Raw genomic sequence first — 72,089 nt, 5'->3', positions numbered from 1 at the left:
TACTTTTGACAATTTAGTGTATATCCTTCTTAAAGAGGAAGTAAACCCTCCTCGGACACTTTTACCTATATGTAAGCCTATGATAAGGCTTACCTATAGGTACTGTAAATATCTCCTAAACATGCACCGTTTAGGAGATATTTACCTTACATGCAGCCAGTGACGTCACTGGCACATGCACTCTGAAGGAACGGCCGCTGGTGCCGTTTCTTCAGAGCCCCGTGCCGTGACTGTCGGCTTCCACGCGTGTGCGCGGGAGTGACATCACCACGGCTCCGGCCAATCAGATGGCCGGATGCCGCGAACCCGGAAGACGGGCGACTGGACATGTCGCCCGTCATACAGGTAAGCAGCCGGCACGGCGGGGGCTCGTTCTAAGGTAAGTATTGCATAATGAGCTAGTATGCGATGCATACTAGCTCATTATGTGTTTCTCTTACAGGTTACCAAAAAAAAAAAAAAAAACTTTGTACGGGTTTACAACCTCTTTAACACTTGACTAGCAGAATAATTTTGTGCAAATTAATAAAGGTACTAAAAGTACTTATACTGCTTTGGCATATGCCCACTAATTCCAGATAGTAAACACAATCTAAGAACATTAAACAGAACATCTTCCTTCCTCACATAAAGTAATACATAAATTGCATACAAATAATACTTTGCTTTATGTACACAAGCTTTATTGTTATTTTCAGGAAATACATTATCAATGGCAAGTCTTTGCAAATTTTGTTTAGCATATTAGTATTAAACAGGTTTCAACAGAACATACAGTAAGGCTCCTTGCGCATGGGGGCCATTCATCTGCAGTGCATCCCTCCCAGCGTTTTAGTGCGCCCAGAAGGGACATGTCCAGCCCTGCTGCTGGGAGCCAATCAAAGTGTTTTGACAACAATTAGGGATGAAGGTCTAGAATGCAGATGGCATGCGTTCCAAAAATCCATCCCTGAAAGCACAGAGCCTACACACCACTTGGTACAGCAATCAGCCCCATCCAGCCACAGCCTGCAATAGGCTTTTCACTGGCTGCCTTCAGCGGGGCTGGACGCTGTGCCTGTCCCTCCTGGGTGCGCTGAAATGCAAAAGAAGCACATTGCTGCTGGATTGTTAAAAAGCAAAGGTGACCAGCGCTATGGAAGTGTGTGAATATCGTGTAAAGGATAATAAGGTGTAAGCTGCCAGCAACAAAACCCCCAGGGGTTAAATTAAGTGAAAGTGCAAAGGAGTTGCCCCGGCGCTACCTATAGGTGACAGGGTGTCAACTAAAAACAGTATGTGCCACAAAGTGATAAAATTGAAGAACAGTGTATTAAGCGCCGGTTCACACTGCAGCGACGCTACTTCGCACCGCGACCAGCGCGCCGCGACCTCGGAGCGGCCGCCACGGACTTCATAACATTGAAGTCTATGGCGGTCGCCTCCGGGTCACCCCAAAGAAGCTCCGGACCCTTCTTCTAGGTCGGAGCGACTTGTGTCGCTCCTATTAGAACGGGTCCGCAGCTTCCCTATGGGAGGCGACCTGCGGCGACCTGTGAGGCGACCAGGTCGCCTCACAGGTCGCCCTAGTGTGAACCGGCACTTAAATAAATAAATTAGTGCACATATAAAATAAATAAAATAAATGAATATTGTTCCACTATGGGAAAAATGTTTTTACTGGGTATAGAAACCAGTGTGAGAAGGTGCTCATGTGCGAATAACGAAATAAATCGACAATAGTGAAAAAGGTGATGATATTTTATTCCAAATATAAACTTATATATATACAGTGCAAAAATATCAGTGTCACTGGAGATAAATCTGATGAGCCAGTATTGAACAAATGTTAGGGGAATTCTTATAAAGTGCAAACAAATAAAAGGTGAAAAAGAAATTCCCAATGTGTTAAGAAAGGAGAGTTGCAATCACTAGTGTGGCCACTAGATGTCGCAACTAGTATACGACCTGTTTTCCGTGATTTCCACTTGGGTAAAAATGGGCAAAATTCCAGGGGTTCCTTCCCTCCGGCGGGCAGGCACACGCCAGTAGATATCATAAAAGACAAGAGAAGGGGAACCCCATTGATGCAGTATATAAGTGCTAATAGAATAGCGAGTAAAGAGGACTCACGGTGCAGGCTGTTGGTGATCAGTTTGGTCTCCCCGGGAAGCTTCCGCGCTCTACGGTAGGATGCTCGAAAACCGGAATTGACGTATGGCGCAATAGACTCTGCCCTATGCGTTTCGTCAGATGACATCTGCTGGAGCACCATAGTGCCCTCCCGGCTGTTAAATAGCCCGCCCATCTCATGGCAACCAATCGGCTTCCACCGCCACCATATTGGTGCTCTCTTAATGATGCCGGTCAGAGGCCATCTTACTCCTCTCTGCAATGCCAGCTAATACATAGAAGGGCGGCTGTTATATCATTATTTCACATCAGCCTCACCGATTAAAAACAAAAATTATAAAAAGAAAATGCAAAAACTTTATTTGAAAAATCCAAAAATTAAAAAATATATAAAAATTAAAAAATATAGTAATTAAAAAGTAGAAAAGTCAAAAAGGTTTGCGGAACAAAAACTCCTTATTAGGGAAGTCATAAAGAAACTTCAGTTTGTGTACAATCATGATACTTTCCAGGGTACAAAGATTCTTATTGTTTGTCGGTTAATTTAACCTCCTAGGCGGTAATCCCGAGCGTGACTCGGGGTTGATTTTTCATTGCAGGGTCGGTAACCCCGAGTCACGCTCGGGGTGGATTGCAGAGAGCGCAGCGGTGTTCTCTTACCTTATCCTGGCGATCCAGCGATGATCTCTCATTGCTGAGATCGCCAGCCAAGAGTCCCGCCGCTCCTCCGTCCCTCTGTCGGTGTGATCACTTCCTAGTTCCGTTCCCTGCAGCAGCAATGTTACACAAAACACATTTTATATTATATATATATATATATATGCATATATATATATATATGCATATATATATATATATATGCATACACACACACACACATATATATATATATATATATATATATAAAATTATATATTATATATTATTGATTCAATTATAATTAATGTGTTATATATTTTATATATATATATATATATATATATATATATATATATATATATATACACACACACACATATATCTATATATAATATATAATGCATGAATTATAATCTAATCAATAATTTAATTTTATTATATATATTATATATTACATAATAAAATAATATTATTGATTCGATTATAATTCATGCGTTTGTGTTTCAAATTTATCACATCTGGGATGTCTACTAGAGACTTGTTTTGGTCAGGTTTAAGTCAGTAATTACTAAGAATTGTAGGCCTATAATACATAACGCCAAATTTCCATGAAAACAATTGTACCGCTTTTGGTATGTAATTCCTGACATAATCATACCGCCAGGGAGGTTAAACACCACAATTCTTTCATGTATGATAATGAAGCATGAAAAATCAATGAAGACGTTATACTAACTATATTTTTAAATTTTTGGATTTTTCAAATAAAGTTTTTGCATTTTCTTTTTTTAATTCTTGTTTTTAATCGGTGAGGCTGATGTGAAATGATGATATAACAGCTGCCCTTCTATGTATTAGCCGGCATTGCAGAGAGGAGTAAGATGGCCTCTGACCGCTATTCTATTAGCACTTATATACTGCATCAATGGGGTTCCCCTTCTCTTGTCTTTTATGATATCTACTGGCGTGTGCCTGCCCGCCGGAGGGAAGGAACCCCTGGAATTTTGCCCATTTTTACCCAAGTGGAAATCACGGAAAACAGGTCGTATACTAGTTGCGACATCTAGTGGCCACACTAAACATAGAAACATAGAAACATAGAATGTGTCGGCAGATAAGAACCATTTGGCCCATCTAGTCTGCCCAATATATCTGAATCCTATGAATAGTCCCTGGCCCTATCTTATATGAAGGATAGCCTTATGCCTATCCCATGCATGCTTAAACTCCTTCACTGTATTTGCAGCTACCACTTCTGCAGGAAGGTTATTCCATGCATCCACTACTCTCTCAGTAAAGTAATACTTCCTCATATTACTTTTAAACCTTTGCCCCTCTAATTTAAAACTGTGTCCTCTTGTGGTAGTTTTTCTTCTTTTAAATATGCTCTCCTCCTTTACCGAGTTGATTCCCTTTATGTATTTAAAAGTTTCTATCATATCCCCTCTGTCTCTTCTTTCTTCCAAGCTATACATGTTAAGGTCCTTTAACCTTTCCTGGTAAGTTTTTTCCTGCAATCCATGTACTAGTTTAGTAGCTCTTCTCTGAACTCTCTCTAGAGTATCTATATCCTTCTGGAGATATGGCCTCCAGTACTGCGCACAATACTCCAAATGAGGTCTCACCAGTGTTCTGTACAGCGGCATAAGCACTTCTCTCTTTCTACTGCTTATACCTCTCCCTATACATCCAAGCATTCTGCTGGCATTTCGTGCTGCTCTATTACATTGTCTTCCCACCTTTAAGTCTTCTGAAATAATTACTCCTAAATCCCTTTCCTCAGATACTGAGGTCAGGACTGTGTCAAATATTCTATATTCTGCCCTTGGGTTTTTACGCCCCAGGTGCATTATCTTGCACTTATCCACATTAAATTTCAGTTGCCAGAGTTCTGACCATTCTTCTAGTTTTCCTAGTGATTGCAACTCTCCTTTCTTAACACATTGGGAATTTCTTTTTCACCTTTTATTTGTTTGCACTTTATAAGAATTCCCCTAACATTTGTTCAATACTGGCTCATCAGATTTATCTCCAGTGACACTGATATTTTTGCACTGTATATATATAAGTTTATATTTGGAATAAAATATTATCACCTTTTTCACTATTGTTGATTTATTTCGTTATTCGCACATGAGCACCTTCTCACACTGGTTTCTATACCCAGTAAAAGCATTTTTCCCATAGTGGAACAATATTCATTTATTTTATTTATTTTATATGTGCACTAATTTATTTATTTTAATACACTGTTCTTCAATTTCTGCTGGATGGCCCCACGTGCAAGGGGCTTAATAGTTATGGAATATAAGAGGTCAAAATGATCCTGTACTTTGTCAATGTAGGCAAATTAAAAGGTTCTGTTTGCAGAACAAGGCTGCAAAGTAAAAGAGCTTGCCATTGGTACCTCAGTGGCATTGGGATGAAGGGGGGGGGGGGGGGGTAATATGAAGGGGATGCCAGAATTACCCCAGACTTCGAAGCACCAGGTGCAGTATGTCTTCAATTGTCTAGTAGCGGATCTTCTAAATGAACATTCTTCTAAATACAGTATGTCCTAACATGATAAAGTTTTTTTGCAGCTTATTCAAGCAGATTCTTTGCTTTATATGAGTGTCAGAAATATATCCCAGCATTTATAACCATATAGCAAACTTCTTCTATAAGAAGGTCTAGCCCAAAACCTTATTTGGAATTTTCTAGTTAGCCCCCTCTTTCACCACTTCAGCTCCAGAAGATTTTCCCCCCTTCATGACCAGGCCATTTTTTGCGTTAGGGCACTGCGTTGGTTTAAATGTCAATTGCGCGGTCATGTGACGTTGTACCCAGAAAAACTTTTTGTCCTTTTTTTCCCACAAATAGGGCTTTCTTTTGGTGGTATTTGATCACCTCTGCATTTTTTTTTTTTTTTTTTGTGCAATAAACAAAAAACGACCAACAATTAAGAAAAAAAAAAAAACAATATTTTTTACTTTCTTCTCTAAAACACATCCAGTAAAAAATAAAAAAAATAAAAATTCTTCATCAGTTTAGGCCAATGTGTAGTCTGCTACATGTTTTTGGTATAAAAAAAAAGAAAATCCAAAAAGGCGTATACTGAATGGTTTGCGCAAAAGTTATAGCATCTACAAACTATGGGATATATTTATGGAATATGTATTTATTTATATTTACTAGTAATGGCGGTGATCAGCGACTTCTAGTGGGACTGCGATATTGTGGTGGACAAATCGGACACCTAACTGACACTTTTTTTGGGAACCAGTGACACTAACACAGTGATCAGTGCTAAAAATATGCACTGTCACTGTACCAATGACACTGGCAGGGAAGGGGTTAATATCAGGGGTGGTCAAAGGGTTAATTGTATGCCTTGCTGGTTTTCAGTATAGTGGGGGAGGTGCTTTTACTAGTGGAAGCCATGGATTGGTGTTCCAGCTTTGCAGGATCAAATGATCCATGACTTCTGTACTGACAGAACGGCAAACTGCCTTGTTTACACTGTTCTGCCTGTGTATAGAATGATCACCGGGTGCCGGTGGACATTGTGTTCATGGTACCCGCTGATCAGGGCACTCGCGTCTGATACCCGGAAGTGTAGGATCACACACACATACAGTGCCTTGCGAAAGTATTCGGCCCCCTTGAACTTTCCGACCTTTTGCCACATTTCAGGCTTCAAACATAAAGATATAAAACTGTAATTTTTTGTGAAGAATCAACAACAAGTGGGACACAATCATGAAGTGGAACGAAATTTATTGGATATTTCAAACTTTTTTAACAAATAAAAAAGTGAAAAATTGGGCGTGCAAAATTATTCAGCCCTCTTAAGTTAATCCTTTGTAGCGCCACCTTTTGCTGCGATTACAGCTGTAAGTCGCTTGGGGTATGTCTCTATCAGTTTTGCACATCGAGAGACTGACATTTTTGCCCATTTCTCCTTGCAAAACAGCTCGAGCTCAGTGAGATTGGATGGAGAGCGTTTGTGAACAGCAGTTTTCAGTTCTTTCCACAGATTCTCAATTGGATTCAGGTCTGGACTTTGACTTGGCTATTCTAACACCTGGATATTTTTATTTGTGAACCATTCCATTGTAGATTTTGCTTTATGTTTTGGATCATTGTCTTGTTGGAAGACAAATCTTGGTCCCAGTCTCAGGTCTTTTGCAGACTCCATCAGGTTTTCTTACAGAATGGTCCTGTATTTGGCTCCATCCATCTTCCCATCAATTTTAACCATCTTCCCTGTCCCTGCTGAAGAAAAGCAGGCCCAAACCATGATGCTGCCACCACCATGTTTGACAGTGGGGATGGTGTGTTCAGGGTGATGAGCTGTGTTGCTTTTAAGCCAAACATAATATTTTGCATTGTTGCCAAAAAGTTTGATTTTGGTTTCATCTGACCAGAGCACCTTCTTCCACATGTTTGGTGTGTCTCCCAGGTGGCTTGTGGCAAACTTTAAACTACACTTTTTATGGATATCTTTAAGAAATGGCTTTCTTCTTGCCACTCTTCCATAAAGGCCAGATTTGTGCAGTATACGACTGATTGTTGTCCTATGGACAGAGTCTCCCACCTCAGCTGTAGATCTCTGCAGTTCATCCAGAGTGATCATGGGCCTCTTGGCTGCATCTCTGATCAGTCTTCTCCTTGTATGAGCTGAAAGTTTAGAGGGACGGCCAGGTCTTCGTAGATTTGCAGTGGTCTGATACTCCTTCCATTTCAATATTATCGCTTGCACAGTGCTCCTTGGGATGTTTAGAGCTTGGGAAATCTTTTTGTATCCAAATCCGGCTTTAAACTTCTCCACAACAGTATCCCGGACCTGCCTGGTGTGTTCCTTGTTCTTCATGATGCTCTCTGCGCTTTAAACAGACCTCTGAGACTATCACAGTGGATTCTATTTATCATCATTAGTCATTTAGGTCAACATTGGATCATTCAGAGATCCTCACTGAACTTCTGGAGAGAGTTTGCTGCACTGAAAGTAAAGGGGCTGAATAATTTTACACGCCCAATTTTTCAGTTTTTTATTTGTTAACAAAGTTTGAAATATCCAATAAATTCCGTTTCACTTCATGATTGTGTCCCACTTGTTGTTGATTCTTCAAAAAAAATTACAGTTTTATATCTTTATGTTTGAAGCCTGAAATGTGGCAAAAGGTCGAAAAGTTCAAGGGGGCCGAATACTTTCGCAAGGCACTGTATATATATATATATATATATATATATATATATATATATATATACGTGATCCTGTGCAGCACGTCCGTTACTGTAGCAGTAAATCTGCTTTAGGGCAGTCAGCAAGTGGGTAAAGGGTAACTACACTTTTGTAGAAACAAATAGCAAAAAAAAAGTGTATACGATTGCAACACAAGTCATATTGTAACTGAATGTTTTTAAAAATGACCTTTCCTTTTTAATCTGCAGCTCTGTAATTTTCTTTAAAATGCAATACAATATGGCTACCTGAATGTGTTTTGTACACAGAATATGTACAGAAGCCCCCCCCCTCCCCCCCAGAAATATAATTTCCTGCTTGTGTAATTGGCTCACTGATTTTGCCAAAAGTTGCCACAAAGATACAAGTCAGATTTCTGGCATCTCCTGCAACAAAAATGCAATTTTGGGTGAGATACTCCCAATAGGAGCACGTCTAAAGAGATGCAGACCCTACAGCTTTCCTCATTAGAGCCCTGCAGGTGCAGCAGCTGACTGATAATTATGAATCTACTCCCATTAGATTAAATTAACCACATGAAAAACAGACAAATGCACAGAGATTTCTTCAGAATAACAAAAGGTAGAAATCTGAAACACAGTTTGCTAAAATCCTTGTAATGTACAGAGATCACCCAGAATGATTTTTCTCAACAAAATAACCATATAGCAAACTTCTTCTATAAGAAGGTCTAGCCCAAAACCTTATTTGGCATTTTCTGGTTAGCCCCCTCTTTCAGCACTTCAGCTCCAGAAGATTTCCCCCCCCCCCCCCTTTATGACCAGGCCATTTCTTGCGATAGAGTACTGCTTTGCTTTAAATGTCAATTGCGCGGTCATGTGACGATGTACCCAGAAAAATGCTGGGGTATATTTCTGACACTCATACAAAGCAAAGGATCTGCTTGAATAAGCCGCAAAAAAACTTTATCATGTTAGGACATACTGTATTTAGAAGAATGTTCATTTTGAAGATCTGCTGCTAGACAATTGGAGACATACTGCACCTGGTGCTTCGAAGTCTGGGATTACTTCTGGCATTCCCTTCATATTACCCCCCCCCCTTTCATCCCAATGCCACTGAGGATCTCCTATCTCCATTGACATCCGCATTAGGAGGAAACGCGTCAGAGAGGAGCGCGGCATCGTCATCACTCATCGCCGCGGACCGCGCTGCTGGCAGCCGTGGCTATCCTTTCTTCGGTCCAGTCCCTATGTGTGTTTGAAAGACGCTAAGAGTCGGTTCACACTAGCGCGACTTGTCAGGTGACTTCTATCAGGGGGTGAGTGTGATCCCTGCGCTATCTGAGGTGGCAAGAGAATCCCTGCTGCAGCGCCACTGGGACTGATACTAAAGCAGTAAATGATATAATTAAAGGAGTAGTGGTGCGCTTCAGGGATCAGCTCTCATGGATCTCTATTTGGGTTGGTGGCAGTGGTGTGTACAAATCTTGATATGAAGGTGCTCAGCGTGATAAATATAACATTTATATTCCAAAATAATTAGGTGATGAAAGTGCAGGTGTGTCAATCAAATCAATGCGTGTGTCTATAAATACATAGATCAATAAATATCAAGGTTTTTCTTAAAATAAATAAATATATGAGTACGGTGTATGTCAATAGATGAATAGATAAATAAATAAATATCAGAATGCTACTTCTTTACCAGTGACATCAATAAATAAATTATATAAATCCAGTGTTAGTCTTCAGTCTGATTCATAAACAGTAAAACAAATTTATATTGTGCTCCAAATAAAGTGCTACATGCAATTCTATTAAAACGGTGCTAGAAGAGATATCTGTGAATAGTTCGATTGCAATCCTTCAAATACCAATAATTAACTGAGATAGTCCAAAAGAAAAAATATTTTAAATATATATAGAGAAAATCCAAAAAAGCTTGTGTGAATACGTTCCTCGCTTATATCCGTGCTTCACTCATGCAATTAAGTGACTATGATCTCCTTCACCTTGTGTGTCACCTCTGAGTGCTCTAGCCTCTCACCTTATGAGAGGTCAGCTAAAAAGACCGGACAAGGAGGATAGTACTAGAAAAACGATCAAGACAAACACTTATAGGAATCCAAGAAAGCAGCTCCATTAAGTAAGAAAGGATCCGGATTGAGAGAAATTGAGTCTTTCGTTGAGCTTGGATAGATACCAAAGGCATATTGATCTTGCCTATAAGGTGAGAGGCTAGAGCACTCAGAGGTGACACACAAGGTGAAGGAGATCATAGTCACTTAATTGCATGAGTGAAGCACGGATATAAGCGAGGAACGTATTCACACAAGCTTTTTTGGATTTTCTCTATATATATTTAAAATATTTTTTCTTTTGGACTATCTCAGTTAATTATTGGTATTTGAAGGATTGCAATCGAACTATTCACAGATATCTCTTCTAGCACCGTTTTAATAGAATTGCATGTAGCACTTTATTTGGAGCACAATATAAATTTGTTTTACTGTTTATGAATCAGACTGAAGACTAACACTGGATTTATATAATTTATTTATTGATGTCACTGGTAAAGAAGTAGCATTCTGATATTTATTTATCTATTCATCTATTGACATACACCGTACTCATATATTTATTTATTTTAAGAAAAACCTTGATATTTATTGATCTATGTATTTATAGACACACGCATTGATTTGATTGACACACCTGCACTTTCATCACCTAATTATTTTGGAATATAAATGTTATATTTATCACGCTGAGCACCTTCATATCAAGATTTGTACACACCACTGCCACCAACCCAAATAGAGATCCATGAGAGCTGATCCCTGAAGCGCACCACTACTCCTTTAATTATTGTCAGGTGACTTGTCAGCCTGACAAGTCGCACTCCCTCGCAGTCCATTGACCGCTACAGGACCCGTTCTAATAGGAGCGACACAAGTCGCTCCGACTTAGAAAAAGTGTCCTGTACTATTTCGGGGCGACCTCGGAGCAACTTGCATAGACTTCCATTATGTGAAGTCCCTGCAAGTCGCTCCGAAGTCGTGGTGCATGGGAATGCACAAGTCTCCCCCGAAGTAGTACAGAGTGGTGTCACCCCAGTGTGAACCGGCTCTAAATGTAAGTGCACCCTTTTATTTGTCATTAAACAGTTGGAAGGTACTGCACTATTGTTTGGTCTTTATTTTATGATACACCGCGAGGACCCGATTATTGGTACCAGAGGGGATCGATCCAGACTTAGGCTGACCAGTGAGGAGGACACCTATCATCAGGGGAGTCTATTGATTAGCCCTATGCCATTGATTATCTGGTAAGAGGCTTATCCTTTTCCTGTAGAGGGTTTCTCTCATCAATATCCTCACTTGGGCATTTTCCTTCTTATCTGGATCCTAACATCTATATGCCCTTAAACTCTTGTATTTGGGTAAGGGGCCAGTCCAGTTATGGTGGTGGGATTAACTGCACCCTGAGTTGCTGTGGATTTAATCACCTTGAAGTCACCCAATATGTTTTGAAACATCACAGACTTTTTTCTGGACTTTGTGCACCTTTATCTTATTTGCACCTATTTGGAATTTGTGTACATCTTACAGTTTGTCGCCATTTTCATTAGTTTGTGACCTCTGACAAACCCATTATTGTCAATCACCACTACTGTTGATTTACTTTGCCTGTCTTTTAGAGGCTTCACTAGTTTTATCACCCAGTATTCACTTATGTATTTGTTTACCAATAGTTTTGTGACTAATTATTTCTGATATCATATTAATGGTTTTACCATTTCTTAATTGACACGCATGAGTTTAGCGCACCTGCTTTCTTATTCACAATATTGTTTTCCAATTGGTTCTAAGGTTGCAGCTTTACCATATTATTTATCCAGCGCACTTTTTCTACTTTAATGGTAAACAATACATGGAATGGATGCTATTTATGAAAATGATTGCTTCTAACAGTGATCATCACTAAAAAAAATAAAAAACCTGATCACTTCCTACAGTGTCACTAAGGTAACATTGTACAGCTCTGGTCACAGTATATAAAAAAAAAATAAAGAAAAAAAAAGAAAAAAAAAAATATATATATACTTATACTATATATATTTACATACTGTCACAAATCAGTGTCCGTGAAAAAAAGGGGTAATTTGGGAGATATTTGTACTGTCCTGGCATTTTAGAGCCTCAAGAAATGAGAAATGAGCGGTCAGTACAGCAGGACTAAACGATTTTCAAATTTATATACCATAGATTGTATACTTTCCCAAAGACTAAATATACTGATTTAGGTTACTTTTACCAAAGAAATGTAGCAGAATACACGTTGGTCTAAATTCATGAAGAAAGATTATTTATTTGCAAATTTTTATATAAGAAACTAAGAAAAACTTTTTTTTCATAATTTTCTGTCTTTTTTTACATTTATATATCAAAAAATAAAAACATTGTGGTGATTAAATACTACCAAAAGAAGGCTCTATCTGTCTAAAAAAAAATACAAAAATATAATTTGAATACAGTGTTGCATGAGCAATTGTCATTCAAACTGAAATCTACAAATTGGCCTAGGCAGGAAGGGGGTGAATGTGTTTGGTATTGAGGTGGTTAACCAAGCAAAGAAGTGCTCAATGTATTTTACTATTAGAAGTGTCTACTATGGAATAAGTGTAAGCTAAAGAACCTTACATGGGAGGTAAGCAATTCAACCCTCAGATTTAAGAGGCCTTGTGCTGCTGTGGAACTGGGAGAATACACATTTTAACCTTCAAGGTTGAGGCACAGTCTCAAGTGATGGCACTAGTATAAAGGAGAAACTGGTGACTGTGGTGGGTGACGGTGGCCCTATTTGATTGAAGGACAGGTGCGCTGTACTCATAGAGTCACAAGAGGTTAAGGCATAGTCCTGGTCCTGGGGAGTCACAAGAGGTTGAGGCACAGTCTCAAGTGATGGCCCCAGTCTAAAGGGGAAACAGGAGACTGTGGTGGGTAATGGCGGTTCTATTCGGTGGAAGGACAGGTGCACTATACTAATATTGATACCCGCTGTGGCGCAGGGTCAGCCTAAGGACTTGGCCTGGGGAGTCACAAGAGCAAGGCCTTGCGGCAATTATAAAGTGGTGGCTTCCTGTGGTGTGAGCCCTTATGGTGAAGTGTCTCTGTAATATAGCGTTACTGTGGAGGACAAGTGTTTGTGTCTGGGGATGGACACAAGAGACTGGGGAGGTATGGGAAATGTTCTGAACCCCCATTCGGGAAGGGTTGATCATCTTGAGAGGGAAAGCGGTGGATGCTGGTGTCTGTTGGTTCCATGTGCAAAGAGGTTAAGTGCTTAGGAACTGAAGTGTGGAAACCTTATTTTATGGTTTGTGGTTTCTATCCTGCCCCCTAAAGGGTGAACATCCAATCAAAAATAACCCCCTGCTCTCATGGGAACCTTTAATCTGCATTTTTTAAAACTCTCTTCAATCCCATTCTTAATATTCTAACAACTTTTGCTTTTGCTATGTCACTGTTTTAACCTCACCATCCTGTCCATGAATATTGATTCATTGTTCATTGACCAGGTGTGCCTGTGCAGACTGTCTGTTCTGGGAACACCACATCCTTTCCCAATTTTTATTACTGTTGCCAACAAACAAAAGTAGAACATTCCTCCTTATTAAAGGCTTAATTCACGGAAAATCAACAATGGAAAAATGTTAATGGGTGAGTTGAGTTTAGTTATACAAGCCTTATTTGCACAACATCCAATATTTAATTGTGGTCAACATTGTTATAGAATATGTAAATTTCGTTTGTAACCATTGTGTTTCGATCATAAATACACAAATTGCTCTATGAACTCTCATATATATATAATGTGCCTTGAGATTTGATTATCTTACTCCACTTCAATCTCTCTGAAAGACTCAAGAGTTATCTGGTAGGTACCTCCAAACCTTACTGTTTTTTTCAATGATAGTTTGGGTATAAATTAAATATAATTACTGCTGTTTTAAAGCATATTTAAACCCTAAAAACAAAAATTTAATACTGTATATTGCAGCTTACCAAGCTCCTTAGATGTGGTGGTGGCTTCATTAGTACTCACTATTCAAGCTCATAACATTTTGAGCAAGTACAGAAAATACCTGTTGATCTTGCCATAAATGCACTGCTCTTGTTATTTCTTATGATCTTAAATGAAAGCTCAAAGATCCTCATCTTTATTGCATAAACTACTAGTCCTATCAATCCACCATATGATGGAGACAAACAAAGGCAGGCCAGCCTAAGTGGTTAACACGTCCGCCTGGCAGCACTAGGGTTCTCGGTTTGAATCCCAAACATGGCACTACCTGTCTGGAGTTTGCATGTTCTGCCAGTGTGAGTTTCCTCCCTGACTCCAAAGCCTTCCTGGTAGGCTAAATGGTCTAAATCAGGCATGTCCAACCTGCGGCCCGAGGGCCACATGTGGCCCGGAACCTCAGGCAATGCGGCCCACTGGCCCCTGACAATTTTTTTTTTGCTGGGGAGGAAGGAAGTCAAGTCGGGGGCACAGCCACAGCAGCTTTCAACTAAGGGTAGGCAGAGGCTGCCTCAGAGGGGGGAGGGGAGCATGTGCAGTGTTTCTGACTCCTACCACCATGACCACTTCAAATCACTGAAGTGGTCATGGTGGTTAGAGTGTTCCTTTATTATCGCTCAGAAGAAGTAAACCTCTGTATACTGATTCCATTTCACTTGATCATCCTCTAGTTGTGTTAAATTAGTGCCGGGGGCACGGCGGCATTTTATTACTTATATACCTTAACTATAGTATATATTTAATATGCGGCCCAAGAAAATTTCTCTACACTCAATGTGGTCCAGAGAAGCCAAAAGGTTGGACACCCATGGTCTAAATAGACCCTCATATGAATGTGAGTTAGGGACCTTAGATTGTAAGCTCCTTGAGGGCAGAGACTATATATGTACAATATACTGTATATGTAAAATTCTGTGTAAATTGCTGGAACTATACAAATACCCATAATAAATGACAATTGGCTTTACGTACAGGTAGCAGCATCCCAAACAATTTTTGCTTGATTTATTTCAGTTAAAATAAGGCTTTTTTAAATAAAGTTTTGGCAGCAATTAGTGCATTATTCCTACTTTGACCAGCAAAATGCCCCAAAATGTTTTTTTTTTTAAATAATTTTGGAAAAAAAATGTTTTTTTCTTCCAAGTTCAGAAATGGTCTAAGTTTGAAGCCATGGGGTGGAATCTTCCTGAAAAAAAAAAAAAAATAGCTCTTCAGCCCCTGTACTTCTACGGCCAGTAAATATGTGGAACACAGCAAGGGTTACCCCAGACCCTTACAGTAATAATGCGCCTGCCTTTAGGCCTTCTAGGTATACTTGTATCCTTAAATTTGTATTGGTTAGGGGGGTGAAAAGATGTGACGTGTTGGAGGTGCACATTGGTTTTACACTTTTGAATCTTCTGCCCAGTGGTCTAACCACCCGTCCCCTCTCTTAAAGTATATGCTTTTTTTTTTTTCTTTTTCTTTTTGGGTTCGAGTAGGACATTTTTGAACCCATTTCAGATTTTTTGTTAATGCTGTCTATGCCCCAGCTGAGATGACTCTGATTTTGAAGGGTAAAGACAAGTTTAAGGGGGTTTTGTTTTCTTTTAAATGGCTAATGTTGCCAGGACAAAAGTCTTCATTGTTTAATTGATATTAAAGCTCATTCCTTTAAAAGAACTCAGAGAGTAGTGGTTAATGATTCTTACTCTGAATGGTCTATGGTTATCAGTAGTGTACCACAAGGTTCAGTGTTCTGACCTTTACTTTTTAATATCTTTATAAATGATTAAAAGTAGCATTTCAGTCTTTGCAGATGACACCAAGCTTTGCTTTGCTTTGATGTCTCCAACTTACAAGCCGACCTTGATGCACAATGGCAAATGAGGTTTAATGTTGGTGAATGTAAAATTATGCACTTGGTGGCTAAGAATATGCATGCCTCATACATACTAGGAGGAGTAGAACTGGGGTAATCCATAGTGAAGAAAGATCTGGGAGTTCTGGTAGATCTGGTAGATCCTAAGCTCAATAATAGCATGCAATGCCAAGCTGTGGTTTCCAAAGCAAGCAAAGTCCTTTCTTGTATTAACAGAGGCATGGACTCCAGAGAGAGAGAGAGATATCATTTTGCCCCTGTACAAATCATTAGCAAGACCTCATCTGTTATATGCAGTTCAGTTGTGGGCAACAGTTCTCAAAAAGGATATCTGGGAACTTGAGATAGTGCAGAGAAGGGCAACCAAACTGATAAGAGGCATGGAGGAGCTCAGCTATGAGGAAAGATTAGAGGAACTGAATTTATTCTCCCTTGCTAAGAGGCGATTAAGGGGGGGATATGATCAACATGTATAAATACATAAGAGGTCCATATAGTGAACTTACCGTTGGGTTATTCACTTTAAGGTCAACACAGAGGACAAGGGCGCACTCTTTACATCTAGAGGAAAAAAGATTTCATTACCAAATACGAAAAAGTTTCTTCACTGTAAGAGCTGTGAAAATGTGGAATAGACTCCCTCCCGATGTGGTTCTGGCCAGCTCAGTAGATTGCTTTAAAAAAAGGCCAGGATTCTTTCCTAGGTGTACATAATATAAATGGGTACTAATATTAATAGGTAAATTTGATCCAGGGAATATTTGATTGCCTCTCGGGGGATCAGGAATGAATTTTTTTCCCCTGCTGTAGCATGTGGATCATGTGGATCTTGCTTTGCTGGGGTTTTTCGCATTCCTCTGGTATAGGATTGTGTATACGGGATTGTATGGTTGTGTTTTCTTTACTGTTTTTTGTTTTTTATTGGTTGAGCCAGATGGACTTTCTTTTTTCAACCTGACTAACTATGTAACCATGTAACTATGTAATTGGGGGAATTATGAGGCTGTCATGGAGCCAGCAAAAAAGTTTCATACTTTTGCAAAAAATGCTAACAAACATACAAAATATGTTACAGGACCGGTGAAGACCATGTTGATTCCCATCTTCTGCATGATGGTACTCATATCTCAAGCTTCTGTAATGGTAAGTAATTCAGAATGTAATTGTTGATTTTATCTGGGCAGTAATGGATACTGTATGTAAATTTTTCAAAAACGAATGCCCAATTTGCCATCACTCGTCTCACCCTTTCTCATGGAAAGTATTGCCATAAGAGAGACATCAGATAAAATGTATATAGAGTATTGGAATCTACAAACTTTGATTAACCATCTGTAAACTTTTCACAACACCATTTTAGAGATTCCCAACACAACTCCTCCCAATCATCATGTGGTTATTCAACTACATTTGTAAAATGTTTTAGGTTTAACATATTACTACTCTCTAATTGTTAGCTTAAAATGACAAGACATTATAATGGTATTCTTTTGAGCCTATCATAACTCCAGGAGAAAAATGCTGAGTATATGGTAAAGTACTGTTAGCACAAATGACCTTATTTATAAGGAACTCTGCTCCTAAACTTCCCTCAATTTACTCTTGCTAACAGTAACTTTCAGGCAATTTAAAGCACAAGTTTACCTTAAAAAAAAGGTAAACTAACATCGTACACCCTCCCCTTCCCAACACCCTAACCCCTCCACTGAAGTTACCTCCATGAATAACATAGTCTTATTGTACATGCAGCTGCGATGTGAAAACCGTGCTGTTCTTCCTCTTCTTTCCTTAGGACTCCAGGATGTATAAGAGTGGTTCAGTGCGGTCAGGTGCCAGAAATAATACACTCCCAATAGGCGCTTTCCCCAAATGACATTTCCTGGCCTGGCAGCTGAATGTGGAGAAAGGGGCATTAGGTCATAGGTGATGTCATTGACCAATTTGACCAGTTTAGTTGCCATTCTCTGCTCTTTCTATTTTCCACAACATCCTTTTTTTGTGAAACAAGCTCCCAGCTGCACTTAAAAAGGGAAGTACCGTATATACTCGAGTATAAGCCGACCCGAATATAAGCCGAGACCCCTACTTTTACAACAAAAAAGTGGGAAAACGTATTGACTCGAGTATAAGCCTAGGGTGGGAAATGCAGCAGCTACTGGACCCAACTGGACCACCACGAGACACAAAACAGGGGCTACGGGCATGGTACAGGAGATGGCGCAGGTCATAGTACAGGCATTGCACAGGTCTTGGTAAGGGCATGGCACAGGTCAGGGCACAAGTGATGGTACAGGCATGGCACAGGTGATGGTATAGGCATGGCACAGGTCATGATACAGGCATGTCACAGGTCATGGTACAGGCATGTCACAGGTCATGGTACAGGCATGGCATAGCACAGGTGATGGTATAGGCATGGCACAGTAAGTGCAGGCATGGCACAGTATGTACAGGCATGGCACCGTAGGTATAGGCATGGCACAGTATGTACAGGCATGGCACAGTAAGTACAGGCATGGCACAGCAGGTATAGGCATGGCACAGTAAGTACAGGCATGGCACAGTGAGTACAGGCATGGCACAGGAGATGCAGTGCTGCGGGCATGGTACAGGGGAATGTCCTGTACCATGCCTGAAGCACTGCATGAGGAAATACAGGGGCTGCGGAGGAGTCTCACTTACCTGTCGGTGAGGCGCCGTCTTCGATTTAAAAATCGCGCCACCCGGCGCCGCCAATACGTGATCGCAAATGCGCCGCCGATGCTCGGGAAAGGCCGAACACGTTCGGCTATTCCCGGGCATGCGGCACATGCGCAGTGAAACGTCGGTGCTGAGCGGCACCATTTTTAAAAAGACACTCTAGCCAGTGACTTGAGTATAAGCCGAGGGGTGCATTTACAGCATGAAAAAACACGCTGAAAAACTCGGCTTATACTCAAGTATATACGGTAAACTCTCTCTTTTTTCTTTTACCTACAGGTAAGCCTATAATTAAGGCTTACCTGTAGGTACTGTGAATATCTCCTAATTAGGAGATAGGTTAGGAGATATTTAGAGTGCATGCAGCCATTGACGGCTTCCCGTGCTGGACCTTCAGAGCGCGTGCCGCAAACAGGCGGCTCCTGTGCGCATAAGCGGGAGTGACATCATCACGGCTTCAGCCACTCACAGCACCAGAGCCTGCGAACCCAGAAGAAACACTGCCTCGGTGTGTGGGCACTGCTGAGACAGCTTCATTCCAGTGGCGGCTGGTGCTCAAAATTTTTGGGGGGGCGCAAAAACAAAAATGTAATAGGTATTGCTTCGCGGCAAAAAACGAGGTAAAAAAATTGCATGACTTTGAGGTCATGGTACAGGCATGGCACATGTGATGGTATAGGCATGGCACAGATGGTACAGGCATGGCACAGGTGATGGAATAGGCATGGCACAGATGGTATAGGCATGGAACAGGTGGTAGAATAGGCATGGCACAGGTGATGGTATAGGCATGGCACAGGTGATGGTATAGGCATGGCACAGGTGATGGTATAGGCATGGCGCAGGTGATGGAATAGGCATTGCACAGGTGATGGTACAGGCATGGCACAGGTGATGGAATAGGCATGGCACAGATGGTATAGGCATGGCACAGGTGATGGAATAGGCATGGCACAGATGGTACAGGCATGGCACAGGTGATGGTACAGGCATGGCACAGGTGATGAAATAGGCATTGCACAGGTGATGGTACAGGCATTGCACAGGTGATAGTACAGGCATGGCACAGGTGATGGAATAGGCATGGCACAGATGGTATAGGCATGGCACAGGTGATGGAATAGGCATGGCACAGATGGTACAGGCATGGCACAGGTGATGGTACAGGCATGGCACAGGTGATGGTACAGGCAGGGCACAGATGGTACAGGCATGGCACAGGTGATGGAATAGGCATGGCACAGATGGTATAGGCATGGCACAGGTGATGGAATAGGCATGGCACAGATGGTACAGGCATGGCACAGGTGGTGGAATAGGCATGGCACAGATGGTACAGGCATGGCGCAGGTGTGGAATAGGCATGGCACAGGCATGGCGCAGGTGGTGGAATAGGCATGGCACAGATGGTATAGGCATGGCACAGGTGATGGAATAGGCATGGCACAGATGGTACAGGCATGGCACAGGTGGTGGAATAGGCATGGCACAGATGGTACAGGCATGGCGCAGGTGATGGAATAGGCATGGAACAGATGGTACAGGCATGGCACAGGTGATGGAATAGGCATGGCACAGGTGATGGTAAGGTCATGGCACAGGTGGTGGAATAGGCATGGCACAGATGGTACAGGCATGGCGCAGGTGATGGAATAGGCATGGAACAGATGGTACAGGCATGGCACAGGTGATGGAATAGGCATGGCACAGGTGATGGTAAGGTCATGGCACAGGTGGTGGAATTGGCATGGCACAGATGGTACAGGCATGGCGCAGGTGATGGAATAGGCATGGCACAGGTGATGGAATAGGCATGGCACAGGTGATGGTAAGGTCATGGCACAGGTGGTGGAATAGGCATGGCACAGGTGATGGAATAGGCATGGCACAGGTGATGGTAAGGTCATGGCACAGGTGGTGGAATAGGCATGGCACAGATGGTACAGGCATGGCGCAGGTGATGGAATAGGCATGGCACAGGTGATGGTAAGGTCATGGCACAGGTGGTGGAATAGGCATGGCGCAGGTGGTGGAATAGGCATGGCACAGATGGTACAGGCATGGCACAGGTGATGGTAAGGTCATGGCACAGGTGGTGGAATAGGCATGGCACAGATGGTACAGGCATGGGGCAGGTGATGGAATAGGCATGGCACAGGTGATGGTAAGGCCATGGCACAGGTGGTGGAATAGGCATGGCGCAGGTGGTGGAATAGTCATGGCACAGATGGTACAGGCATGGCACAGGTGATGGTAAGGTCATGGCACAGGTGGTGGAATAGGCATGGCACAGATGGTACAGGCATTTCGCAAGTGGTGGAATAGGCATGGCACAGGTGATGGAATAGGCATGGCACAGATGGTACAGGCATGGCGCAGGTGGTGGAATAGGCATGGCACAGGTGATGGAATAGGCATGGCACAGTTGGTACAGGCATGGCGCAGGTGGTGGAATAGGCATGGCACAGGCATGGCGCAGGTGGTGGAATAGGCATGGCACAGATGGTACAGGCATGGCACAGGTGGTGGAATAGGCATGCCGCAGATGGTAAAGGCATGGCGCAGGTGATGGAATAGGCATGGCACAGATGTTACAGGCATGGCACAGGTGATGGAATAGGCATGGCACAGGTGATGGTAAGGTCATGGCACAGGTGGTGGAATAGGCATGGCACAGATGGTACAGGCATGGCGCAGGTGATTGAATAGGCATGGCACAGGTGATGGAATAGGCATGGCACAGGTGATGGAATAGGCATGCCGCAGATGGTACAGGCATGGCGCAGGTGATGGAATAGGCATGGCACAGATGGTACAGGCATGGCACAGGTGATGGTAAGGTCATGGCACAGGTGATGGTAAGGTCATGGCACAGGTGGTGGAATAGGCATGGCACAGATGGTACAGGCATGGCGCAGGTGGTGGAATAGGCATGGCACAGGCATGGCACAGGTGATGTAATAGGCATGGCACAGATGGTACAGGCATGGCGCAGGTGGTGGAATAGGCATGGCACAGGCATGGCGCAGGTGGTGGAATAGGCATGGCACAGATGGTACAGGCATGGCACAGGTGGTGGAATAGGCATGGCACAGGCTTGGCACAGGTGATGGAATAGGCATGGCACAGATGGTACAGGCATGGCGCAGGTGGTGGAATAGGCATGGCACAGGCATGGCGCAGGTGGTGGAATAGGCATGGCACAGATGGTACAGGCATGGCACAGGTGGTGGAATAGGCATGGCGCAGATGGTACAGGCATGGCGCAGGTGATGGAATAGGCATGGCACAGATGGTACAGGCATGGCACAGGTGATGGAATAGGCATGGCACAGGTGATGGTAAGGTCATGGCACAGGTGGTGGAATAGGCATGGCACAGGCATGGCGCAGGTGGTGGAATAGGCATGGCACAGGCATGGCGCTGGTGGTGGAATGGGCATGGCACAGGCATGGCGCAGGTGGTGGAATAGGCATGGCACAGATGGTACAGGCATGGCACAGGTGGTGGAATAGGCATGGCACAGATGGTACAGGCATGGCACAGGTGATGGTAAGGTCATGGCACAGGTGGTGGTAAGGTCATGGCACAGGTGGTGGTAAGGTCATGGCACAGGTGGTGGAATAGGCATGGCACAGATGGTACAGGCATGGCGCAGGTGGTGGAATAGGCATGGCACAGGCATGGCGCAGGTGGTGGAATAGGCATGGCACAGGCATGGCGCTGGTGGTGGAATGGGCATGGCACAGGCATGGCGCAGGTGGTGGAATAGGCATGGCACAGATGGTACAGGCATGGCACAGGTGGTGGAATAGGCATGGCACAGATGGTACAGGCATGGCACAGGTGATGGTAAGGTCATGGCACAGGTGGTGGTAAGGTCATGGCACAGGTGGTGGTAAGGTCATGGCACAGGTGGTGGAATAGGCATGGCACAGATGGCACAGGCATGGCGCAGGTGGTGGAATAGGCATGGCACAGGCATGGCGCAGGTGGTGGAATAGGCATGGCACAGGCATGGCGCAGGTGGTGGAATAGGCATGGCACAGGCATGGCACAGGTGATGTAATAGGCATGGCACAGATGGTACAGGCATGGCGCAGGTGGTGGAATAGGCATGGCACAGGCATGGCGCAGGTGGTGGAATAGGCATGGCACAGATGGTACAGGCATGGCACAGGTGGTGGAATAGGCATGGCACAGGCTTGGCACAGGTGATGGAATAGGCATGGCACAGATGGTACAGGCATGGCGCAGGTGGTGGAATAGGCATGGCACAGGCATGGCGCAGGTGGTGGAATAGGCATGGCACAGATGGTACAGGCATGGCACAGGTGGTGGAATAGGCATGGCGCAGATGGTACAGGCATGGCGCAGGTGATGGAATAGGCATGGCACAGATGGTACAGGCATGGCACAGGTGATGGAATAGGCATGGCACAGGTGATGGTAAGGTCATGGCACAGGTGGTGGAATAGGCATGGCACAGGCATGGCGCAGGTGGTGGAATAGGCATGGCACAGGCATGGCGCTGGTGGTGGAATGGGCATGGCACAGGCATGGCGCAGGTGGTGGAATAGGCATGGCACAGATGGTACAGGCATGGCACAGGTGGTGGAATAGGCATGGCACAGATGGTACAGGCATGGCACAGGTGATGGTAAGGTCATGGCACAGGTGGTGGTAAGGTCATGGCACAGGTGGTGGTAAGGTCATGGCACAGGTGGTGGAATAGGCATGGCACAGATGGTACAGGCATGGCGCAGGTGGTGGAATAGGCATGGCACAGGCATGGCGCAGGTGGTGGAATAGGCATGGCACAGGCATGGCGCTGGTGGTGGAATGGGCATGGCACAGGCATGGCGCAGGTGGTGGAATAGGCATGGCACAGATGGTACAGGCATGGCACAGGTGGTGGAATAGGCATGGCACAGATGGTACAGGCATGGCACAGGTGATGGTAAGGTCATGGCACAGGTGGTGGTAAGGTCATGGCACAGGTGGTGGAATAGGCATGGCACAGATGGCACAGGCATGGCGCAGGTGGTGGAATAGGCATGGCACAGGCATGGCGCAGGTGGTGGAATAGGCATGGCACAGGCATGGCGCAGGTGGTGGAATAGGCACTTACCTGGCGACGGCTCGGCTCCCGGCGGCGGCTTCTCCCCTCCTCGCGACTCTGATGTCCGTCCTCTTCTGCTCGGCTCCTGGCGGCGGCTTCTCCCCTCCTCGCGACTCCTCTTCTTCGCGGGCTGCGGCGGGAAAGTGACCGGGCGGTGACGGTGAGTGACTGATGCACGCACCGGCACCGCCCCCAACGAGGTCACCATGGATGTCCTGAATCATGATTGGTCCAGGCTGGAGTCTGGACCAATCATGATCCAAGACATCACAAAAGGGGGTGGTGTAGCGCATTTTTCTGCGCTACAGTTACGCCCCAGAAGGCCGCCAATTGGCGCCTCTGCTGGTGGAAAACCCCACCCCCCATCGGCACCAATGCGGCGGACGCCGAAAGAGGGGTGGTGGAGCGCAGAGCTCTGCGCTACAGTTACGCCCCAGAAGGCCGTCTATCGGCGCCTCTGCGGGTGGAAAACCCCACCCCCATAGGCACCAATGAGACGGGCGCCCCTTGTGGGCAAAAATTTTTTTTTTTTTTTTTTTTTTTTTTTTAAATCTTTTTTTTTTCTTTTTCTTTTTTTTTGGGGGGGGGGGCGGCGCCCCTGCGCCCCCTATGGGCCGGCCGCCACTGCTTCATTCTAAAGTAAGTATTTCATATTGAGCTAGTATGCAATGCACACTAGCTCATTACGCCTTTGTCTTACAGGTTTCACCCCCCCCCCCCCGCCCCCGGTTTACAACCTCTTTAACACTTTTTTCCTTGTTCATTGCATAAGAATATTTCATGTTGCAAATATGAGGCAGGCATAGAAACTGCAAGGCAAAACAGCATATTGCCTATTATTCAGGGATAAATGACAATCATTGCAAGATTGTATCTGCTGTCATCAAAATGTAACCTAATCGTTACACAGTGTGTAATGTCAAAAATATAAGTCACCAAATAAAATATGTCCAAACACTTCCTCAATAAATTAAAAATAACACCGGGTGCCAGAAAATGTCCTCGGTGTTCCAGGTTCAATGTCAGAGCAATGCTTTGGGGCTGTTATTCATAACACCGGGATGTCCATAAATATTTGTCTGGAGTTGGCCTTACATTTTTCATTTCACTTTTTTTTCTGTCTGTTCTTCTTTTCATTCTGTCAAAAAAGAATAAAGAATAAAACATATCAATGCTTATGAATGGCAATGTATGACACATTAAAAAAAACACAAAAGTGCAAACACATCAGTGGCATGGCCATGTGACGTCATCACGCAAGGTGGAACCGGAAGTGAGTTACAGATACATGTAACTTAGGCTGATGTTTTACCTTAAGGGGGCAACTGTTACATTAGTCAAAAACCCTATGTGCACAAGGTTTTGGTGCACTACATTTATAGGTGTAATTCTAGCAGAGCTTTTAAAAAATGGGATTTATTATACAATATATTACACCGCAAGTGTTATTTTGTTTCTTTGAGCTGGGATTGCTGAAGGAGGCTTGGTGGCATGTACCATGCAGAAGATTGATACATCTGGTGTTTGCAAGCATATAGCCCCTATATAAAGGGCCAGGCACATTTTGACCTAACTAATCAGTAGATCAAATTTAGAGGTAAGCCTCTTGTGTGTATAGTGGAGGAATATCACACTGATGATTAAGTTAGGCACACAGTGGAAAAAGGCATATTGAAGCACAAATACAGTGATAAGAGAGAAATAAACACACAGAAGACACATGGTTTATGGACGTTTATTGATATATGAAACAGCACGGTAGTTTATATGTATTTTTTGCACATGCATGTATAAATGGACATGTGTATTGATGTTTGAAGAAGTTGTATAATAATGATATGAGGCTGTGCTGCACTTTTGATGTTGAATACACATAAAAAAAAACTGGGGTCCCTTACCAGGTCCATATGCAGACATTCAGCTTGGGAAGCCAGAAATGGAGGGGGGGCGAGAGTAGTGCTCCCCCCTTTCCTGAACCACATCCGTCTACATGCCTTCGGACCTTAGGAGAGTACCACACAAGGGGGGTGGCAAAGCCTCCCCCACTTACAGCGCACCTTGTCCACATGTTGAAAAGACAAGAGCCTCATCCCCTTCATCCTGTTCCCCAAAAGTTATTTGGGGGTTTATGGGGGAACACTTATTGGAATCTGGAAGCCCCTTATTTAATAACTGGAGCCCAGATAACTGAATATAGGCTACATTAGTACACTTCTTCTTAATCATTCCCAAAAAGAGGTCAAAAACAAATATATTTTGCAATATTCTTGCTCTGCTACCATGTTGACCAAATGCCAACATGTCACAATGCATGTAATTGTATGTACTTTGACACTAGGTATGGATGAGATTCAGGTTTAGTTTGACTATAAATTTTATCCGGATTGAAACTGTTCACAGTTCACTGAACTAGAAGCCAGATTTTGCCAGTTCGCCTGCCTGAACTGCACCTAAATGCCGGAGGGCATTACAGGCAACGTCATTGACTATCTATGGTCATTGCCATAAATAATGTCAACCATACATACACCAGATTCCAGAGGCAAGAATCAGTGGATTCTTGGAGCTGGGATGATAGGTGTATACGAACATTGCGTGTAGTTGGGGTAGGGGTGAAGATGGACATTTCCTCCATGTTTTCCCATTAATTCATTGGGTCCCAAGCCTGGGTCACATGAGAGGACTACCCCCAAGGTGGATTCTTATGGGCTACACTAGGCACTTTGTACAAGATCACTACCAGACACTTGGGGTACCTTTGCCCTGTGCCGTTTCTTTCAACACCTTGGAACACGACTGAGGCCACTGTGGGAGAATACCCGACCTTAAGGAAGGCCTCTGCTTTTAGAGATGAACGTATACCATGTACACTTGCACCATAACTGTCCTTCAGTTAATTCTCTATAACTTGCATTTAAGAGGGACACATTGAGCTCTGTCCACATCCTTCCATCCAGTGTATCACTGCTATCTCTCTACTAGTAGCGTAATGGGGTTCCACTGTGTACCCAGTGTGGACACCATGAATGCACTTGATTTCCTTTAACTCTTCTGTACCTGTTCACAGGTTGGGGACCTCTGATACCATAGCTATGGGAGACAGACCGCTCACAGAGGGAGTGCTGACCACAACTCTCTCCTGCAAGAGGCTATCCCACCTGCCCAAGGCACACGCTTAATGCTAGAGAAACCTTTGTTACCCTTGGTAACCACTTGTGTCTTCACGCTGTATTAACTCTTGTACCACTGTCTTCATACCCCAATGTGTTTAACGACTCGAGCTGTAGACCATATATGCTGGTTACTTGTATTACACCTCCTGAGCAACTTCAGACCAGATGGGAACAAGGTTTTAAAGCTTTACTTAGAAAAGTGCAGAAAATGAACATCTCAAAGTTCAGCATGCAAGTACAGTCTTTCTCCTACAACTCTAATCCTAACTTAGGCTATATACTACCCTGGTATACCTACAAAGGTAGAGTCAGTGTACGATAAAGAGGATGTATTAGTGGCATTTTCTAGTGTTGGAATCTTTGGGGAAAAGGCCCAGGTCCTGGGGACCTAATACATCATGGCAGTGACAATCAACCTTATTTTATCCTTCCCTGATACGGATTTTCAAATCTTCTCCCTTGCAGGGTTCTCTTTTGGACTCTGAGGCTTTTTGCTTGAGGGCTCTGGGCCTCTCTGCTTGAAGGCTCTCTGTTGGCAGACCACTGTCCCTCTTTTTTATCACAGGGCCAGTGGGTTAGACCCCAAGTTAACCCGCAGAAAAAAAACAAAAACAGGAAAGGCATACATTCAACCCACATACAGGCAACCAATCAGCATGTACAGAATAATGACAGGTTGAGATGAGCAATCACTGTTTATATCTATTCAGACACCCAGTAGTTAACCTGCATGTATCTTCGTCCATTGTCACTCATTCATCCCTGGCTGCAGGTTACTGCTTGATGTGTGGATACATGCGAATGGTAACAGTTCCCCTCTCTCTGTCCTTACTTTGATTCTTGCCCCTGGAATATGCAAGTTATCTCCCATGTAAAGGAGGCCAAACAATTCACCCTTCTTATTGCTCACATACAGTATATGCTGCATTATCTGGCCTCCTCTCTCTCTTAAAAGGTAGCTCCACTTTTGTGGGAAAAAAATAGAGCAAACAAAATTAATATACAGATGCTACATAAGCCATATTGTAACTGCATGCTATTAAAAATCACTATTCCTTTTTATTCTGCAGCACTGTTATTTTCTGTAAAATTTACAGTGCAATATGAGAATGCAATATGACAACCTGCAGGCGTTCTGTACACTGTTGGTGTACAGAACATCTCCAAAAATGTAATTTCCTGCTCTTGTGATTGGCTCCTTAATTTTCCCAAAAGTCCGCAGCAAGATACAAGTCAGATTTTCGCCATCCTCTGCAACAAAAATGCAGTTTTTGTGAGATACTTCCCAAGTTGTATTACCTCTTAAGGCTGGGGTCAGCAACCTTTTTCCACTTAAGGGCCTGATTCAATGTATGTTAATGGAGGGCTGGATTCACCTGCTAATAAATGAAGATAATAATAATCCTAACATAGCAATAATAACAGTACAAGTTTACCTCACTTTAAGGTGCTTCACAAATACAAAGCCAGTTCACCCTAAGGGGGCATGTGGCTGGGGATTCAGATTTTACTGACCCTCCCCCAACCTGGTACCCCAGGGTGGCTGATGCCAGGGCTGCCAGCCAGCATGGTCTGGAGATGGGATTCCTGTCCCCAGGGGTGATGGGGGGCCCTGTCCCAAGGGGAGATGGAGTCCCTGTCCCCAGGGGAGAAGGGGTCCCTGTCCCCAGGGATGATGGTATCCATGTTCCTAGGTGAGAAAGGGTCCCTGTCCCCAGGGGGGATGGGGTCTCTGTCCTCAGAGGAGAAGGGGCTCCTGCCTCCAAGGGTGATGGGGTCCCTAATAGGGTCCCCCCATTGCAGTCAGTGTCCTCTGTACCCCCATAGAAGTGTCCTCTGTCCCCAGCACCCCCCCTGTAGTGTCCTCTGTACCCCCATAATGTCCCCTGGCCCCCTGCACAGCACCCCACCCCACACACAATGTATAGGAAGAACTCTCCTACCTTATACAGGTGTACAGCAGAGCAGAGATCGACCACTATCACAGGGCTGGATGGGGGTGGGAACTGCTGAAGTTAACTTTTCACATTAACAGGCTGGTGATTGGTTGCTAGGATCACCTGGCAACCAATCACCTGCTGTTTATTGTGAGAAATTAACTCCAGCAGTTCCTGCCCCATCCAGCCCTGTGATACTGACCGCTGTCCAATGAAGTGGAGAGTGGCAAAAATGTCTGTGGGCCGGGTGCAAGTGACTTCATAGTTACATAGTTAGTGAGGTCGAAAAAAGACATCCGTCCATCCAGTTCAACCTATGATGTGCGTGTGTGTTTGCTGTTAACCGTACATTGTATACCCCTCTATGTTGTGGTCTTTAAGGTGCCCATCTAATAGTTTTTTGAAACTATCGATGCTCCCTGCTGATACGACTGCTTGTAGAAGAGAATTCCACATCCTTACTGCTCTTACAGTGAAGAACCCCCTACGTATTTTAAGGTTAAACCGCCGTTCCTCTAGTTTTAGTGAGTGGCCACGTGTCTTATTGTATTCCCTTTCTCTGAATAGTTTGTTCCTTATGCTAGGGTCGCCAGTACAGTATTTGTACATTGATATCATATCCCCCCTCAATCGTCTCTTCTCGAGAGAGAATAAGTTCAGTGCTTGTAGTCTTTCCTCATAGCTGATGTCCTCCATTCCCCTAATTATTTTTGTTGCCCTTCTCTGGACACTCTCCAGTTCCAGCACATCCTTCCTGAGGACCGGTGCCCAGAACCTGACAGCATACTCCAGATGTGGCTGGACCAGAGTCTTGTAGAAAGGGAGAATAATCTCTTTATTTCTGGAGTGAATCCCCTTTTTATGCATCCCAGTATTCTGTTGGCTTTGCTTGCAGCGGCTTGGCATTGCAGGCCACTGCTAAGCCTGTTGTCTACCAGTACCCCTAGGTCCTTTTCCATCCTAGACTCCCCCAGAGATTCCACCCCCCCTAGTGAGTAGCTTGCTTTCTGGTTTCTGCCACCCAAGTGCATTACTTTACATTTTTCAACATTAAACCGCATCTGCCATGTAGTTGCCCACCCCATTATTTTGTTCAGGTCCGCTTGAAAGGTTTCCACATCCTGCATAGAAGATATTGGCATGCTTAGTTTAGTATCATCTGCAAATACTGAGATTGTACTCGATATCCCCTCCTCCAGATCATTTATGAATAAATTAAACAGGATTGGTCCCAGGACAGAACCCTGGGGGACCCCACTTTCCACACCCGCCCAATCCGAGCACTCCCCATTAATCACCCCCCTTTGCACTCTCCCCTGGAGCCAGTTCTCTATCCAGGTACTCACCTTATGGTCCATACCTACCTTCCTTAGTTTGAACAGTAAGCGTTTGTGGGGAACAGTGTCAAAGGCCCTTGCAAGGTCCAGATACACCACATACACAGGCTTACCTTTATCTAGGTGGTGGCAGCTCACTTCATCATATAAGGTTAATAGATTGGTTTGGCAAGAACGATTTTTCATGAATCCATGCTGATTACTACTAATAATACCGTTTTCATTACTAAAGTCTTGTATGTGGTCCCTTAACATCCCCTCCAAAATCTTGCAGACTACTGATGTTAGGCTGACCGGCCTATAGTTACCCGGGATATATCTCTGCCCTTTTTTAAATATTGGTACCACGTCGGCTTTTTTCCAATCAGCTGGCACCATACCCGTCTGTAGACTATCCTTAAAGATCAAGAATAATGGTCTGGCAATCACCTGGCTGAGCTCTTTAAGAACCCTCGGGTGCAAGCCATCCAGTCCCGGTGATTTATCTATGTTAAGTTTCTCTAGTTTAGTTCTAAGTCTATCTTCTATTAGCCATGGCGGCACTTCCTGAGGTGTATTATTTAGTTTGGCCTTACAAGCTGGGTTAGTGTAGCCCCCCAATTCTTTTGTGAAGACTGAAGAGAAGAAATTATTTAACACTACCGCCTTTTCCCTGTCCTCTGTGGCCAAATCTCCTTTGTCGTCTTTAATGGGGCAATTGTGTTCTGGCCTCGCTTTCTTACTGTTTATATACTTAAAGCGGTAGTATACCGCTTTTTTTTTCACTTTAAACTACAGGTAAGCCTATAATAAGGCTTACCTGTAGGTACAATTAATATCTCCTAAACCGGCACGGTTTAGGAGATATTTGCAGTGCATGCAGCCACTCACGCGAGCGGCGCATGCGCTCTGAAGGACCGGCGGACCTTCAGCTTCCCTTGCCGGGAGCTTGCCGGAAAATGACGCGCGGGAGTGACGTCATCGCGGCTCCGGCCAATCACAGCGCCGGAGCCGCCGAACCCGGAAGAGACGCCGTGGGATCATGTCAGCGCCCGCAGCGGTGTCCGGGGGTCCGTGTCGGGGCTTCGTTCTAAGATAAGTAATCTCATAATGAGCTAGTATGTGATGCATACTAGCTCATTATGCCTTTGTCTTGCAGGTTTGTTATTTTTTTTATTTTAGGTTTACAACCGCTTTAAAGAATTTCTTGGGGTTCTTTTTACTCTCTTCTGCTATATGTCTCTCGTGTTCTATTTTAGCCGCCTTGATTTCCTCTTTACATTTCTTATTACACTCTTTGTAATGCTTGAATGTGTAACGCTTCTGCGTTTCTTATATGGTGTGGAAATAGTTCCACGTCAGTAGTCATGTAAGAGATATGCTGAGATACCATTCCCAACCTCAATGACTCATCATGTGTGGAAGGTCTTATTTCAGCCAGTAAATACACACAATTAGCAAGCTGGTTCCTAGAGTGACTTTATGTATGTGGTAACACAATGATGAAGGTTGAGGGATAGGTTGAGTGGAGGTGGTAGGTGATAGACACTTGAAGGTGAGACAGTAGCAGATGGATGCAGGAAGGTTTAGCAATGTTGTATGATAGCAGATGATAGAATAGCAGGTGGACATACAAAAGAGATCAACCCAATGCAGAAAAGTAGCAGTAGTCTCAAGAGCTAGCAATCTAGTTATGCAGATGTGATAAACAGTCTTTACTATGCAGAGCTAGATAGTGTAAGCTTAGTATAAGTTTATAGAGAATTCCCCTGCGGGGTACTTAGCACTATTAGCGATACAGCCGAAGGGTGGTTCAGGAGAGGCGGATGATCCAGTAGCGGGATACAGGGATCAGCGCAGCGAGGTTCCGTCAGCGAAGTAAGCTTGCAAGCATGGAAGCTTCAAGCAAGGTTAGCATCCAGGTAAGGGTGTTTGAACGAACACATGTGAGTGAGAACCGGCGCTTTAAATAGCCATCTAGTCCGGCGCTGGGTGATGACAGCTCCAGTCTTAAAGGTGTATGCGCACCTTTCCAAAAGTAAATGGTGGGGCGCATACACTTGTGGAAAGTGTAATTTAGGGTACCAAAGGTACTGGAACATTACAATACCCCCCCTTAAGACCTGCTCCTGAAGGCCTCTGGAGCTGGTTTGTCTGGGTATCTCGCATGAAAATTGCGGATTAATCTAGGGGCATGTATGTCAGAGGTGTTTAGCCAGGTGTCGTCTTGGGGCCCATAGTTCTTCCATCTAACCAAGTACTGAAGTTCTTCTGTAGATACGAGAATCCAGAATCTCTTTTATCTCGTATTCTTCTCCACCTTCAACTTGTACAGGAGGGGGGAGGTGGAATATTAGGCCTTATTCCTTGGTCCGGAACATGGGGTTTTAGTAGCGACACATGGAAAATGGGATGGATTTTTAGGTCCATTGGCAATGTAAGCTGCACTGCAGCTTTTCCAATAAGTTTCTTGATTGGGAAAGGTCCCAAGAACAGAGGTCCAAGCTTTTTGCTAGGGATCTTCAGTCTCAAGTTTTTTGTTGAGAGCCAAACGAGGTCCCCGATAGTATACTGTGGAGAAGGTCTTCTACGAAGATCATAGTACTTCTTTTGTTGACTGTGAGCGTGTGCAATGGTAGTATTTAGTAAACCCAGAGAATCCTTTATTTGGGTAAGATAGTCTGAGGCTACTGGGTTATTTGAAGGAAGGATGCGTGGAGGGAGAATAGAGGGATGGAACCCATAGTTCAAGTAGAACGGACTCTGCTTGGTTGTACTGTGAGTTGCGTTGTTGTAGGCAAATTCTGCCAGGGGGAGAAGATCCAACCAATCATCCTGTTGGTAAGAAGTGTAACAACGTAAATACTGCTCGATGCATTGGTTGACTCTTTCAGTCTGTCCGTTGGTCTGCGGATGGTAAGGAGAAGTGAGCTTCCGCTCAATCCGTAGTATGTGACATAGTTCTTGCCAGAATTTAGAAATAAATTGGGATCCACGGTCAGACAGAAGAGTTTTTGGGATACCATGTAATCTGAAGACATGTTTCATCAGGAGTTCTGCCGTTTGTTTGGACGAAGGTAGTCTGCGAATAGCAATGAAATGTGCCATCTTTGTCAGATGGTCCACTGACACTAAGATGGTATTAAATCCTTTGGAAGGAGGCAATTCTACGATGAAGTCCAATGACAAAACCTCCCATGGAGTTTGGGGTATTGGTAGACTGCATAGTAGACCGGGTGGTCTCGTAGTGTCAATTTTGGACCTGGCACAGACATTGCATGAAGAGACGAATTTTTGTATAGATGTTTTCATGTCAGGCCACCAGAATTGTCGAGAAATCAAATTGAAAGTCTTTGTCATACCCATATGTCCTGCCATAGGCACATCATGCGATAATTCCAAGATCTTGGTGCGTAGGGTAGGTGGTATGTAAAGTTTGTCGTTGTAGTAGAGGAAGCCTTCTGCATCAGTATTTAGTTGTGGTGGGGGTGAATCCAAACTTATACCATGCAGAACCTCTTCCTTTAAGGAACGGACAACTCCAATAATGCGTTTGTGAGGTATTATAGGAACGGAAGGGATTTCAAAGTAGTTTTCTTCAGTTAGTCGTGATAGTGCATCCGCCTTTTTGTTCTTATCTGCAGGTGTGTAGGTCACTAGGAAGTTAAACCTTAGAAAGAATAGTGACCATCGTACCTGTCGATGCGAGAGAGTTTTGCTAGTCTGAAGATATTGGAGGTTTTTATGGTCCGTGTATATAATTATTGGTAATTGGGTGCCTTCGAGTAAATGTCGCCAATTCTCCAGAGCCAATTTTATAGCAAGCAGTTCCTTTTCACCCACGGGGTAATTTATCTCGGGACTGCTCAGGGATTTAGAAAAAAAAGCGACTGGATGAAGTGGTGAAGTGTGGGTAGGTCGTTGGGAGAGTATTGCTCCTACTGCCATGTTTGACGCATCTACCTCCAGAATGTATTGGAGGGATGGGTCTGGATGGCGTAATATGGGAGCGGAAGTAAACCTTGTCTTTAACAAGTGGAAAGCCTTATTTGCTTCTTCTGACCATTTAAATGGTATTTTTATGCTAGTGAGCTGTGTGAGGGGTCTCACAATAGCAGAAAAGTTTTTTATGAACTTCCTGTAGAAATTTGAAAATCCCAGGAATCGCTGTAGCGCCTTGCGTGTAGTTGGTGTAGGCCAATCCTGAATGCAGGATATTTTACTCATGTCCATCTCGATTCCTGTTTTGGATATGATGTAGCCTAGAAAGAGTACCTCATCTTTATGGAACAAGTATTTCTTCAGCTTCACATAAAGATTATGTGCAAGCAATCTCGATAATACAAGTCTTACATGTCTTATGTGTTCAGACAGAGTCCGTGAATATATAAGTATATCGTCCAGATATACCACAACACAGACATCTAGTAAGTCTTTAAAAATATCGTTTATAAATCGTTGGAAAACTGCAGGGGCATTGCATAGGCCGAATGGCATCACAAGATATTCGAACAATCCGTATCTAGTTCTGAATGCAGTCTTCCACTCGTGTCCATCACGGATTCGAATGAGATTGTATGCTCCTTTCAGGTCTAATTTTGAAAAATAGGTAGCTCCACGCACCTGCTCAATGAGCTCAGGGATAAGCGGTAGAGGATAGCGATCTTTTATTGTGATGGCATTCAATTGCCTATAGTCGATGATAGGTCTGAGACTTGAATCTTTATTGCGAACAAAAAAGAGTCCTGCTGCTGTGGAAGAAGTGGAAGGTCTAATAAAACCTTTTTCCAAGTTCTCATCCAAATAGGTTTTGAGATGGGCAAGTTCATCCTGTGAAAGAGGATAAACATGACCGAACGGCAATTTGCTATTTGGGAGTAGATCAATGCTACAATCATAGTCTCGATGAGGAGGTAATGCTTGAGCATTTTTCTCAAGAAAAACCTCAGAAAGATCCTGATAACATAGTGGTGCAATCTCATCTGTCACCACAGACAGAATCTTCCCGGAAAACGGGAGGTTACACGTTTCCTCGCAATAACAAGAAGGGAAGGTCAAGGACCGTTTCTTCCAATCTATGGTTGGTTGGTGTGTGTGCAACCAGGGAAGTCCCAACACAATGGGAAAGTGGGGTGAAGGTATTAAATCGAAGGTAGAAGTCTCCCTATGAGACTCGTTAATAGTGACTAGAAGTGCTTGTGTCTGATCGGTGATCGGACCAGAGGATAACGGAACACCGGTAATAAGACTTACTGAGACAGGTTTGAGTTTAGAAATAATAGGAATTTTATTTAAAGCAGCAAAACATATATCCATATAATTTCCACAAGATCCTGTGTCAATCATGGCCTTAGTAGTAATCCTGTTCTGGTCCCACTGTAATGTCAAAAAAACAGAAATGTAGGGGTTAGTAAATGAAGTTGTCAATCCTCCTAGGGAGACATGTGAACACTCACCCTTCTTTTTGTTGACTAGGGGACAGACGTTTATCTTGTGATCCGGGGATGCACAGTACAAGCAGAGATTTTCATTTCGTCTTTTGGCTTTTTCCATAGTTGATAGCGGTGGGCGTATGGTTCCTATCTCCATAGGAACGGGGTTAACGGCCAGACTCCGAGAGGAAATGGATAATGGCATTCCCATCTTTTCAGCCTTTCTTTCTCGTAGTCTTCTATCTATGGTAATACTGAGTTGTATTAGTGCATCCAGGGTTTTTGGCAGATCCGCTCGGGCGAGCTCGTCCTTAACGGCTTCTGATAGGCCAAGCCTAAATTGGGTTTTCAGAGATGCATCCTTCCATTCTGAATCAAGGGTCCATCTCTTGAACTCTGCGACAAAGTCTTCCACAGGCCTCCTTCCTTGTTTCAAGGATCTTAACTGAAGATCAGCAGTACTCTGCCTATTGGGGTCATCATATAGGCTAGTGAGCTCTGCCAGGAACAAGGCATAGGAGTTGAGAAGCTGGTCGTTTTTCTCAAAAAGAGAATCTGCCCAGGCTCGAGGATCGTTTGATAGGTAAGAAATAATAGTACAAACCTTAATGTGATCAGTAAGGTAGGTACGAGGTTTTAGCAAAAAAAGTAACTCACATGCGTTTTTAAATTCGCGAAATTTTTTGCGATCGCCTGTAAATACCAAAGGGGGATTTATCTTGGGTTCAGGGGACTGAGCAGAGGTAAGTTGTGTCAGTCTAATGACCTGCTGCGACAGAGCCTGATTATCAACTTTTAATTCAGCAAGTGCATGTATTAACGCAGATACTTGCTGTTTTAATTGTGTCACCTGAGTGGTTATTTCTGCTGAATCCATTTTTTGGTTTGTTCAATCTGTAACGCTTCTGCGTTTCTTATATGGTGTGGATTTTCAGCTGCAGAAATAGTTCCACGTCAGTAGTCATGTAAGAGATATGCTGAGATACCATTCCCATCCTCAATGACTCATCATGTGTGGAAGGTCTTATTTCAGCCAGTAAATACACACAATTAGCAAGCTGGTTCCTAGAGTGACTTTATGTATGTGGTAACACAATGATGAAGGTTGAGGGATAGGTTGAGTGGAGGTGGTAGGTGATAGACACTTGAAGGTGAGACAGTAGCAGATGGATGCAGGAAGGTTTAGCAATGTTGTATGATAGCAGATGATAGAATAGCAGGTGGACATACAAAAGAGATCAACCCAGTGCAGAAAAGTAGCAGTAGTCTCAAGAGCTAGCAATCTAGTTATGCAGATGTGATAAACAGTCTTTACTATGCAGAGCTAGATAGTGTAAGCTTAGTATAAGTTTATAGAGAATTCCCCTGCGGGGTACTTAGCACTATTAGCGATACAGCCGAAGGGTGGTTAAGGAGAGGCGGATGATCCAGTAGCGGGATACAGGGATCAGCGCAGCGAGGTTCCGTCAGCGAAGTAAGCTTGCAAGCATGGAAGCTTCAAGCAAGGTTAGCATCCAGGTACGGGTGTTTGAACGAACACATGTGAGTGAGAACTGGCGCTCTAAATAGCCATCTAGTCCGGCGCTGGGTGATGACAGCTCCAGTCTTAAAGGTGTATGCGCACCTTTCCAAAAGTAAATGGTGGGGCGCATACACTTGTGGAAAGTGTAATTTAGGGTACCAAAGGTACCGGAACATTACAGAATGCTGCCAATGACCCCTCAGTCTTGTATTTTTTGAAGGCCTTTTCTTTAGCATTAATATGCATATTTATGTTGGAGTTTAGCCACCCAGGGTTTAGTTTTGCTCTTTTAAATTTATTTCCCTTTGGAATGCACTGGCCAATCCCTTTGTTTAGTATGCTCTCGAAGCACTCCCATTTTTCCTCCATGTTCTTTGTTCCCAGGGTTCTATCCCATTTGATATTTTCTAGCAGAGAGCGCATTTTTGGGAAATTGGCTCTTTTGAAATTCAGTGTTCTTATATTACCCTTATGTTTCCTATTACTATGATTAATACTGAAACTAATTGACCTATGGTCACTGTTTCCTAAGTTTCCCCGTATTTCTAAATCTGTGAGCAGGTCTGTATTGTTGGTAATCAGTAGGTCTAGTACCGCATTGCTTCTTGACGGTGCATTCACCAACTGACCCATGACCATAGGGATTCTGCCTCGTCCATAGCTCCATTATTAATATCATCCCTCATATTTACCTGTACACTGTTCTTAATATACAGACATACCCCTCCCCCTTTTTTACCCTCTCTATCTCTGCAATAAAATTCATCATGGGCACTAATAGGTGGGACATTTAGCAGTGGCGGGCTGGGTGCGGCCTGTGGGCCATAGGTTGCCGACCCCTGTCTTAAGGGATGCAGACACTGCAACTTTTCTCATAAGGACACTGAGAGTGTGCCAGCTGATTATTTCAAACCAGACCCTCCCATTCAGAATCAGTATTCAATGGACATACATTGATCACCCAGAGGGGATTGTTTTTTTTTTTGCCAACAACAGTAGAGTTACTCTTTAAAGCAGCAACATTATTTCATTGTTAAACGTGCATTGAATCTAACAGCACATAGAGCAACGTATACAGGTATATAACACACACTTATGTAAGTCTCTTATTGTCCTAAAAAAAACTCATCAGGTAGTAAAGATGATAAAAATGTGATAGGATGCCTAACTCTATCTTCATCCCTCACAAGGCTTATTGGCCACCAACAAATGTAAGCATCATAAAGTATGGGAGGTTTTTTTTTTTTTAAACTTTGGTCAATATTTATTGTGTCTATATCATTATAATTAAAAAAAAAAAAAAACTCTTTCAGGCTAATAATCCAGCAGCTGCACTGTCAGCTCTGCTACCAGCCAACCAAAAAGAAATTCTGGATGCCATCAATGCCTGTAGAAGAAATGTGATACCAACTGCAACCAACATTCTAAAAGCGGTGAGGAAATTCATTTTTTTAAATAATTTTCTACTGAGAAATACAGTATGAGACTTCCACTGCTGACCTCTTCTTTCAAAAGTTCTACTTGCCTTACTATCATGCTGTGTGAATGACTTCAATCACGTATACATATTAGGAGCTCCAATGCTACTTTAACTTCACTAACTGCAAGTTGATTACAGTAACACAACATTGTTGAGTAAAAGATTTTAAAAAAAGGTGCTGCCATCTAAGTGTATCTGTTTAATAGGTTAAAAACACACATGTAAATAAAAAGATTGCAATCACAAAGATGAGGAATTCATATGCAGATCATATTCCACCTTTGGGAGGCCAGTGTCTGTTGGCAAGGGTCCAGAGAGATGGATGGAGCAGTCCCAAATCACTGCTGCACCAGGCAGAGTCACAGTCACCGATGGATATTTCAGTGGGGGGCTGCGCTGGACGGCTCAGCCAGTGGCAAGATGTCCGCAAGGAGCAAGGTGGGTGGTCTGAGGGTCGTTGCCGAGCAAGCTGCAAACAGAGAGAGCTGTAGCCTGGAGCTGAACCAAGCTGGAACTCGAGCCGGCAAGGAGACTGTGGCCAGAGGCAGTGGCGTAGTGTGGGTTGTCAGCACCCGGGGCAAGGAAAGTAGTTTGCGCCCCCTACACAAATCTACTAGACCACTACACTGACACCTACACTGACCTACCTCACCACTACACAGACCTACATGACCACTACACTGACCAACCTGATCACTACACTGACCTACCTAATTACTATATTGACAATTACACAAACCTACCTGACCAATACACTGACCTACCTGTTTCTTGCACTAACCTACCTGATCACTATACTGACACCTACCTCAGCACTACACAGACCTACCTGATTCCTGCACTAACCGACCTGATCACTACACCGACCTACCTTATTAGTAAACTGACCCCTACACTAACATTGCTAATTCCTACACTGACCTACCTGACACCTTCACTGACTCCTACACTTACACCCCTACACTGACCCATCTCCCACACTGACCCCTTCACTGACACCTACACGGACCCCCCTACAGTGACACTTACACTGGGCCACCTTCACTGACCCTTCTTCCCTGTCCCTCCTTCAATGACCCCCCTAGACTGAACCCCCTACACTGAACTCCATTCACTGACACCTACCCGGACCCCCCTACAGTGACACCTACACTGAACACCCTTCACTGACCCTTCTTCCCTGCCCCTCCTTCACTGACCCCCCTTCACTGACACCTACACTGACCCCTACACCAACACCTTCACTAAACTCTACACTGACCCATAGACTGCCCCCCCTACACTGATTCCCCCTACACTGACACTTACCCCTCTACACTGACCCCCCACACTGACCCCCCTACACTGATACCTAAACTGACCCCCCTACAGTAACACCTTCACTTACCCACCCTACACTGACCCCCCTACATTGACCCCCTACACTGACCCCCCCTACACTAACACCCCCCTTCACTAAACCCTTACACTGACCCCCTTACATCGACCCCTTCACTGACACCTACACTGACCCCCTCCACTGACCCCTTCACTGACCCCCCCCCCCACATTGACACCTACACTGACCCCCCCACATTGACACCTACACTGACACCTACACTGACACCCCTATACTGACAACTACACTGACCCCCCCTACACTGACACCTACACTGACCCCCCTTCATTGACCCCTTCACTGACACCTACACTGACACCCCTACACTTACCCCTCCTACACTGACACCTACACTGACCCCCCCCTACACTGACCCCCCCTACACTTACCCCCCTACACTGACCCCCTTTGCGGGCATGATACAGGAGAATGCAGGGCTGTGGGCATTGTACAGGAGAATGCAGGGCTGCGGACATAGTACAGGAGAATGCAGGGCTGTGGGCATTGTACAGGAGAATGCAGGGCTGCGGACATAGTACAGGAGAATGCAGGGCTGCAGGCATGGTACAGGAGAATGCAGGACTGCGGGCATGGTACAGGAGAATGCAGGGCTGCGGGCATGGTACAGGGGAATGCAGGGCTGCGGGCATACTACAGGAGAATGCAGTGCTGTGGGCATGGTACAGGTGTACCATCCCCGCAGCACTGAATCTCTTGTAGTATGCCTGCAGCCCCGCATAATGGCAGGTAGTGCGGCTGTGGTGGAGTCTCACGCTTACCTGTTTCTGAGGCGCCATAGATTTAAAAATGGCGCCGCCAGGCGGCAACACGTCATTGCCCACCACCTTCCGGCAGAAAAAAATCCCTGATTATGACTGTATAAAGCTTTGAGTTAGCTGAAATCACTTTACGTATTTGTAGGGATTCTTTATATATATAGGCTGTGATAGTTAATGCAATAAAAAGTTCCTATAGGAACATACATGCTGCACTGAAATAATTGGTGTGTTTTCCTTCCTTAGATATGGAGTGAAGATGCTGCCAAAACAGCTTTGCAATATTCAAAAAGTTGCCTCTTGAAACACAGTGTATTATCACAAAGAACACTGCCATGTAAGTGACCTGATACTAAAGTAATACTAACGGCAGATTTTTTTTTTTCTTTTAAATAACAAACATGTCTTACTAACCAGTTCTGTGTAATGGTTTTGCACAGAACAGCTCAGATCCTCCTCTTCTCGAGTCCCCCGCAGGAGCTCCTGGCCCCTCCCTCCTGCCGTGTGCCCCCATAGCAAGCAGCTGTCTATTCACACATGGAACGTGGCTCAGTCCCGCTCCTGCTCTCTTCTTATTGGCTCACTCACTGTGATTGAAAGTAGAGGGAGCCAATAGATCCTGCTGCTGCCTCAGCCAATGAGGAGGAAGAAACCCAGGCAAGCTGTTGCTCTCATGCTCTCATGCACATTGCTGGATAGAGATGTGGCTCAGGTAAGTATTGGGGATGGGGAGGGGTGCTGCACACAGAAGGTTTTTTATCAAGAATGCATTCACACCTGAGCGACATGGATACATTGGCACAAATGTACTTTCCTGCCCGGGTTTCTGTAAACAAGCTAAAAATCTTCAAAGATTTCTCAATGGCACTGCGGGTAGCAGTTGTGTGTTTTGTTGTAAAAAACATGTAAAGAAGTGCTTGGCTCAGTGCCCGAAATTAGTATTTGAGCTTTTTGGTGTGTTTTTCACTTGACATGCAGCCTGTTCAAGTCAATGTTCTGTTGCAAGACAAATGTGCCAAAACACGCTAAAACGTGCAGTGCAAAACGCGCTGCCCAGGTGTGAATGCATCCCAAAAAAAACTAAGGAAAGTAAACTCAGGTGTTTAGATGGACAGACACCACCCTTCCCCCGAGAACAACTGCACCATTTTTTGTATCAAGATCAGAGGAACAGTAATTGCAAGAAAATCGCCTCAATCGAGGTACAGATCGCTAGAAACCTGAAAAAAAAAATGGCTGCGATGAGAGATTATTTAACACGTTTAGAGCAAGAATTTGAAAGAAGGGCTCATGGATCTGAGTCCATAAGAGTAATTATGGGAAATTATGCTAAGTGAACTCATAATAAACATTAAAGCATTTGTTACCCCACCACTACATATTCCTGATATGTGCCTGCTGTACCATGTACTTGTATAGCTTCCTTTGTGTGAAATCCCTGGTGTCCCTGTTAGTCCTGCTGCTCCCCTATTAAAAAATGATGACACCAAGCAGGAGAGCACGCTGTGGTCAGTTCTCTAGCTGTGCTGGGAACTCTACCTGCTCTCCTCCAATGATCAGACTTTTCCTGATACGCCCCCACAGCCATTCTCCTCCCCCTGCTCTTATGTAGCTGACAACAGAGGGAATGTGATCACTTATGTAAAAGGAAACAATGTATTTATAATATTTTTTTTATCTATATAAACATTTTTAGCCTTTCATTTCTATTTTAAGCTGAATGGGTTATTTACAAGGTGATCTTTTGCAATCACTTTAACCACTTAAGCCCCGGAAGATTTTACCCCCTTCCTGACCAGGCCCTATTTTGCGATTCGGCACTGCGTGACTTTAACGGACAATTGCGCGGTCGTGCGACGCTGTACCTAAACAAATTTGACGTCCTTTTTTTCCCACAAATAGAGCTTTCTTTTGGTGGTATTTGATCACCTGTGCGATTTTTTGATCATGCGCTATAAACAGAAAAAGAGCGTAAATTTTGGAAAAATAACAATATTTTTCACCATTTTTTTTATATGAAATTCCCCAAAAAAATGTAAAAATCTAAATTTTTTAACATTTTTGGCCAATTTGTTTTATGCTACATATGTTTGGTAAAAAAAATCGCAATAAGCGTATTTTGATTGGTTTGCGCAAAAGTTATTGCGTTTACTAACTAAGGGAAAGATTTTTGTCATTTTTGTTGTTTTTTTTTTTTAATGAGTGATGGCGGCGATCTGCGATTTTTTTTTGTGGGACTACGACATTGCGGCGGACAGATCGGACCCTTGACTGACATTTTTGACACTTTTGGGGGTCCCAGTAATCAGTGCTATACATATGCACTGTTACTGTAAAAACGACACTGGCAGTGAAGGGGTTAACTTTATTGGAGAGGGAGGGGTTAAGTGTGTCCCTAGGGGCGTGTTTCTAACTGTGATTGGATGTGGCTGTGTGTGTAACAGCAGAGATCAATGGTCCTACATAGCAGGACCGTATGATCTGTGCTGTTACACAGGGGAGAATGACAGGCGGCTGTGTTTACATTAGCCGCCTGCCTTTCTCCCTGCATAACTGACGATCGCGATTGACCGGGTCCGCCGGTCACTCGCACGGAGGTGTCCGTGAACGAGCGGGGGCGGGAGCGCACCTCCAGCGGTGCGCGCTCGCCCCCTATTGTTTCACAGGCTAGTGACGTACCGGTACGTCACTTTGCCTGCACGGGGCTGACCGCCGCAGTATATATACAGCGGTCGGCAAGTGGTTACGTTTTATCTGAAGCTATGAGAATAGAAATATTAGAGATTTCCTTGCTTACTTGGTTTTTTAAGGAGCAGGCTTCAGGGCTAGGTTGGGTTCCAAAACTGGCTTAAAGTGTAACTCCACTTTTGTTAAGAAAAAAACATTAACAATATAGGCTGTTTGGGACTTTAAATGAGGCACAAGCAGGTAATGCTTAGCGTCTCCGTCCCTGTATCAGAAAAACTGAAAATTTAGGGGATTAAGAGAGGTGCATGGAAACCAGCCAGCCCCCAGTCTGACGTCCTACCCACCAGTCTGGGTACACTAGCAGAATTTCCTATGAAAATTCTTAAGAAAGTATTACATGAACAAGAGGAGGCCCATACTAGCATGAGGTTGAAGGTAGAAGGTCTAAAAGAGGCAGACATCTCACAATGACTAGACAATGACTAGACCTTTGCCATCAGTGGTAGGCAGTAACCTAACTTCAGTGGAGAATATCCAAATCTCCTGCCATGCCAGATAAAAGTTTTAGACTCACATTTTAAAGTGGAACTGAACTCAAAAAGTGAGGATTTGCTGTGTAAGGAAAACATCTAGAAATGTTAATTGTGCCAATTATACCTTTAATATGGAATTCCACTTTAAAAATAGCAGTGGACTTCAAGGTATCTGAGTATGGCGGAAAGGCGGCGACCCTCCCCTTCCCCGCACATGGGATACGGACAGCACGGCGGCGATCCTCCCCCCCCCTTCCGTGGGAGATGGACGGGAGGGCGGTGATTAGAGGCCTCCTTACCTTGGGAGGCAGATGGTAGGGCTGTTGCTCCTCGCTCTGGGGCCATTGCTTCTTCTCCCGGCCGAACAGGAAGTGGGTCCTGAGACCCGATTGGCCGGGAGTCCTAAGAATCCCTGGCCAATTGGGTCTCAGGACTTGCTTCCTGATTGGCTGGGAGGAGAATTAGGAAGACAATAGCAAATATTAATTTGCTATTGTCACACAAGTGGGTTGGCTCAGGACGCAGTGCTCTGCTCTCAGTGCCCACCCTTTTTTTAAGTCAATTAGAGCCTCGGATTAAAGGGATGAGGTAGGAACCCTAGCCCTGTATGGACGGGCCTCCACTGCCTCTGACTGTCAGTATCAGGAGATTTGGACTAAGGTTTGGTGATGTCATTACTGGACTTCTCACTGTTGTCTTTGCTGGGGGTTCTAATATGAGAAAGCAAATCTCTGACTCTTCCAAGAAGGTTGAACCCACACAGAGGCACAGGGCAGGCATGGTAAGTCAGTAATGGGGGAAAGATCAGCTGCAGGGCGAGCCCACATAAAACTATTGACTAATCCTTTGCCTTCTGCATTCCTTTTTTGGGCACAACTTCCAGAGATCTGTTCCTCTATGCATCCGTGTTTATCAATAATAACTATGCCTTTTTATAATGTGTGCAGCTGGCTGTAAATGTGGAGAGAATTTACTCATGTCGGAAACTCCCCTGTCATGGAAAGAAGCTATCCTTACATTTTGCAATGAAAACAAAAATCTTATCTTCGGTGTCGGACCCAAGAAAGAAGGCGATGTAACAGGACATTAAACACAGGTATCCTATATCCTGCAATATATGTAGTAAATCTTCTTACAATTACTAAAAACATATAAAAACGTCCATATGTAGCGCTCCAAATGAGTTTAGCGATAAAAGGGAAGAGATGTAAGGACGAATGTCCTCCACCAGCCTGTGTGTTGATAAAGCACACCACACCACCATGATACAATGGAATACACGATACAGTTGAATATGCGCTTAATTTTGGGCACCAGTTCTTAAAAAGGTTATTGGGGAACTGGAGAAAGAGCAGAGAAGAGCAACCAAACTGATAAGAGGCATGGAGGAGCCCAGCTATGAGGAAAGATTAGAGGAATTGAATTTATTCTCTCTTGAAAAGAGGAGATTAAGGGGGGATATGATCAACATGTATAAATACATAAGGGGTACACATAGTTATTCACTTTAAGGTCAACACAGAGGACAAGGGGGAACTCTTTACGTCTAGAGAAAAACACATTTCGTCTCTAAATACGGAAAGGTTTCTTCACCGTAAGAGCTGTGAAAATGTGGAATAGACTCCCTCCAGAGGTGGTTCTGGCCAGCTCACTAGATTGCTTTAAAAAAGGCCTGGATTCTTTCCTAGGTGTACATAATAAATGGATACTAATAGGTAAAGTTGATCCAGGGAATATCTGATTGCCTCTCGGGGGATCAGGAAGGTTTTTCGCCTTCATCTTGATCAACTGCGGGTATAGGATTGTGTATATGGGATTGTATGGTTGGGTTTTCTTTACTGTTTTTTTTTTTTTGTTTTTTATTGGTTAAGCCAGATGGACTTGTGTCTGTTTTCAACCTGACTAACTATGTAACTATGAATCTGCTTACCAAATGATCAATAGTAATGCACAGTGCTTTCAGATGACTCTCTAGCTTCATCCACAGGGAGACACACACACAAGAGAAATTATATATTGTAGAATCCAACTGATAGATCTTCTTCCACTCGATCACACTAGTACACCCAGAAAATAAAGGGACTTATAGGGCAGTACGTAATAATTGAATGGCAATTTATTAAAATCGTACTTACAAATTTCAGGATAAAATGAGCATTTAAAAAGAAATACAGGTACGGCTTCTAGCATGCCTGTGTCTAATCTGGGAAACCACTGACGCGTTTCGGCCAATCAGCCATCGTCTGAGGTGTATCTTCAGCACAAGCACGCCCTTTAATGTGACACAACCAGAAATGATGTCTGCGTCAAGCTATCACATCTCCCAGCAACTGACATCCAAATAGTAACTACTTCCGCTTCTTGTGTTCCAAATACCGGAAGTAAAATTAAAACAAAGATCAAGTGCATCTTAATGCAGACTTTTCATAAAAACAATGAAAGAAGCCTGCCTACTATGATACATACAGTGATAAAATTAAATAGAACATCTCTTCAAGAGATTCTGCAAGGACTCACCTAATAGGAGAAAAAAAGGGGGAAGTCTCCAAGACAGAGAGACATTTCCACATATCTCTCACATCATAGGTGGTATTATAGTTAAAGAGACTTTATATATCCCCACCTGATGGGTAATCATATAAGAACAACCAATAGCAGAGAAAAATTTCTGTGTATTGTCAACACCATTGAAAAATAGTAATTAGGCAGCGGAGAAGCCGATCCACGGGTCGGCGGCCGAGATTGCCGCCGGGCACCCGCGATCGCTCCCCATGGAGAGAGAACAACGGCCAGCTATTGTAAACACAGCAGACCTTTGTTCTCTCAGGAATCAATACAGAGCTCCTGTGTTCCTCCTATTTAGGATCACAGGTCTCTGTGTTGATTCCACAAGCCCATCCCCCTCACAGTTAGAAAACACCCCCTAGGCTCACACTTAACCCTTTGATCGCCCTTGGGTTAACCCCTTCCCTGCCAGTGTCATTATTACAGTAACAGTGCATATATTTAGCACTGATTACTGTAGTAATGTCACTGGTCCCCCAAAAGTGTAAAAAAATGTCAGTTAGGGGTCCCATCTGTCCGCCGTAATGCCGCAGTCCCGCTAAAAATCACAGATTGCCGACATTACTAGTAAAATAAATAAATAAAAATGACATAAATCTTTCCCCTAGTTTGTAGACGTGATAACATGGGCGCAAACCAATCAAAATACGCTTATTGGGATGATCAGTGCTAAAAAAAATGCACTGAACCGTTCCGACCCTATACCATGCGGTACCAGCAGTGGAAAAGCACAAAAGCGTGCCGAACCAGTACGGTTCCATGCAGTGGAAAAGCGCCACTAGTGTGCTGTGCCTGAGGCCTGCTGGACAGCACTGGAACAGCCTGCAGCCAAGCCCAGCCAGGCAGCAACAAGCAAGTGAGCTTAACCCCCCCCCCCCCATGATGCCAGACTTTGGCTGGACTTACTTTAAAATGTGGGAGGGGTTATCACATTTACCCTGAAGCCCCTGGTCTTTTTACCACCTAAGAACACCTCTTCCCATGATCCAGCGTTGGAGCCGCCCAAACCCTCTGTTCTCTCCCCTGCCTCTTCTCGGCTCCGTTATCACAGGTGGGGGCACCTGGAGGTGAAAGCTTGCAGCTTTACAGCCGGGTGCACACTGCGCATGCGTGAGTCGCACTGCATCTCCTCAATGGCCAATACTGGGACCTGTGACATGACCCAGAAGATTGCAGGGAGGGAGAGGGAGAGAAGAACTTTACTCCAGCTACTCTTGCTGCCATAATGTGCACAACCCCATTATTGATACATCATATGCCCAAACACTCCCAAAAACCATAATGAATACCAAATGCTGGATAGCTGTTCTCTGCTGTGCCCAAAGATGTATTTTTTCCTTGAATTGTGCTTTTATATCTATCTATCTATATATATATATATATATATATATTGATCTAAGGGGTTGCTTAACTCAGTGGTGGCGAGCACTTTGATAAGTCCAAGCTGAGGTTCAAGAGCTCCCTGGCCCACTTTTATTAAAAGATAAGCAAAGTCCAACGCCAAGTTACCCACACAGGGGTTTCAGCTTCACAAAGGGAAAAACAGGAACTGAAAATGTGGAGCCATCCGGCTTCTTCTTCAGCAGCGCCGCTGCTCTTCTTACCAGTATCTCCATTTTTTATTACCCAGCTCTCTGATTCTCTTTGGTCACTCAGCCTTGCTTGCAGCAACTGACTGCACAAGCCCCCTCCTGGCTTCTAGGTAGGGTTCTCCAGCACCCCAGTCTCTCCCACTCTTTCAGAGACTTAAGCCTCGTACACACACGTCGAAAATCGGCAGGGAATTTTCGTCCGACGACCGATCTGCCGATTTTCGGCTTGTTAGTATGATGCTTCCGACAACCAACTCCGACTTTTCAGCCGAAAAAAAACTGGTGTGCAGGCTATAAAATTTTTGTCCACCGTCAAAACACGGCCGATTTTCGTGCAGTCAGTACAGATTTTGACAGGGAATGCTCAGAGAAGAAAGAACACAAAGAAAGCAAACCAACACATGACATCACTTCTGAAGTAGAATTTTGTCGGGCGAGAAAATGAGTGTGTTCCATCAACAAAACACCACTCTGGACAAAAGATGGACGATCGGTCGGCCTATAATCGTTGCGTGTGTACTAGGCTTTACAGACACCTTCCAAACCCCTGAAGCTGCTAGCCATCTCAGCTCACTCTCCAAAAGCTTGCACAGCTGTCCTGACTTTCCTTTTCTGTGGGCAAGGAATCCCCCCGACATGGGTTGCAGTCTCCCGAGCAGTTTACCTCTCCTGGCTGAAACACATATCTATCTCCACACAAAGGCTCTGTATGCAAATGGAAGCCCTGAGCTATGATCAGGTTTGGCTTATAACGAGCTTGTACACCTGCATACCTACATAACCTGCAGGCCTCCAATAAGACCTGGACATAGGATTGGAGACTTCTTCCCACCTAAGTTTCTTTGAAGTCTTCAAGATCCAGACCTTGATTTAGGAGTAAAAAAACCCAGAAAACACTGACTAGCCAGTCTTCTCCACTCATAAATATTCCTCTGGAGCTTTGCCCTCTGCCTTAATGTGAATCCTGCGTGTCTTTTCCCTAAACTCACACCAAAACAGGACCTTGCACTATCTATAAATAAATTTGACGTGTTGATAGACTAACTTTTCCTCTAAAGTAACTCCTCTTCTTTTTCATTGAAGATAAATAATGGATTTCAAGCATAACAAATGTACCTTCATTGAGTTCTTGATAAAGGAGGGGTGCAAGCTGGCCGACGCTGATGGTCTCCTACTGCTTGGTTTCAGTGTTAATTTCGTCGACTAAAACCGACTAAAACATTTTCGTCGACTAAATTAACACAATTTTAGTCGACTAAAATACGACTAAAACTAAAACAATTCAGATGACTAAAATACAACTAAAACTAAAATGGCATTTTCGTTTTAAGACTAAAATACGACAAACTAAAATGGCATTTTAGTCAAAAGACTATAACTAAAACTAAATCGAAATTTGCTTCCAAAGTTAACACTGGTGCATGCTCAAAGCTTAATACCATAAATAATAACATATTAGATTTTTCACTCCAGGACCAGCAGTAGTATATAATGAGTTTGGAAATTGTAGAGAAATGCTTAAATAATGCATTACAAATTACAATTGAACTACACCCATTCGATTATAGATGACAAAAATGAGTTATAGTCGACTAAAATGTAGGACGTTTTAGTCGACTAAAATGTACTTAAGTTTTATGCCCCATACACACGTGCAGATTATCTGCAGACTTTTGTCTGCAGACTTACCAAAACCATATAATATGAGGTCAAACCTAAACACTTTCAATTTGTATGCAATCCGGCAGGCCCTTGCTCTACATAGAAAAGGTAAGCCTGCAGACAAAAGTCTGCAGATAATCTGCACGTGTGTATGGGGCATTAGTCGACTAAATACGACTAAAACTAAAACACTTGCAGAAGACTAAAATGGGACTAAAACTAAAATGCCATTTTAGTCCTAAGACTAAGACTAAAACTAAATTGCAATTTGCTGCCAAAATTAACACTGCTTGGTTTGTCTTCTATGTTAATTTCTCCTTCTGTAAACTTCTTCACTCACCTGCACACCTTGCTCCTGTCAATGTGCCATCTCTATAAACATTTTGTAACCTTCTGTGGATGTCTGGATGTCAGACAATCTGTACCCCTCCTTCTCAACTCAATGCCTGCACGCTGCTTCTGCATTTTTTTACCTACAGTGAAAAAGAAGAAGAGTTACAAAAGAGGAAGAGTCAGAATTAATGTACATGCCTGCCATAACAGGGAGACGTTGTGGTGTTTTAGTTCAGGTTACATCTATGTTTGGTATTAGACCACATGTCCTACTATTAAAATGTCCTTTAGAGTGATAAAGTCTCTTTAAAAATAAATAAATAAATAAAAACCATGTCATACTTACCTGTTCAGTGCAGTGGTTTTGCACAGAACAGCCCCAATTCCCCTTTTTTGGCCCCTCCCTCCTTCTGATTGCCCCCAGAGCAAGCAACTTGCAATGGGGGCACCTGAGCATGCTCCCTTCCAAGCTGCCGCTTAGTGTCCATTAACACACAGAGCCACGGCTCGGCCCCCGCCCCTTACAACTCCAGATTGGATCAGTGGCTGTCATCCCGCTGCTGTCTCAGCCAAGAGTCAGAGTCCCTGGAGAGCCGAGACACTCATGCACATCACTAGATCAAGATGGGGCTCCGGTAAATATTGGAGGGGGGGGGGGGGCTGTTACACACAGAAGGTTTTTTACCTCATGCATAGAATGCATGAAGGTAAAAAACCTTGAGCCTTTAGAACCACTTTAAAGTGACACATTGTGGGTTTTAATTGCGAGAAAGTCATTGTTAAATTTTATTAAAAACAGAACATCTGCGGGGGGCGTGACCGGAAGCTGTCCGAGGAGGACGCTTGTGAGAGAGCTCCATGACAGGCAATCTAATCTATTGCCATCCGCAAACTTTGGACACAAAAAAAGCCTTTTAAAGCATATAGACAGACTCTCCCGAGTGCCCCCTACATATATTGAGGCTTTTCAGCGACATCGGCGGCCCGATTCTCTCCCGGAAAAGTGCGGCCTAGTAACAGCCGGAAGCCGAGGACTCGCCTGCGAAGCCCGCGGCCTCGCCGGACCATCCGGAGCGCCACGGGCACCCCCTGGAGCGGGAACCGATCGTTCTCCGCAACGGACCATACGCCTATGAGCATAATGGGAGATTACTCCATGAACTCCCTTTGAGGCCTGCACACGAGATCCGAGCCGCGGCCTTGCCTGAAAACGCCGCGATCGCGGCGGGGGAGCCCATAGTGCCACTGCAGTACCCCCTAGCCGGACCCCTCTGCTGGAGGCAGACTCACAGGTACACCTGGACCGGATCCAGGGCCTACACAGCAGCCGCAGCCTTTCCTCACAGGCAACGCGATCTGATAATCAGCAGTGATCCCCCTTCAGGAGCCCTGTGTTTCCACCCTCTGCTCCTCTGCACTACTACCCTGCGGCACACCCCACTCTGGGACCTATCACTCCCTCAGGTTTTTAGAGAGCTACCCGCCATCTTGGCTGCTTACGGTGTCACAACAATAGCCCTTCTTCCCAGCTCTAACTCTCTGCCTCAGGACGTTTACTTTTCTGGTCCTATACAGCTGTTTCCACGCTCAAAGTATCATATCCCCCTCAGCTACCAACTCCACCGTTCCTATGGCGGCATGTGCGGAGCCTTCTAGGCAAGACATGACAGCCTAGAACTTCGCATCTCTGGGGATAGGACAGCCCAGCCGCTTCGAGTCATCGATACCTACCTTACCACAAACAGACCCAACTGTCTGACCTACCTGCGATGGTATACGGAGGCACCAAGTCTAAGATAAAGACTAAATCCATCCGGGACGTGCTACTCAAATCATCTTCCAAGATGGCGGGCCCGTCATCTTCCAGATCACCTCACACTCCCCCCCGTGCGCATCCCTCTGCCCATCCACAGGAGGGGGACCTTGACCCAGACTTTGGGCTGACCCCACTTATGCTCAGGGGCGACGCCTCACAAACTGACCTCCTCCAGCAATTCGAGCGGATGCTCACCCGAGCCCTGAAAACTACCTCTGATACCATAACTGACAGGCTCACACATGAAATCCGAGAAGTAGGCCACCGCACGACTGTACTGGAACAGCGTACTGATGAACTAGAGGTAGCGACAGGTAACCACGCTGAGGAGCTTGAGACCCTCAGGGAGGAGAACCTGACCCTGCAATCCCGCTTGGAGGACTTTGAAAACAGGGCCAGGAGATCCAATATACGGATCAGGGGTATCCCGGAATCGGTTGAGGACCTTCAATCTACCATAACAGCGCTTTTTCAAGAACTAGCCCCCTCTATACCAATTGAACGCTTGGAAATGGACAGGATTCATAGATCCCTAGCCCCTCGCTCAGACGAAGGACCCCCAAGGGACATAATAGTGAAACTTCATTATTTCCGCTCCAAAGAACAACTCATGGCTGCAGCCCGCAACCGGGAAACCTTAATCTTTCAAAGTCATCGCTACCAGTTTTTTCAAGACCTATCACAAGCCACCCTTGCTAAGCGCAAAGCTATGAAACCTCACTTGCTAACCCTGCAACACCATAAGATCGTCTACCGCTGGATCTTTCCCTTTGCGGTACGTTTTTCTTACAAAGGTACCTCCTACCAATGTAAAACATCAGAAGACCTGCTACACGTTTTCCGGGAACTTCACTTGACGCCCCCAGAACACTCGCCAGAAGGCTCTAAACGCCGAGCTACATCCTCCTCACCACAGAAATCGCAAGCCCACGCTGGTCAAGACGCCCAACTAGGAATCCACAAGAGAGGCCGCTATTCTTCACCAACTCCACGTCCTGCACAAGCTCCAGAAGACTCCATGGACTGATGGGACACCGAGCCGTTCACCAGCGTTCCAATGCCTTGGCAAGCGCTTTGCAGCTCTGCCGACCCCTTTGGGTACCACGGTTCTGGTGTCCCCTAGGCTCAGTAACTATGACCCCCCATTTTTTTTTTCTCCCTTCACACTACGCAGCCAGTTATGCTGCTCGGTGCACTCATACCAGGCATTTATGGTTGTTTACTTGCCCCCACATTGACCCCCCCCCATACTGGTTGTACATTACCCACAGATGGGTCATAGTGATTCTCGCTATGCCTGCTAAGCAAGCTTACTAACAGTCAGCCATGCCATCTTCTCTTCCCCCAACACCATCACTGCCTGTTCTGAGTGCATTGGTATGCTGTAGGCACTCGGGACTCGATACCCTGGTTGCCTACTTATGTTGATATAGTTGGGTATGGTTGCCCACCCTAATTAGTTTTACAGTTCAGAGTTTACTGTATAAATGACTCGAATTCTTTACATCATTACGTTATAAGTTTTCTTAGGCTGTCCTAGTCCCAGGGACTGCTCACTGCACCCCACTTTTTGTCCACTAGAGCCAGCCTTGTCTGGATTGGCATCTATTGGACCCTTTGATTCCTACCGGCGGGAACCACAGTTCCTTCCGGAGGACCCCTATAGGTTTACTTAAGCTTTAAACGCTCCCTAAGCTTCTCTTTCCCAGCTTCCCTACCCCCCCCCCTCCTTCTGGTCTACCTTCCTGTCCTCCCCCCCCCCCCGGGGGGAGCCTCCTACCCCTGGATCCCGACTCCTACGTCCCTCTCACGACTTCCAATCTTCACCATGTCAACCTTGAATGTGCTTACCTTAAATGTACAAGGCTTCAATTCCCCTTCTAAACGAGTAAAAGCTTTCCGGTCGTTTTCTTCACTATCCATTCATGTGGCTTGCCTTCAGGAGACGCATTTCTCATCGCAATCTACTCCCAAACACTTTGGTCACCAATATCCACAGGTCTATACGGCCTCTGCCCCCACGAAGCAACGCGGGGTACTGATAGCGTTTCATAGAACTACTCCTTTCACGCCTCGAAAAGAGATTAAAGACCCGGAGGGTCGGTACCTCCTCCTGGTGGGTCAACTTCTTGACTCTGAGGTCACGGTCGTATCTTACTATGCCCCTAACAAAAATCCCCAGGCCTTTCTTTCCCACCTATTGTCCGTCACTGACACGCACAAGAGCGGTACGCTATTGCTTTGCGGCGACTCGAACCAAATGCTCTATCCCCTGCTTGACAAATCCCCTACCCCGACGACTCCACAACGACTCTCTTTTCAACAGCTTCTGAACCAACACTCACTCTTAGACACATGGCGCGAGCACAACCCCATGCGGTGGCAATACACTCACTACTCTCATCCACATAAAGTATTTTCCCGGATTGACCACATTCTTACCCACGTGGGCACGTCTCCACTTATCACCGCTTCTACCATTGTACCGTGCTCTTGGTCAGACCATGATGCGGTGCTCACCTCCTTCTCTTCCATGGTGCCGAAACCTAACCTTCGCACTTGGCAAATCAATGACAGCATGTTGGCCAACCCTACTCATCGCCAGGAAATCGAGCGAGCCATCACCGACTACCTGACTACTAACTCTCACCCAGACACATCCCCATTGACCTTGTGGGAAGCCCACAAACCCGTTATTAGAGGCATTTGCATTAGCAGAGCCTCCTACATACGCAAAGAAAAGCGTCTTCTGCTCCACAAGCTTGAAGCAGCCTTTTACAAGGCCTCAGCGGACTTTCAGGAGACACCCAAGCCTTCCACTAAACAGGCTCTTGACAAAGCACGTCTGGAATTAGACTTCCTCCTGTCGGAATCGGTGGAACAAACGCTCCGAAAATCTAAACACACTCTTTATATGAAAGCGAATAAGCCTGATACGTTCCTGGCTCTGACACTGCGTAAGGCTGACTACACTCCGAAACCCATACGTCTTAAACTATCCAAGGACACCTACTCCAGCAATCCCCTTAAAATCCTACGCAAATTTCGCGACAAACTCAGAACACTCTACAAGAATCCCTCAGGGTTCGATCAGTCACAGCTGGACGCTCTCCTGTCTTCTGTCCAACTCCCTTCCCTGTCATCCGCCCATAGGGAAATGCTGGAACAGCACCTCACAGCTGAAGAACTGCATCAGGCTATAAAGTCTTTGAAACCACGTAAGCGCCCAGGCCCAGACGGCTTCTCCGCTACTTATTATAAACGCTTTGCACCTATTCTGCTCCCCCCTCTGGTAGGGGCGCTCAATTCCTTGCTCGGTGGTCACCCCTTCCGGGAGGAGTCGCTTACGGCTGCAATATCCATGATCCCTAAACCCAACTCTGACCACACTTCTTGGTCTAACTTTAGACCCATCTCCATACTGAATATAGACATTAAGCTACTAGCCAAAGCCCTTTCTACCCGTCTCAACACCGTTATCGGAACTTTAGTTCACTCTGACCAAACGGGCTTCATTCCGTCCCGCCAAGCTGGAGATAATGTCAGACGAGCTACTCTCCTAGCCCACATCGCTAGACAACGACGCATTCCCTCCTGTTTGCTCTCCCTCGACATTTGCAAAGCCTTCGACTCCTTGTCCTGGCCTTACCTCACCTCGATCCTCGGTCGATGGGGATTCGGCTCGCATTTTCTGCAATGGGTGAATGCCCTTTATCGGAACCCTAGAGCATATGTTCACTATTCAGGCTTTCGATCGGACCCCTTCCCCATTGAAAGGGGCACGCGACAAGGCTGCCCCCTCTCCCCCCTTCTATTCGCCCTAGCTATTGAACCCCTTGCTATGCTTATTCGCGCTAATCCCGATATTAAGGGACTTGAACTGGGTGGGCATCACCATAAACTCTGCCTCTTTGCAGACGATGTCCTCGTTTTTCTCACTGCCCCCCTATTGTCGGTTCCTAGCCTCCTACGCACCCTAGCGGACTTTGGCTCAGTCTCAGGCCTGGTAGTTAATCCTCAAAAATCACTAGCTTTAAATGTATCTCTCCCAACCGATGTCCACGACCACCTTAGGTCCTCACTCCCGTTCCCTTGGGCGACTTCGTATATCCCTTATCTGGGAGTTAAACTCACGGCAGACCCTGCTGGACTCTTTTCCGCTAATTACCCCCACATGCTGTCTACACTATCGAACCTCATGTCTAAATGGTCCTCCCTGCCCCTATCCTGGATGGGGAAAATCACGGTGCTTAAGATGTCCATTTTACCCAAAATCTTGTACCTCTTTCTGGTACTCCCCATACAGGTGCCGGCTTACTACTTACTCATCTTACAGAAACGGGCCTTGGACTTTGTTTGGAGCAACTCTAAGCCTCGTCTACCGAGACAGACGCTATACCGCCCACGTATTCGCGGCGGGCTGGGTGTACCACATTTCGCCAAATATTATTACGCAGCACAACTTGCTCAGCTCCCTAAATACCATGCCACGAAGGAAATTCCACTGTGGGTTTCCCTTGAAGCAGTGGAAAGCGATCCATTATCCGTGGCCAACCTACTCTGGCTACTGCCTTCACAACGGAGGAGTATTACTAACCCAATCACGAAACATAGCTTGACTATCTGGGACAGACTTAGCCGACGCTTCCACCTGCAATCTCCTCATAACCCCCTTCTCTCTTTTCTCCGCAATCCATCCTTCTACCCGGCCTGGTCCTCTCGGAACTCCTTCTCCGCCTGGACTAGTGCTGGTCTGATACGGGCCCATCAATTCTTCACTCCGCGCACCTTCTACCCATTCCCTACCCTGCGAGAAACGCACAATCTCCCATCTGGGGAAATATTCCGCTACCTACAACTTAAGCATTTCTTTACACAAGCTACTCCGGTTAGAGAGAGCACCACCACCTTCTCGACATTTGAACGCGCATGCAATAATGACCCTCACAGACGGGGGCTCCTCTCTGACCTCTATGCCCATCTCCTGTCCGCTCAGGAGACCTCCCCGCCCGCATACACAGCCAAATGGGAACGAGACCTACATATCACGCTTGACGATGAGGACTGGATGCAAATTTGGCAGGCTACCAAATCGGCATCCCCAAATATTGTAGCACTTGAAACCAATTACAAGGTCCTTACCAGGTGGTATCTGGTTCCCACTAGGATCTCTAAATACGTACCTCAGTACTCCCCCCGTTGCTTCCGGGGATGCGACTCCCCAGGCACCCATGCACATATCTGGTGGGAATGCCCTGTGGTGCGAACCTTCTGGTCCAAAGTACACGATACCCTGACTACCATGTTTGGCACCTCTCTTGCCCTTGACCCGGCTTCAGCTCTCCTGAATCGCAAGCCACCTAACCTCACCCACCGTCAATTCAAACTCTACCTCTATGTCACGACTGCTGCTAAGCAGACCATCGCGAAAGCATGGAAAACCCCCACGCTCTGTCATCTGACCATGCTACACAGAGTTACCCAAGCCATGCTGCATGCTAAAACGGAAGCAATTTTATTGGATAAACTGACCCCCTACGAACGGCTCTGGCGGCCTTGGGTTGACCATTGCCTACCACCAGGTCTTGACGACAGCCTTGTACTCACCTGATTGTAAAGTCCTCCTTACCGACCCTCTTTCCCTACTGGGGCCCCGGGGGGGTTTGAGGCTTCCCCCGGTTACCTGCTGTTACCTCCCCCCCCGTAACCCTCTCCTACCTACCCTGATTTCATCCCAACCCTGCCTTCCCAGCCCCCTCTCCCCACTCGGCCCCTGGCATATCTTATTCAGTGTTATACCTTTGTTTTGGTTGAGACCCCTTCTATGAGGGGGCCCATCTACGCATTGTGACCTCGGCCGGGATGCCGGGTCGATTTCTTATGCGTATCACATTGTTACCTATTCCTCGAATGTTATATGCTGTAGTACTATATTTACTGTGACTGGTTGTATCACGGCATGTAATCATTCTACTGCATGTTACTGTACCATGTTTCTTTTGCCTTCAATAAAAACCGTTTAAAAAGAAAGAAAACAGAACATCTGCTACCACATTAGGTCGCATGACCCCAAAGAAGACAAGTAATTGTATACTGATTTTAAGGGTTATTACCCTTAGCCATCTTCCCTAACCCCTCCCTATATGTTAAAAACTTTAAGGTGTGGCTTTAATGTCACCCAAATTGAGATTGATTGCTGCAGCTTTGGTGGTGAGAAAAATAAATCTTTACACTTTTGTTATTGCCTTTAGGGTATATGCCTTTCTGTGGCCAACTTACATAGTTAGAAACTGCATAGGATTATATAATCAGAGTTGTATAAAGTACTCGAAACCCATACTTGAGTAAAAGTACAAGTGCTCGATCAAAAAGTGACTTGAGTAGAAGTGGAAGTGCTCGATCAAAAAGTGACTTGAGTAGAAGTGGAAGTGCTCGATCAAAAAGTGACTTGAGTAGAAGTAATAAAGTATTCAACATTTTTTGTACTTAAGTATTGCAAGTAGTTTTTTTTTTAAATTTTGCTACTCAAGTACTGAAAGTAAAAGTACCAGTAGTTTTGAAAAAAAATTGCTAATCAAGTACTGAAAGTACAAAGTACAAGTACTGTGTTATGTAGTTATTAAAGAAAGAAGTCAAAAGTTTGAAAATCATATTGTTTTTTATTATTTCAAATGCAGCTTTATTTATACATACAATAGCATTTATTTTCGTATGCGCTGATAATACACATGTTTGGAGCTTCATGAAACCTGCCATCTACTGTTCTGGCAGTGGTAATTTTTATAATTGTAACGAGTAACTATGCAGCACAAAAAAAAAATATCGGAGTAGAAGTATTGAAATCATTGAAAAAATGTAGTGAAGTAAAAGTGGAAGTAGGAGAAAAAAATTTTACTCCAGGAAAGTACAGATACCGCCTTTCGGTACTTAAGTACAGTAGTGAAGTAGTTCTACTTAGTTACTATACATCTCTGTATATAATAGATCTTGGTTAAATAACAAGCAAAGATCTAAAAAAAGAAAAACCTTTGATTTTCAATTTCAGACTGTGTGGTACAACTCTTATATGGTTGGAGCCGATGTTTCCTATTGCCCAAATGAAAAATTCAAATATTTCTACGTCGTTCATCAGTGTCCAGCGTAAGTACGAACAATAAATAAATGTGTGTATATATAAATGTATAACTAAACTTTTAAAGGGAAGAATTAACAAATAATTTTTGATGGAAGAGCCTAACATGTCCCCACACAACCTACATGGAAAATGCCACCACACCTGATACTGCTGGATAGGTTTCAAAAACCCAAAGTAATAGCGGCCAGTGAAATATAACAAACCACCTAAAGCCAACCATGGGGCCCTCTTGCATCCATATTTTTTCTTATTTTCCCTCTATCCTCTTAAAACTTCTTCTTTACAACTCCCCTTCCCCCACCAACCAATTCTTACCCCAAACCCATGCTCTCTCACCAAGCCAAAGCCCAATGCTACAGTAGGATTTTTTAAATTATTATTATTAGTCCCCCCAGCAGGTTTTGCCAGGCTAAATACTCACCTCCTTTTTGGGTTGTCTCCTACAGACTAAATCTGTAATCCCCTAAGGCAGTGATGGTGAACCTTGGCACCCCAGATGTTTTGGAACTACATTTCCCATGATGCTCATACACTCTGCAGTGTAGTTGAGCATCATGAGAAATGTAGTTCCAAAACAGCTGGGGTGCCAAGCAGTGGCGGAGCTAGACTTTTAAAACAGGGGTGGCAAGGTATTATTTTGGGGGGTCAATATACAAAGTGTTCAATTACACTAAAAATAAGTTATTTTCCACAAAATGTATATAGATTAATAGATGCAGTGACCAGCGTGCCCCCCATCAATGCAGTGACCAGCGTGCCCCCCATCAATGCAGTGACCAGCATGCCCTCCATCAATGTAGTGACCAGGGTACCCTCCCATCAATGTAGTGACCAGCATGCCATGTCCCCTTCAATCATGCAGAGACCAGAGAGACTTACCTAAGATTACAGGTAGAAGAAGAAGAAGTGAAGAACACAGCCTGACACATCCATCCCACGTGACATGTAACATGTTCAGTCTGCAGCCCGGCCCGCAGCTAGTTCTCTTGACCGAGCGGTGAGCGCGGCACAGTGAACCAATCACGTCGTGAGTAGTGGCACAGCGAACCAATCAGGTGTGCAGGCATGCGTGATTGGTTAGCTGTGCAGCTGCTCACGGAGCCGCTGCTGCGCACCGCGATCAGTCACAGTCAGGAGAACTAGCTGCAGGCGCCCACTCGTTCAGCTAATGTTATGTCCGAAATGTTTTCAGCGAGCTGGGTGGCAACAGAAGTGGCAAGGACTTTGTCTGGGGTGGCAATTGCCACCCCAGCTAGCCCTCTGGCTCCGTCACCGATGCCAAGGTTTGCCATCACTGCCCTAAAGGTTAACATACACTTGAAAAAAAGCAGTTCAGATTGCTTTACTGTCACTGTTAATCCAGTTCTGTAAAGCTGCTCCCCACACAACTGGATTAACCACTAAGCAAAAGGGGCATCGTGGAGTTTTTCCCCTAGCTATCATGCCTTTAAAGGATAAAGTTCACTTTAAAAAGTACATGTATTATTTTTGCCCCTTTGCCCCAAACTAACTGATATACCCTCTCCACAGGTGTGTATGTATTGAGAATCCGACTGCCGTGGCCTCCAGTGTTTAGTCACATCCAGCGCCACAAGTTCTCTCTCTCCTGCATATGCAGGCCAATTACAGCTCTATAGACTTCTATGAGGCATGTTAACCTTTATCTCTTGGATAGGACTTTTCATTTTTGTTAACAAAACTAATTTACTGGTTTGTTTGAAATGTTTCAGGGGAAATATTGTCGGCTCCCTATATAATCCATATGAGGCAGGATCAAGTTGTGGAAAGTGCAAGGGGAAATGTGATAATAAACTATGCAGTAAGTATTTCATCTCTAAATAATAAAATATTACTGACTTAAAATCAACTTTGGCAAGCAAAGGAAGAGCCCTTGGGGGTCAGCCATTCTCAACCAGGGTTCTGTTGAAACCTAGGGTTCCCTCAGAATTTGCTAGGGATTTCTTGAGCTGTGGCTGATGGACCTTAGCCTTGATGGTTCCTACACTTGCCAGAGCCAATGACATGGCATGAATTATCTTCTTAGCTGTCTAAAGAGAGGCATTCTGACCACCACTGTAAGGGGCACATTCTTCTCACTGACCGCCGATGCTCTGTAATGAAACAGCCATTCCAGAAAACAAGCTGCTGTAATGCAAGACTTTAGTTTTAACATTTTAATGCAATGCAACAATAAGTTTTCGATCTTTGTAATCTGCAGCTTTTATTCAAACAATAGCTTGTGATCCTGCCATGGAGGTTCTTGTTCAGGCACTTCCTGTTTTGGGGTGGCAACACTTCATGCCTGTCTCCCAACTCTGCTCCTGCATTGTCACCTTGAAACATATGCTGCCATGGAATCTAAGTGACCATGCCAAGGTTCACTGTGTAGGCATGCCCTTCTAGTGTCACCACCAGGAGGCCAGCCCTGGGCAAAAAGAATGGGCTGCAAAGACAGCTCTGAGATACAAAAGATCATGGGAAAATGGGAAAATCTGTATTTTCTGGAATGTTCTTGTCTTTTTCATTGCAAAAGCCTTTGACACAGTTCCCCACACATGAATAATGTGTAAGGTAAAGTCTACAGGCATGGAAAGATCAGTTCTGTAGATGGATAGAAAACTGGCTAAAAGACAGAATTTAGAGAGTAGTGGTTAATGATTCTTACTCTGAATGGTCTAAGGTTATCAGTGGTGTACACCAAGTTTTAGTGTTGCGACCCTTACTTTTTAATATCTTTATAAATAATATAGGGTCTTGGATTAACAGTAGCATTTCAGTCTTTGCAGATGATGCAAAGCTATGCTGTAGAATAACTTCCTTACAGGATGTCTCCAATTTACAAGCCGACCTCAATGCACTGTTTAATTGGATAACTGTGGCAAATGAAGTTTAAAGTTAATAAATATAAAGTTATGCACTTGGGAGCTAAGAATATGCATGCATCATACATACTAGGCGGAGTAGAACTGGGGTAATCCGTAGTGGAGAAGGATCTGGGGGTTCTGGTAGATATAAGTTTAATAGCATGCAATGTCAAGCTGCAGTTTCCAAAGCAAAATCCTTTCTTGCATTAAGAGAGGCATGGACTCCAGAGAGAGAGAGATATAATTTTTCCCCTGTACAAATCATTAGTAAGACCTCATCTGGAATATGCAGTTCAGTTTTGGGCAACAGTTCTCAAAAAGGATATCGGGGAACTGGAAAAAGTGCAGAGAAGGGCAACCAAACTGATAAGAGGCTTGGAGGAGCTCAGCTATGAGGAAAGAACAGAGGAACTGAATTTATTCTCTCTTGAGAAGAGGAGATTAAGGGGGGATATGATCAACATGTATAAATACATAAGGGGTCCATATAGTGAACTTAGTGCTGAGTTATTCACTTGAAGGTCATCACAGAGGACAAGGGGGCACTCTTTACGTCTAGAGGAAAAGAGATTTCATCTCTAAATACAGAAAGGTTTCTTCACAGTAAGAGCTGTGAAAATGTGGAATAGACTCCCTCAAGAGCTGGTTCTGACCAGCTCAGTAGATGCCTTTAAAAAAAGCCTGGATTCTTTCCTAAATGTACATAATATAACTGGGTACTAACATTTATAGGCAAAGTCGATCCTTGAAATATCCGATTGCCTCTTGAGGGATCAGGAAGGAATTTTTTCCCTGCTGGAGCAAATTGGATCATGCTTTGTTGGGTTTTCTGCCTTCCTTTGGATCAACTGTGGGTATAGGATTGTGTATATGGGATTGTATGTTTGTTTTTGTTTTTATTGGTTGAACTAGATGGATTTGTGTCTTTTTTAACCTGACTAACTATGTACCTATATTAAAACCCAACTGAACCTGTCTGTTCAAACTAGATGAACACATTCCTAGTGACTCAAAACTAAAAACTCATCAAACCCTAAAGCTGGCCTTGCACTGTTCAGCTTTTTTTGTTCAGTCAGCATCCTGATTAAAAAAATTTGAATGGATTCCAACATACACACCTTCAAGGTGAATGGTTGAATTGTGCCCGCTGTGGTATTGTATCCTGACAGCAGGGAGATCCCCCTGCTGTCAGAATACACAGATCATTGTGCAGCCACGAAATGAGCGGCTTTTATCCAACAGGGAAGTTGAACAGAAGTCGATTGTTAGATTGCCTCCTTTTTAACTGCAGTGCCCACAAATGGATCGAAATTCAGCTGGTTCTTATTGTACCAGTGTAACGCTCCTGCGTTTTAAGTATGCTGTGGATTTTCAGCGGCAGAAATATTCCACTTCAGTAGTCATGTAGAGAAACGCTGAGACACCAATCCCAACTCCCAATGACTCATCATGTGTGGATGATCTCAATTCAGCAAGTAAATACACACACTCAATAAGATGTTTCCTAGAGTGACTTATGTATATAGTAACACAATGATGATAGGCTGAAGAGACAGGTTGGGTAGAGATGGTAGATGACAGACACTTGAAAGGAAATGTTCTTGAAAGTAAGATAGCAGCAGATGGGATGCAGATAGGTTTAGCAATCATGTATGGTAGCAGATGACAGAGTAGCAGGTGGACATACAAGAGAGATCAACCCAGTGCAAGAACAGGTGGTAGTAGGCTCAAGAGCTAGCAATCTTAGATAATGCAGATGTAGTAATAGTCCTTAGTATGCAGAGCTAGATAGTGTAAGCTTTAGTATGAAAGTTATAGAAGTTTCCCCTGTGGGGTACTTATCACTAATAGCAATGTAGTAGAGGAGAGGTTCGGCAAGAGCGGATGATCCGGTAGCGGGATACAGGGATCAGCGCAGCGTGGTTCCGACAGCGAGGTATGCTTGCAAGCATGAGAGCTTCAAGACAGGTTAGCATCAAGGCACAAAGCAGTTTGAACGAACACATGTGAGTGAGAGCCGGCGATCTAAATAGCCATCCAGTCCGGCGCTCAGTGATGACAGCATCAGTCTTAAAGGTGTATGCGCACCTTACCAAAAGAGAATGGTGGGGCGCATACACTTATGAAAGAGTAATTAGGGTACCCAAAGGTACCAGAACATTACAACCAGATGCATTTCAATCCATGTATGGCCAGCTTTACAGTTTGTTTTCTTTTTTAAAGCAGTTACAGCCTGAGTAGAAAAGCCTGTTCCTGCCAGTAGCTAATGATTGGGACCCTTGCTCTCAGTTAGGAAGCAGTGGACTGTTTGCAGTGGTCTAACATGTCCTCATTGTGACCCATGGTTTGTTTAATGTGTCACTCAGGCTCGATTACTTTGGGGAGTAGTGTGGGTGATGCCGTCCCTGCTGCATGAGTGCCACCAAGGGATGGAGCTCTTCCCAGCTCCTGTGGTCACTGGAAGGAAGAGAGGAAAGATCCCTGGTGTCGCACATCCACTGAGTCCTATGGTGGTATGAGAGTGACAACCTCAGCCTGGGCTCCCGCCAGGCCACACCCCCATTGCATTTTGCTTTACCTAAATCAGTCTCCAATCAGTAAATCTCAAGCTCCCTGCCGATTAAGGGGCCATAGTTCTGACTCAACAAGGGGTGTTTGGACCTCTGCAAACACACTACTGCTTTCATACAAGAACAAGGGTCCCATTCTGCAGCAAGTGGCAGGGGACAGTTTTTTCCACTGAGAATTTGGCTGTGTTCAACAGAGCTTTAAGGTTTGCTTTTACCTTAAAGCAGAGCTCCACCCAAAAGGAGAAGTTCCGCTTTAAGCACTTCTTGCCCCCCTCCTTTGCCACATTTGGCATGACATTTTTTTTGGGGGGGGGGGGGAGAAGGCACTTTGTTTTGACAGTTCTCCTCTCCCCCTCCCTCCCTGCAATCTTCTGGGACATATCACAGGTTCCATAAGATTGCCCAACCATTGAGAAGGCCCAGCACGACTCTCGCATGTGCAGTGCACAGCTGGCTGTGGAGCTGCCAGCTGTCACAGCCTGGTGCCCACACTTGTAATTTCGGTGCCAGGAAGAGAACCAAGGATTTGGGGGCCACATTGCAGGATCCTGAGGCAGCTGAGTGTGTGTTTATTGAAAGTCAGCAGCTGCACTTTTTGTAGTTGCTGCTTTTTAATAAACACAGGAAGGACTGGAACATCTTAAGAGCATTAACCGCTTGCCGACCGCCGCAAGTACATATACTGCGGCGGTCAGCCCCGTGCAGGCAAAGTGATGTATGGGTACGTCACTCGCCTGCGAGCCAATAGGGGGAGAGTGCGCGCCGCCGGAGGCGCGCTCCCGCCCCCGCTCGTTCACGGACACCCCCGCGTGTGTGCCCGGCGGACCCGATGTCCGCCGGTCACTCGTGATCGTCCATTACAGAGGGAGAAAGGCAGGCGGCTAATGTAAACAAAGCCGCCTGTCATTCTCCCCTGTGAAAGTGCAGAGATCATACGGTCCTGCTATGTAGGATCGTATATCTCTGTAGTTACACACACAGCCACATCCCTTCACAGTTAGAATCACATACTTAACCCCTCCTTCTCCAATAAAGTTAACCCCTTCCCTGCCAGTGTCATTTTTACAGTAACAGTGCATATGTATAGCACTGATTACTGTAGTAATGTCACTGGTACCCCCAAAAGTGTCAAAAATGTCATTCAAGGGTCCGATCTGTCTGCCGCAATGTCGCAGTCCTGCAAAAAAAAAAAAAAATCGCAGATCGCCGCCATTACTAGTTAAAAAAAAAACAATAAAAAAACAAATCTTTCCCGTAGTTAGTAACTTTTGCGCAAACCAATCAAAATACGCTTATTGCGATTTTTATTATCAAAAATATTGTTATTTTTTCAAAATTGTCGCTCTTTTTATGTTTATAGCGCAAAAAATAAAAATTGCACAGGTGATAAAATACCACCAAAAGAAAGCCCTGTTTGTGGGAAAAAAAGGACACCAATTTCATTTGGGTACAGTGTCGCATGACCGCGCAATTGTCCGTTAAATTCACGCAGTGCCGAATCGCAAAATAGGGCCTGGTCATTGAGCAGCCAAATCCTCCGGGGCTAAAGTGGTTAACCTTCCTAGCGGTATTCCCGAGTGTGACTCGGGGTAAGATTTTAGTGCCAAAAGCGGTAACCCCGAGTCACACTCGGGGTAGCGCTAGGAAGATCGCTGGATGCTGGAGGAGGTTTTACTTACCTTTTCTCCGGGATCCAGCGAAGACTGCGAGCGGTGTGCGGCGGCGGAGCTCTCTCCCGATCGTCTGCGAGCCCCGGCTTCCGTCTCCGGCGACGTGACGTCCGCCGGGGGGTGGAACCGGCGGCAAATTCGAATGTAAAATGCACCAAACACACTGATATCGTTCAAAATAAAATAAAATCACATTACATTACCCCCCAGTGCCCTTTCCTGCAGTTTTACTGTACTTTTTATGTAAATATATGTATATATATATATATACATATATATATACAGTATATATATATATATATATATACGTATATATATACACATATACACATATATATATATATATATATATATATATATATACACACACACACACACATATTATATATATATATATATATATATATATATATATATATACACATATATATGTGTATATATATATATATATATATATATATATATATATATATATATATATATATATACACGTATATATATATATACACGTAATTCTTTTGAATGAGCAGCCCAAACCAACTGTATACATTATATATATATATATATATATATATATATATATATATATATATATACGTATATATATATATATATATATATATAATATATGTATACATACATATATATATATATATATATATATATATATATATATAATATGTATAATAAATGTGTACAGTTGGTTTGGGCTGCTCATTCACAAGAATTACATGCTTTCAGCACCTAAAATAATGGTACCGCTTTCAGCACCTAAAATCCAAAAGAATCATACCGCCAGGGAGGTTAAAGGTCTGCATGATTAAACAATCTGTTTTAGCATGCGCTTCATAGAGCGCTTTTCAATAATGAAAGCTATAGTACGAGTGCCTATGGCAGGTATATCAGGGACCAGCCAAAATTTACATGGTCAGCCTTAGGGTTCGAAACCTGACTACACTAGGGATTTTAATCCTGGCAGTGGAAAAGGAAGGAGTGCTGTCGAGGTTAGTATTAGTGAGTCGGGGGTCGATTTGCAGAGACCCTGAATTGGGAAAGTAACCGTGCCTCTTTACAGCCAATTGTAGTCTCCATCAGAAGCCCATTGCAAGAGCCAACTAGGAGGAAGAACAGATGGTGCTGAACAAGGTCCTTATTGCAGAATTACCAGCTATTATGTAATAAAAAATGCCATAATAAAATCCTTTTGAATGGCATTTACGTGTCATAGCATGCATGATATTTTCTTGATTATATTTAAAGTATGCTATCAAACCAACAAAATATTTAATCTCTCATTTTTTTTTTTCACTGTAGCTAATTCATGTTCCTGTAATTCGGAGCCCAGCAACTGCGGACAATTCAAAGCATATTGCCAAAGACCAGATTTTGGTAAAATGTGTCCATTAACATGTGGTTGCGCCGCCACTGACATTTATTAATGTGTATTTTGTAATGTCAAATTTCATTAAAATCTAAAAAAAGAAATAAAACATGTTTATCAACTGTCCACACATAATAATATTTTTATTTTTCTTGATTTTGTCCGCACATAATGTTCTGTTTCAAATGTTGATAAACGCAAACACATACATACCCTAGTGTGCAGACAGTAGGACACTTGCTGACTTGACAAAATCCACAGGCAGCATCCAACTCACCAAGAAGACTCAAGAAATGATCAAATGTACTTTTTTTAAGCTTGTACTGTATAATGTATGTGATTCCAAGTCTTTCCGAGAGGTGAACAAACATTTATTTCGGAGGCCATGGAAGTTCTCTTAACACAATGAGGGTGAAAGCGGAAGTAAACTTCACATGGTGAGGCGGGGAGTGGTGACTAGAGGATGGTCTAAGTACTACATACAGAGATGGGGAAAACAGGGGAATGTACCAAGGCAGGAAAAAAAAACATAACAGTAAGAACACATTAATTTTTTTTCACACCAGATCAACGGCAGTCATCACAGGGGCACATAGAAAACAATAGTTCACAGGAATAAGGCAATTTATAGCCCTGGCACCATGTGTTGCAGGTCATACACTTCTTTAGTAGAGTTGGGCCAAAAAACAGCTGGTTTGGTTTGTGCCAGAACTCTCGAACATTACAAAAGTTCAGACTTGAACCCCTAACCCTATTAAAGTCTATGGGACCCGAACTTAAAAATTAAAATTCCCTATTTTGAAGGCTTATACTGTATGCAAGTTATTGGCTATAAAAAGGGTATGGGGGCCTGGGTACTGCCCTGGGGGACATGTATCAATGCAAACATTTTTTTAAAAAAGATCATGAGCAGGTATTTTGTTGTTGTAAAACAATAACAAGAAAAATTAATTTTAATATAGTGCCTGAGGGGTCCCCTTAGTCTGCCTGTAAAGTTTCGCATAGAACCTGCTGCAGCAAATCTGACATTTATAATGAAAAAAAAAAAAAAGACATTTACAGTAAACAATGCTGCAATATAAAAATGTTAAAAAAAAAGAAATGGTGTGGGAGTCCCTCCTAAAATCCATACCAGACCCTTATCCAAGCATCCAAACATGCAGCCCTGCAGGTCAGGAAAGGGGGGAGAGCAAGCCATACCAAGCCACATGCTCTAAACATGGGGATCACCCCACCCCAAAGCACCTAGTTCCCATGGTGCAGGGGACATTTAGTCTTCAATGGTCTCCTGCCAGCCTGAAGAAATGGTACAGTGCCACTTAGGGTTTATTGGATATAATGCAGACCAGATCTGCCTACAAGTGCAGTGCATAAAAATGCAGACATGCTTCATTTTTCCTCAACAAGCTCACCTAATTTCAGCCTTGGTCATCACACAGCAGCGGGCATGAAACAGACTTGATGAAATGAGAGAGACTTTGACATTTCAATAAAGTTAAAACAAAAAGGTAAACAGTGCCTTGCCCGCTGCTGCCACAGAATGGGCAAGAATTTCTGTTTTAATGTGCAGGCATGTGTGAATAAGCCATACCTCCCAACTTTCAAACTTGGGAATGAGGGACATTTGAGGGAGGCAGAAACCTCCGGCGCACTATGCATGCTGTGGCATTGCTTTTTTCATTTTTTAATCAAGAAATTGTCAAAAACTGCCTCTTGTCTTTATTTATTTTTGACACTTTTTTTTAGTGAATGGGTAGGGGAACAATGTAACCCATACTCATTTGCATGGGAGGGGTCAGGATCTGGGGCCTTCTTATTAAAGGGGGCTTCCAGATTCAAATTAAGCCCCCTGCCCGCAGACCCCCACAACCACTGCCCAGGGTTGTAGTGAAGTGGCCCTTGTCCCCATCAACATGGGGATAAGGTGCTTTGGAGTGGGGGGCATAGCCACCTCCTTAAAAACCAGCTATTTACTGTGCCCTGATTGGGCAAAGCTTTGCTAAATCAGGGCTTAGAATGCACTGTTTACAGTGCATCCTGCCAAGCATCCCGCAAGTTCGAGTGCTTGCCGAACGGCAAACAGGTGATGTTCGGGCCGAACTTTTGTTCGGCTCGAACTGTTCGCCCAACTCTATTCTTCAGACAGAATAGGGCACTTTTTATCCACAAAGTACTTTCCAATAGTATTACATCAAGCACTTACATACCAAAGAGGAGCCTTTCCATAGCAGGGGACTATGACTTACTGTAGCATGCTCACACTGTGATGCCCAAATGTTCCCGCAGATATGCCCAAGACTCTGTTCCCTATCTTGCTCCCACACTACAGGTGTCTTAAATGATGCAAAATCTCATATTTATGGAATTCTAAATCAAGACACCCAAATCTCACAGGGTTTTAGTATCCAGTAGGATTGCCATCCTCCCCAAGATGGCTGCCTGGAGCCTACAGCAGGGGACTTTTATTCTTCAATGGTCTCCTTCCAGCCTGAAGAAATGGCACAGTGCCACCTAAGGTTTATTGAATATAATGCAGACCACATCTGCCTACAAGTGCAGTGCAAAAAAGTGCAGACGTGCTTAATTTTTCCTCAATGATCTCACCTGATGTCAGCCTTGGTCATCACACAGCAGCGGACATGAAACAGACTTGATGAAATGAGAGAGTCTTTGACATTTCAATAAAGTTAAAACAAAAAGGTAAACAGTGCCTTGTGGTGGGGTGGAGGGGGGATTAGATATGTGCTAGGAGTGATCTGGGAGGGGAGAGGACTTGTGCTAGAAGGTGGGATGTGGGGGTCAGATATATGCTGGGGGTGTTTTGGGAGAGGAGTGGACTTATGCTAGAAGGTGGGGCAGATATGTGAAGGTGGGCTCTTTAGGAGGGGAAAGGATTTGTGCTAGAAGGGGATGTCCTCTTACCATCGGCCCTCCCAAATCACCCCTCCAAGTGTACATATAACAAAAAAGGGATAAATATCCTGTGCTAAAGTGTCAATAACAGAAATCACAAAAAATTATATCAACAAATGACAGCAGCCCTCACTGTATCTACACACAATAATACAAAGAAGACTACTAAAACAAATGTGTTGCGCTACCAAATAATAAATAATGTGAACCCTTCATAAATGTAATAAAATACATAAGATAACTACAACCATAAACAAAAAATAAATATAAAGTACAAAATTCTTTACCCCTGCCCTCCTTGTCGGTCTCCACAATTCGGAATTCCGCAGCAGTTGGCACCTGTGTTTCATCATCATCCGAGACGTGCTGCGATGGTCCTCCCATGTACTCATCTGGAGACATAAGTGGTTGGGCATCGGTGCACTATATCTCTTCCACTTCTGGGGCAGGGCTAGGTGGATGGCCCTGGGGAACCATGCTAACAGAGTCATCAAAAAGAAGAAGAGACTGCTGCATGACTTGGGGCTCAGCCTGCTTGGCTGATTTGCAAGGGGGTGAGGTGAAAGATTGATGGACATTGGCTGCAGGTGCCAACTCTGACCTTTTAGCAGAAGACTGGATGGGAGACAATGTGAAGGAACTGGATGCACTGTCAGCAAACCAATCTACTATCGCCTGTACTTGTTCTGGCCTCAACATTTGTAGAGGTGCATTAGGCCCTGCCAAATACTGCTGCAGGCTCAGTCGCCTACTCGCAGCTGAGAAAGGTGTTTCACCTGTGCATGTAGCTGGCACAGATCGACCACGTGATCTCGTTGCAACAGGAGCTCCACCAGCAACACCACGACCCAGGCCACGTCCCTTATTTGACCTTCTTCTCATATTTATCGAATTTTGGATCTTCGGAATACAACAGAAGTATCCAAAGGGTGTATCTCACTGTAACATATGCAGACTAGGCCGCAATTACATTTTTTCCCCCTAAATGGGTTTTTATTGCAGAGCGGAATACAACAACAGTATGCAAAGGGTGTATCTCACTGTAACATATGCAGACTAGGCCGCAATTACATTTTTTTACCCTGAATGGGTTTTTATTGCAAAGCGGAATACAACAACAGTATGCAAAGGGTGTATCTCACTGTACCATATGCAGACTAGGCTGCAATTTATTTTTTTTCCCCTAAATGGGTTTTTATTGCAAAGCGGAATACAACAACAGTATGCAAAGGGTGTATCTCACTGTAACATTTACAGACTAGGCCACAATTAAATTTTTTTCCCCTAAATGGGTTTTTATTGCAAAGCGGAATGCAACAACAGTATGCAAAGGGTGTATCTCACTGTACCATATGCAGACTAGGCTGCAATTTTTTTTTCCCCTAAATGGGTTTTTATTGCAAAGCGGAATACAACAACATTATGCAATGGGTGTATCTCACTGTAACATATGCAGACTAGGCCACAATTAAATTTTTTTCCCCTAAATGGGTTTTTATTGCAAAGCGGAATACAAAGAAGTATGCAAAGGGTGTATCTCACTGTAACATATGCAGACTAGGCCACAATTAAATTTTTTTCCCCTAAATGGGTTTTTATTGCAAAGCGGAATACAAAAAAAGTATGCAAAGGGTGTATCTCACTG

At 44.2% G+C, this 72,089-nt stretch overlaps 1 protein-coding gene across 1 annotated transcript; it reads left to right on the top strand.

The window, feature by feature from the left end:
• The first annotated feature begins 13,823 nt into the window (after nt 1-13,823).
• On the top strand, nt 13,824-67,589 carry LOC309549009 (cysteine-rich venom protein TRI1-like). Its single transcript, XM_082248950.1, has 8 exons — nt 13,824-13,881; nt 16,962-17,029; nt 38,402-38,521; nt 40,969-41,059; nt 44,891-45,039; nt 58,957-59,051; nt 60,777-60,865; nt 67,465-67,589. The coding sequence occupies exons 2-5, from the start codon at nt 16,976-16,978 to the stop codon at nt 45,031-45,033; spliced, it is 408 nt and encodes a 135-aa protein (XP_082105076.1). The 5' UTR covers nt 13,824-13,881; nt 16,962-16,975; the 3' UTR covers nt 45,034-45,039; nt 58,957-59,051; nt 60,777-60,865; nt 67,465-67,589.
• The last annotated feature ends 4,500 nt before the right edge of the window (nt 67,590-72,089 follow it).

Source organism: Pelophylax lessonae (genome assembly GCF_965119305.1).
Source record: "Pelophylax lessonae genome assembly, chromosome: 3".
Lineage (NCBI taxonomy): Eukaryota > Metazoa > Chordata > Amphibia > Anura > Ranidae > Pelophylax > Pelophylax lessonae.
This window is presented reverse-complemented; position numbering and strand designations above follow the sequence as displayed.

Excerpts from the sequence above, each read along its gene's own strand:
- LOC309549009 (XM_082248950.1), top strand. The coding sequence starts at position 16,976 with ATGTTGATTCCCATCTTCTGCATGATGGTACTCATATCTCAAGCTTCT. Across the intron at positions 38,522-40,968 it reads CAACCAACATTCTAAAAGCG|ATATGGAGTGAAGATGCTGC; the intron begins GTGAGGAAATTC and ends TTCCTTCCTTAG. Across the intron at positions 41,060-44,890 it reads ATCACAAAGAACACTGCCAT|CTGGCTGTAAATGTGGAGAG; the intron begins GTAAGTGACCTG and ends TAATGTGTGCAG.